Raw genomic sequence first — 72,089 nt, 5'->3', positions numbered from 1 at the left:
GCTTTGCATTTTTCTTCTGCATTTTATGTTCTTATTTTCCTATGATCTCCGTGATGAATCTAATATCCTCTCCTTTTGTCTTCTTTTTATTATCTTGAGCCGAGAGTCTTTCGGAAACAGCCTCTCTACCCCTTCGGGGTAGGGGTAAGGTCTGCGTACACACTACCCTCCCCAGACCCCACTCATAAGATTTTACTGGGTTATTGTTGTTCTAACCCTTTAACTAGTTTGCTACACTAGCTACCTAACATGCATGAAACTTATGGTTCATTATAATCCATGAAAAGGGAAAATGAAGGGTAGTATCGTAATATAAATATTTAGTATCATATACTAAATCATAATATTACCTTAGTAATTAAAACTTAAAGAAAAAATACGTATTCCTAATTAGTGGCATGCCGTTTAAACGCAGGGAGAAAAAGAAAAGCCATCTCGAAGACTTGGACTATTTATTCTATTTTTCTTGTGACAAAATTTATGCACTATATATAGGGGATACTAAAGGAAAAGTTTATGCAAATTAAATTAACTTATTTAAATAGTATCTCCGATTTATTTTATGTGACACCATTACCGTAAGGAATTTATGACTTTAGTTTGGTTCTAGTTTTATATGAGCTGTATCGGAAAGAATAATAAAAATTTTTATTACTTTCTCATTTCAGTTTATGTGACACACTTTTTTATTAATCTGTTTTAAGAAGTATTAGACATTTTTTATATTTAGATATAATTTAACTTTAAATTTTTATTTTACACTTATTGAGAGGTTTTTATAGTTATACAAATGTCATGGTCCAACAAAGCCTTTACTCTTTCTGCTTTTAAGACAAAAAGTTTCAAAAGTATTCTTTTTTTTTCCATTAAACCTCACGCCGAGTCAAATTACGTCACATAAATTAAAATAGAAGTAATTATATATTGAACATTAATAGTATCATATAGAATTTCAAATTTGATAAAGTAAATAAATTTGAAATTCTTCAAATCCGGAAAATGTTTGTTTAATGATACTCCCTCCAGTTCACATTAACTGGTTTTTTAATTGTTGTTACACATAGGAATCCAACTTTTAGCATTAATTGATAATGAAATTAATCATATTAACCTTAATTTTGTTCATTAAAAATACAACAAATACTCCTAGGCTCTTTACTCCAAGAACAACTTTGGAAAAAAAAATTAATTCCTTTTTTATATCTAAAAAAGTCAAATATTGGACCAAATAAAAACTAAAAAATCAACCGAATGACTAATGTTTATAGATTATGTCCAGTGTCCTGGATATCGTTGCAAGATGAGAAGTATAACAGATAAATTGGCGTGAATAAATATTACTCCCTCTGTTTCATATTAAATGAGGTACTTTCCTTTTTAGTCTGTTTCAAAATAAATGACACATTTCTAAATTTGGAAATAATTCAACTTTAAACTCTTCATTTTACCCTTTATGCCCTTATTGAGAAGCTTTTATAGCCACACAAATGGCATGGCTCACAAACATTTTACCCCTTAAGCTTTTAAGACCACAATTTTCAAAAGTCTTCTTCTTTTTTCTTAAACTTCGTGCCGAGTCAAACTATCTCAAACAATATGAAATGGAGGGATGTATTTTTTGTTATGTCTATTGAGGGCTTTTCTGTTTTCTTAATTTCAAAAACTTTTATGAGGAGGTGCATGTTCAGTAACTATCCTTTATACTAGTACGAAGCTGTCATAGTCTAATATTCTTCCCTATGTCCCTTAATGGAAAAACCAAAAAAAAGATTAACTCCACGTAATAATTTTAACTACTTTAACGGCAGTATTACAAAGATAGTCGCAGCCCGGTAAAAAAAATGCACTTTGCGTGGTAAATAAAAATGAAAACCATAAAATCATCAATTACTATGATCCTACATGTTTGCACTTAATTAATAGATTTTTTGAATCTAAAATCATTCACATGTCAGCTTATTAAGTACAGTATATTTTTTTTGTAAATATAAGAAAAAAAAATTGCACTATGACTACATATAATTTCCAATCTGGTCCCCCCCTATTCAAGGCACACTTGATTCTTTCTCATACACGGAAAATACAAGTTTAATCACAGCAATTATACAGATCATAATCACACAATTAAGTTGATGTAGAATACCGGAGAGACATTCAAAGCCGGCATTACTGACCACCGACTCCTTAAAAATCATAGAGATTTCAATAAGCAATAAAAAACACAAAACTCCTTTAATTTCTCAAAGTCAACCTCTCTTCGATCTCTGTACGTATATAAAAACAAAGCACTTCATTCCGAACTTGAAAACAAAAAAAGCCTATATTCCTAAATTTCTCTTACTTTTTTGTCAAAAAATGGGCAACGGCTGCTACTCTCTTTGTCCTTCAAAATCATTAACAATTAAGCTGATCTTTCACGATGGAACAACGAGGATCGTCGCCGGAAAAAGACTAGCCGGAGAGATAATGTTCGAGTTTCCCGACTGCATGGTTTGTCATGCACATTCATTCTTCATCGGACAACCAATTCCTGTCTTAGACATTGATGATAAGCTAAGGAATGGCGACGCATACTTTGTTCTCCCACTTGATTACTTCACAAACAAATTGCTTTCGGCTTCTTCTCTTGCTTCCTTAGGTTCTAATAACACTAATAAAAGAGCTCCAGTTGATTTCAAGAACCCTGCATTTGAATATGTTAAGGGGTCTAATGGTAGGGTTTTGATAAAAGTTGCACCTGAGTTTATGATCAAATTACTTCAACGCGGAAATGAGGATATTGGAGATGAGAATTGTGATGGTAATTTTATTTTATGTAGCACACCGGAGTTGAAGAAGCAATATGAGCAATTGGTAGGGCCAAAAGGGCAAATATGGTCTCCTAAGTTAGAGACTATTTCTGAATATAAGATTAGGTATTCACCTTGCAGGTTGATTGGCTTGGAATGGAAACAAAAAGAATAGTGAATCAACCATTAACATGAGTTCAGAATGAGTGGATTTTATCATATCTCTATATTTTATAGTATATATTTATATATACGCAGTTCGAGCCAAATTAAAAGCAATGGGCTCAAATGAACTCACAAAACATGTCTTAATTGACGTACAGAACTCTTTTCCTCTTCTTTTTTTTTTTTTAATTATTTAGATGTGAAAGTTGACATTTACATTTTCTACTAATTCCCAAATTGTAACTGTATCTAAGGATATAAAAAACAATATCCATTTATATGATGTTCCCAGATATCAATTCCAACAAGTTATAGCACAAAAAACCAACGTAACCACAAAGGGTATATTGATTTTTGCCTTTATTTTAGATTTTTAGTATTAGATTATACAAAACTGACCCCTTTGTTTCAAAGAGCTAAGCTAATTTAGTTTATGAATTGATTTTGTAATAGTAGCAAATTAGTAACAAATGTCATTATATTATTAGGTTATTAGCATCTACCATGCTATGATATACTTAAGATAGCAAACAGAACTTGTCTGAGAGAAACTGAAACCTTGGACTCGGAAACGTTGTTTAATTTTGCAAGAAAAATAACTCATCAGTGGTTGTCTGGCAGAGATGAGCACATGCATATATATGTCTTATGACATTATTTGTGAGTTAATTGTGCAAAGGTATTTTTTCAAATTTAAAATCGGAATTACTCTCCACGAGGTTTTGTATAAGGTAAAATTGATTTACATTAAATTGATCGAATGATAACGTAATACGCAGAACCGAAGAAAGGTAGAAAGCAAATCGTGTAATTACCAGTACCGGGAATAACGGCTGCAATTAACATCGAACAGATCCCGAAGGGAGCATGATCTATGTAAGCATATCAAATGCTTACCGTCGGATAGCATTCAATAAAGAATATTCCCTGGCATTAAATGGGCAGCCGTTACAGAGAATACTTGCATTCATGGCCTGCCATTACATATTCATCAATGGCCTCTTTATTGTCATTTAAGAGGGGCCTGTTCCTAGGATCTTGTTTCCCTACGTATAGCTATAAATAGTAGACTCAACAGCAATTGTATGACACAAAATTCTTAGTAAAACTTATGCTACATTCTATTCTCAAGCTGAATAAAATAACTTTACTTGCTTTTTATATTATTCTTATTTTTGTTCCTGGAGGCACTGCTCTCGAAGCCAAGCTTGTCATTTCCTTTGATTTTAACCGCTAAGTCTTATTTTTAGTCTAGTTTATTTACCATTTTGGATCAAATTAGTTTGATTGTCTATAAACCACGTAACAATTCAATTATACCGTTTTATGGGTAAACAGTTTGACGCCTACCGTAGGGCTTAAACAGTTGCATAATTGAGTCGATCCTTGCGTTTATTACTAACTTGTTCGATTCTTTTGTTTCATAGCAAAAAAATCAAAAATGGCAGCCAACGAAATCAACATTGCGCACAACATTGAGGGACATGAAAATCTACCTCAATACGTGTATTCAATCAGCGACACCCGCAACGAGGGGGATGAGGCAACCCCGGTCTGTGGAGGACAGTACCCACGACATGTATGGGAGCCAACTCTCGATGACGCAGAAGACGAACATGTAGGAAAACAGCAAAGATCTTGAGAGAGCAACAGAAGGCCATCATCAGCCACCTCTCAAGGCGGGACCAGGTCATGACGGAATTCAAGTAAGCATTTTTAGGCGCTTCCAAAAACGCAAATGGAAGAGGACCGGTTCCGCCCGGTGTTCCTGCGAATCAGATGACTCAAAGAGTTGATAACAATACCCTGAGGGGTGAGGTCGGCTTTGACGGTGCGGGGGGGACCGGTAGCAGATATGGTAGCGACAACGGTAATGACACCTTCAAAACTAAACTCATGAGATTCATAAGGGAGATGAACGAGCGGATGGATCAAAATGCGAAAGAGTTACACACCCTAATAGATCAGATTCCGGGCGTACCACCGATTTTAAAGGGCCCGAATTCAAAAAAATATACTCAGTTGCCGTTCAAACCGAGCGAAACACCAGAGCTAATCCCGAAGAGATTCAAGATGACGGACATACCAAAATACGATGGGCTTTGGACCCTCAGGAGAACATCACAACTTACACAATAAAATGGAATGATTTGTCCCAACATGAGATCGAATCGGTTCTACTGGAAAAGTTTAGAGAAATCCTCACGAAGGGGGTCTTGACATGGTATTCGCTTTTACCCGAGCATTCAATTGACTCTTTTGAATTGCTTGCAGATTCATTCATTAAGGCCCCTGCTAGGGCCAGAAAAGTTCAAGCAAAGAAGGAGGATATATTCAGGATCCAAACCGATAAGCTGATAATAAAAGTATGTCAATTTGTTCCCCATCATTAAACCGATAACCCGATACCAATAATCCATTAAGCCACTTTTGCGATTCGGTTTTCGATTTTAGTTCGGTTTTAAACACCCCTAGCTCTCACCCCTCCCTAAAGTTAAAGGAAAGCCTACTCCAATTCCAAGTAACCACATGGGCGGATGTCCATAACAACTGCGAATAAAAAATAAGGATAAAATATGATCAGCTCGGGTTCCCGACATCAATCAAGGGGCAGGCTCGAGACAAGAACCGGGATAAGTTCAAGGATGATTTGAAGCAGACTAGTGATCTTCTAAGTGCCATTTCTTGCCTTGCGATAGAGCCAAGGGACGTGGCAAAAAAGGGTTCGGGTCCTCGGATAGGTTCGCTTTCGAAAGAAGAACTAATCGTGGACAGAATAACAGATACGTGTAAGGAAAAGAGGTATCGCGGACACGGGATTCCACTTATCCTAGGTTGTTAGATTACAATTTTAACATCAGCGTAGTGGAATTGGTATCTGCGATGAGGAATATAGCAATCAACACATAATCACCCACTCAATACCTCTCGGTAATAGAGTGGTTTTGCCCAATTTGGCTTTCTCAAGTCCAAATGGGTAATTCACAAAATAGTTGATAGATGCTCAATGTGGGTTTTACTATCACTAGATTCAACCCTTTAATTGGGACTAATTTCTTGAGTTCACCCCATTTTCTTGTTAGCCAAGCTTTCCTAAACTCAATCTCTCTTTCTCAAGTAGAGACTAAGTCAAATAGGCGTGAATCAATATTTGCAACCATTAATTCTACAATTAAAGCAAGAACTAGGCTAAATATTACACACCCAACCATAAACAAGCCCTAAATCAAACACCCATTAGGTACCCACATTAGGGTTGGGTCACAACCCTAGCTAGAAATTTAGCTACTCATAGAGAAAAATGAAGAAATTAAAGAAGAAAAGAAGATTAATCTCATATTAAAATGATAAAGAGATAAAAATACAATGTAAAATAGACAACCTATCATAAAATTTCCTAAAGAAGTAAATAAAAATGTCTCCCAACTTTCAGATGTTCAAACTTAACCTAATTTTGTCAAAAAAACTATTTATACACAGCTGAAATTTTCAGACAAAATTGCCCTTTCGGAGGTTCTGCGGCCGCACAATTTTGTGTGCGGTCCGAACTTTGATGCAGTTCTTGACAGGAGGGACTTCTGTGGCCGCACAATTCTGAATTGGGGCTGCACTTCTTAACTTTTGCGGTCCGCACATTTTTGGGTGCGGCCGCAATCTTTAGTTCTGCGGCCGCACTCTTTAGTTCTGCGGCCGCACAATTATGGTGCGGTCCGCACTTCTCGATGGACCAAGACTTGGAACTCTCTAATCTTCAACATCTGTTGTCGCATTTTGGCTCATTTTCTAATACTCCTGCAAGAAAGCATATTTTATCAGTTTTCGGGAATACCTTTTAACATTTTCAGCTCAGACGAAAGTAAAAAGGCACAAATAAGTAGTCAAAATCTCCACTTATCAACTCCCCCAAACTTAAGCTTTTGCTTGTCCTCAATAAAATAAGGCAATTCCCACCTCAACAAGAAAATAGCTATTCCAACTATGCTAAGGTGAATCAAACACACATCAATTAGGACCAACAGTTACCCACAACACTTATGTATTATCAACAAGGCAATGAATTGAATATTTAAGCACAATAGTTCTAATGTGATACTAGAGTATCAAGAGTTGACTTTATTCATCAAGGAAGCCCGCTCTCTCATGTAGGTCATTGTGGATTCCAAACTCCTTCTCCTCTACTCTCTGCTAGCATATATCACTTAAGATTGTGGCACTCAATTCAAGGATTTGTGAGAAGTTCGCTCATCTCTCTCAAAAGAATGTCACAAGTACGGCTCTAAGTACCATATGTTTGCCTCTCATGTAAATCACCACTAGTGTAAGTTCAGTCGGCTTGAAATCATGTAGGGCTTTTGCGGAATGTAACGAAGGCTTTTGGACAAAGGTAGGACATGTTGGAATAGAAATGGGTTCATCTTTCCTTAAGCACTCCATTTTTTTTCTCTTTTTGGCTCATGTTTTGCTAAATCTTTGAGTCATTTTCTTTTCCTTAGGGGAACTAGAGAGACTTAACATCACTCTTTCTCGATCATAATGTTCATTATCTCCTTCTTTGTTTTCTCCATGCTTTGCATCATTGCTTTCTTTGAATCCCTTCAACTCTTCACTTTATTCACTTTCTTCTTGCATTTTTCTTTTGTTCTTTCTTTCTTTTTCTTTCCCTTTCCTTTTCTTCATTTCATCTCTTTTTGTGCCTTGATACCACTTTCAAACTCCTCATCTCTCCCCCAAACTTATGTTTTAGCCAATTGCTTCTCAAGAGTGTTAAGGAAAGCTACGGTTCGAATAGAGGGTCACTACAAAACGGGTAACGGCTTGTAACGTGGTTATCGATTGAAAAAAGGTCTTAGGCTCAAATGGGTTGACTAGGGAGAGCAATATTGGTGGGACATGGAAAGTTTCAAGCAGGTCAAGGAGAGCCTACAATCACTTCTCTAGCTAAGAAAAACTTAGAATTTCGCCTAGAAACACATTCGGGGTAAGTTCTGGACCATTCGCACATGTACTTGGACTTGCAATAAAAATCTCACTTCTCACACAACTGGATTGTTAAAGAAAAAAGAGTCGAGGACCCACAATAACCATATTTAAGATTGAAATTCGCTAGTGGTTCAACTAAAGTCAACACAAGAGTCAAAAGGTCACTAACTAGAGCTATTTCTTCCCAAGATTTTTTTAAGCCATAAGGTCGTAGTTAAATGTGTTGGTACCAAGTGAAGCATGCTTGACCCTTTTATTCATTACTACTATTTTTACCTAAACATTAAAAACGGACTCAATCCCTTAAGAAGGTTGTCACGCCATCCATCGTGGGGAAGAGTCACCCGGTTCACACAGAAACCACCTTTGCAAAGAACAGTGGCATTAAGAAAACCAAAGGCTTATTGATCACTTAAACATAAAAAGAAGCTATCTAGTCAAAAAGAAGCTATCAACGTAAATAAGAAGCTATTAAGCTAAATATTGACTACTAAGAAAATAAACTACCGAAGCTATGAAATAAACCACCGAAAGCATAACTGAATATACAAAATAAGAAAGGGAAAGCGAATATAGACATTAATAGAGAGAAAGAAGAATATGTACATATATATAAAGGAAAAGAGAATGTTATCAAATTATTACAGGCCAACTGTCATCAAAACAAAATAAGATCCACCCCCCCCCCCCCCCCAAATAAGAATAAGCATTGTCCCCAATGTCCCCAATGCTTAACAAAATAAAATTCAAGGAAGGGAAGGAGTAGAGAAAAACTCCCTATATGGCATTAGTGTCCATAGCATCATCACCACCGTCAGGCTCCTCCAACTGTATCACATCGTCCTCTGTTCGGGGAGTAGCTGGGTTGGTGAACATCTATAACACTGCCTCAGCAGTGTGGGCAGCGAGGTCTGGCTCCTCAGACTGGCCAGTTGCTGCCTCTAATGCCTCTGGTACTGATGGTTCTACTGGTGCTACTGGTGCTGACTCCATCAGTAGATCAAGTGGAAGATCCCTAACTGATGCTATCTTGGCCACCTCTTTGGTCAACTTGTCAAGTGCTTTCTTCGAGGCCTGTGATTTCCTCATCTTCTTAACCTGTTTCCCTAGCTCCTCAATCGTTGTTTCATGCGCCACAAGGGATTTCATAATAGTCGTCTAGTTATCCAGAAGCTTCTTCAAGGTATCCTCCACTGTGGAAGACATCTAGGGTGCTGGGATAGAAGACTGTGCTGCTACAGCACTAGATAAGTCAGCCATCTTTGCAGTAGCTGTCTGCATCCAGTTGTTGATACTTGCCAGAGTTTGGAAGACTTTCAGCGTTGTGAGTGGATAAGTGGAAGAGGAAGGCACTGAAGCTTCTGGTGGCCCTGAAGATGAAGGTGGAGGTACGACATCCATACTGCTAGAAGGCCTGGCTGAAGTGGCAAGCATGTCAGTTGAAGGTATGGCTGTTGAAGCTGTAGCTACCACCGAAGGCTCTTCAGACTGGCCCGCGGTAGTAGTTGACTGACTCTTTTTCTTGTTTTCCTTAGGTCTTTGAGAGAGTACCATGAAAAGGGTTGCTTTGGCCGAACCTTTGTATCAAAGTTCCTTGACTCAACTCCCACATCCGTGAGATATTCTATGATGGTGTTGGGATACAGGTAGAAACTCTCACCCTGCCTGCCTATCAGAGTCATGTTGGCTGACATAATGGCACCCACATTGATTGGGTACCCAGGCATGATTGATGCAACCAAGACTGCCCGAGGGATTGGAAGAATGTTTTTATTTCTGCTCGGGTCTATCCGGCTGCATACAAATGTTTGCCAACCTTTGGCTTCAAAATTGAGGGTGTTTCGTTGAATGGGAACCCCTGTTGTGATCCATGGCGGTGGTGGTCCTGGAGATGTTAAGATCTCATCTAGCCAAGGGCGAACCGCATCACCCATTTGAAACTTTTCCAGGTATTGTACCGGCTCCATATCCCCGAGCCCCAAGTAAGTGTGAGTGATGCTTGATCAAATCTCACTTTCAAGTTTCTCACTTTTGTCACCTTAGTCCCCTTTTTGACATGCTCCACATTGGCGTAGAATTCCCGGACTAAGTGCTCCTTTGCGTCCACCACGCTTTGAGTGAACCATGTCCACCCTTTTCTCTCCCGAAACTGTCTTGCCATGTTCAGGTTGTATCTATGCAAATCCTTCAACTCAAATTTACGCTCAAGAGAGAGCGATCTTTGGGTCCACCATTCTCGGAACCTGTTGAAAGAATTCAGGCTCACGAATCTATCTTCCTAGACTTCCTTCTTTTTCGACCTCTATAGGCCGGCAACTCGGCTACCAGCTCCTCAACCGTCATCATGTATATCATCAGGTATAGCATCATCATCATCAACTGGAATAGGTGTTGTGGGGGCATGTGAGGAAGAAGGCTCTGAACCTTGGCTATCCTCTTCCGAACCCTCAGAAGAGCTAGCAGAGGAGGAAGGTTCATCTCTCAGTTGTAGTCTACCGGGAAGCTGTTTTTGTTGAGATTATGCATCGGGTTGCTCTTGCACAGAATTTCCCTCTTAGTCTTCCTTAGACGGGAAATATTCACTGGACGCTGCAGGCTCTGGGTCTCTGTTGGCAGTTGCTTTCTTGTTTATCGCTTTTTGGATAGAGAGTGTTAGGTTGCTTTTGCCTCGGCCTCGGGAGGGTTCACCCCTCCCTTTGGAAGTATCACCTCGACCACGAAATTGCACCATTGTCTGCAATTCATAGAAAAAAGATTCAGCTAAGTTCAATTTGATGGCATTAAACAGTTGCAGACAAACCACAAAAAATCAGATGCATCTAAAGAAGTGCGGTCCGCACAATAGTGAGTGCGACCGCACATGAGAAAGTGCGGACCGCACAATTTTGAATTGCGGCCGCAACTCTGATTCTGTGGTCCGCACAATTTTTGTGCGACCACACAATTTTGAGTGCGGTCGCACAATTCCATCCTTAAGCAAGCACCTCTCTGATAACTGAGAATTGGTTGATCTGCGGCCGCACATGATTTTCTACGACAGTAGTCTAAATTCTACGGATCGAATAATTTATAATGCGGTCCTCACATTCAATTCGCAACAACTGTCTTAAATGAGGGATCTGCGGAATGCACAATTCAAAAAATTTTGACAGTGATTCCGGGTTTCTAACTTCTAAGCAAAAATTAGACAGGGTAGTGCCAATTAAACATGATAACTAGTCTACCCATCCCCCATTTAGCAAGTATGAAGTTACCCACATAAAACTAAGCCCACATGATCTTTAATTTTACGATTAGGGCTCAAAATAACCAAACTAAATATGAACAGAAATTAAGAAAATTGAAAAAAAAAATCTAAGGATGAATTTAACATACCAGTAATGTAGTGATGCAAGGAAGAGATTAAGATGATGAATGAATGTTAGAAGCTTGATTTAGATGAAAGTACTATACTTTTGCCTTTTGTGAATATGCAGAGTGTGTAAAGTCTGAATGGGATCATGAAGCCCTCTATTTATACTTGATACACAGTGGCAAGGGTTATAGAGATGAGTGCGGTCCGCACAATTTCATGTGTGGCCGCACACCTATACCTGTTACCAAAATACCTCCGATGATTCTGCGGTCCGCACATTATTGAGTGCGGTTGCAGAATTTGTGCGGCTGTAGATTGGCCCTTTTTTCTATCAGACCAACTTTAGAGAAGTTGCATTTTGGGTCTCCAGTTGTGCATCCGCACAATGAATTGTGCGACCGCAGATTGCTTTCTGCTGTGGCATTCAAGATTGTGCGCTCCTCACAATAAATGTGTGGTCCGGAGTTTTTTAACACTTAGCCATTTTTTTCTAGGCACAATCCCAACAAAGCACACTCATTCCTGCATATACTTCAAAACCAGTTAGCACAAAATAAGACCTATCTAAAGAAGAAGAAAAAGAAAAAGAAAAAGACACATGGGTTGCCTCCCAAGAAGTACCTGATTTAACATCGCAGCACAACATAGATTACCAATCGCTTGAAATGAAGAACTGCCACGACGTGGCCATCATCAACTTTTCCAAGATAGTGCTTCACCCGGTGTCCATTGACTCTAAACACTTCATCATTCTTATTTTTCAAGTCCAATGCACCAAATGGTATCACACTAATAACATCAAACGGGCCACTCCATTTTGACTTCAACTTTCCCGGAAACATCTGTAACCGAGAATTGAACAATAACACAAGATTACCGTCTTTAAACTCCTTGTTCCGAATGTACTTGTCATGGAGGTACTTTATCTTTTCCTTGTATAAGGATGAACTTGTATATACATGGTATTGGAACTCATCTAGCTCATTCAATTGTGCCACCCTTAAGTTTGCGGCGACATCCCATTCAAGGTTCAACTTCTTCAAAGCTCACATGGCCTTATGCTCAAGTTCCACCGAAAGATGACAAGCCTTCCCAAACACCAGCCGGTATGGAGACATCCCAATCGGTGTTTTATAAGCCGTCCTATAAGCTGATAGAGCATCCTCAAGTTTCTTCGACCAATCCGTCCGGTTGGCATTCACTATCTTTGACAAAATACTCTTGATCTCCCGGTTGGAGACTTCTACTTGATCACTCGCTTGAGGATAATAGGGGGTCGTCACTTTATGAGTGACACCATACTTGGTGAGTAAGGTATCAAAGGCCTTGTTGCAAAAATGCGAACCCCCATCACTTATGATAGCCCTTGGAGTACCAAATCTTGTAAATATGTTCTTCTTCAAAATTCCACCGCACTCCTTGCTTCATTGTTGGGCGAAGCAATGGCCTCAACCCATTTAGACACATAATCAACCGCGACTAGAATGTAGGTGTTTCCATAAGAGCTCACAAACGGACCCATGAAATCAATACCCAACACATCAAAAATGTCAATCTCCAAGATAGTGTTGAGGGGCATTTCGTTTTTATTAGAGATTCCCTCGGCCCTTTGGCATTCATAAAAATACTTGACAAGTAGAGAGTGGGCCAATAGAAATCGCAACTTAAGACCTTGGTTGCCGTTCTTGCTCCACCATGGTGACCACCATAAGGCGAAGAGTGGCAAGCCCCAAGAATTCACTTTGCTCATCCTCCGGTACACATCTTCTAATCCCTCCATCCGTGCAAATCCGGAAAAGGTACAGTTCATCCCAATAGTAGTCTTGACAATCCCTTTTGAGCTTCTTCCTTTGGTTTGAAGAGAACTCAACCGGAATGATTCCACTCACAAGGTAATTTGCCAAATCCCCGAACCAAGGCATCTCTTTCATTGACAAAGCCAAAAGTTGCTCATCGGGGAAGGATTCATTGATTTCAAGGCCATCATGCGGCCTCCCATCCTCCTCCAAACGAGACAAGTGGTCCGCCACTTGGTTTTCACTTCCTTTTCGATCATGGATATCAATGTCAACTTCTTGCAATAGAAGTACCCATCTCATCGAACGGGCTTTAGAATCTTTCTTGCTCATGAGATAACGAAGTGCTTCATGACCGCATGAACAATCACTTTTGCACCCATTAAGTACGGGAGAAACTTTTCCATAGCAAACACAATGGCAAGAAACTCTTTCTCCGTAACGGTGTAGTTAACTTGGGCACTATTCATGGTCTTGCTTGCATAATAGACCGGATGAAAGATCTTGTTGATTTGTTTCCCCAAAATGGCACCCACCGCTACATCACTTGCATCACACATAAGCTCAAAAGGAACATTCCAATTTGGAGCTGTAATGATAGGAGTTGTGGTCAACTTGAGCTTTAGCAACTCAAAGGTTCTCATGCAATCATCATTGAAATGGAACTTGGCATCTTTCTCCAAAAGCTTGCACACGGATTTACCACTTTGGACAAATCCTTGATGAACCGCCGGTAAAATCCCGTGTGGCCTAAGAAACTCCACAAGACTTTGACTGAAGTTGGAGGTGGAAGTTTAGAAATCACCTCGATCTTTGCTTTGTCGACTTCAATGCCATTATTTGAGATCTTATGGCCAAGGACAATGCCCTCCTCGACCATGAAATGAAACTTCTCCCAATTGAGCACCAAATTTGTTTCTTCACACCTTGTCCAAATTTTCTAGACAATCATCAAAAGAATCCCCGAGCACAGAAAAATCATCCATGAAGACCTCAAGAAAATTCTCCACCATGTCCGTGAAGATAGCCATCATACACCTTTGAAAAGTCGCCGGTGCATTGCACAACCCAAAAGGCATCCGGGGAATGCGAAAGTACCATAAGGACAAGTGAAAGTAGTCTTCTCTTGATCCTCTGGAGCAATAAGAATTTTATTGTAGCTGGAATACCCATCAAGAAAACAATAGAAAGCACGGTCGGCCAACCTGTCAAGCATTTGATCAAGGAAGGGAAGTGGGAAATGATCCTTTCTTGTAACTTTGTTGAGCTTGCGATAGTCCATACACACTCTCCACCCGATCACCGTTCTTGTAGGAATCAACTCATTCTTATCATTGGTGACCACCATCAGCCTCTTTTATTTGGGACACATTGCACCGGAGAAGCCCACGAACTATCGGAAATAAGGTACACAACCCCGGCATCCAACCACTTGATAACCTCCTTCTTGACGACCTTTTGCATGGCTTCATTGAGTCTCCTTTGGTGTTCAATAGATGGTTTGACACCTTCCTCCAAATTAATCTTGTGCATGCAAAATGCGGGGCTTATCCCCCGAATATCCACCAAAGTCCATCCAATAGCTTTCTTCCTTTTTTGTAGCACTGCCAAAGTGGAATCTACCTGCACGTTAGTCAAACAAGAGGAAAGAATAACCGGTAAAGTAGAAGAAGGGCCAATAAATTCATACCGAAGATGTGGAGGCAATGGCTTCAACTCCAAAACGAGATGCTCCTCAATTGAAGGCTTTGTTGGAGGAGTGGTTCTATTCTCAAGATCTAAGGACAATTTGCAGGGCTCATAAGTGTACGACCCCATTCCTTGCAAAGCATTCACACATTCCACATAACCCTCCATTTCTTGATCATCACAATTGAGCAATACGGCCTCCAAAGTATCATCAACATTCACCATAGCATTTGTTTCATCAATAATCACATCGGTCACTAAATCCACAAGTGAACAAACTTCATTTCTATTTGGTTGCCTCATAGATTTACACACATGGGAAACCACCTTTTCATCACCCACCCGGAAAGTGACCGGCTTCCACATCAACAAAAGCCTCCCACGTAGCAAGGAAAGCTCTACCCAAAATAATTGGCACCTCATAGTCCACTTCACAATCAAGAATCACAAAGTCCGCCGGGAGGATGAATTTATCAACACAAGCCAACACATCATCAATAATACCCAGCGGTCTCTTTATTGTACAATCCGCCATTTGAAACCTCATAGATGTGGGTCTTGGTTGCCCAATCCCAACAGTTTTGAAAATCGAGTAGGGCATCAAATTGATACTTGCCCCAAGATCATATAAAGCTTTGGCAAAGTCTGCACTCCCAATTGTACAAGGGATAGTGAAAGCGCCGGGATCTTCCAATTTAGGATCCATTGAGTGCACAATTGCACTCACTTGATGCGTCATCTTTATAGTTTCATAATTTATCGAACTCTTCTTTATCACCAAGTCCTTCATGAACTTTGCATAACCCGACATTTGCTCCAAAGCCTCAACCAATGGCACATTGATAGATAGACTCTTCATCATGTCAATGAAATTTTCAAATTGGTGCTCGCCATTTTGCTTGGCAAGCCTTTGAGGATATGGAGGAGGAGGCCTTGGTGTTGGTGCCTTAGCCTTTGGCACCACCGGTTCCAGTATGTCTACAATGTGTTCCCTAGACGGGTTCACTTCCTCATGAGTCTCCTCCATATTATCATCAATATCAATTCTCACCTCATCATTTGCTTGCACTTCATGTTTCGGGATCTCATCTTGTTGTACCAATTGGTCATCATCCACAATTTTCTTTTGACTTGAGGTGGTTGCTTCCCCACCTTTTCCACTTCTTGTATTAACGGCCATGGCATGCCCCATGTTGTTCCTACCCTTTGGGTTCACCACTATATCACTTCGTAGTGCCCCTTTAGGATGAGTGTTCAAAGCTTGTGAGATATGCCCCAATTGAACTTCCAAATTACGAATTGAAATGTTGTGAGAGGCTAATTGATCATCGGAGTCTGCATTATTTTCCATCATTTGTTTGCACATGTTCTCTATTCGACACATCTCATTGTTGGAAGAACTTGGACCTTGGGAAGGATAGGGAGGTGGGTTGCTCGGTTGTTGATACGTTGGGGACCTTTGAAAACCCGACCCCCGGTTGTTGTTGTTGTTCCACCCTCCTTGGTTGTTGCCTCCGCAATAGCCTTGATTATGGTCACTCCAATTTCCTTGGTTGTTTTGACCATTCCAATTTCCTTGATTGCTTTGATTGTTCCAATTACCTTGGTTGTTTTGATTGTTCCAACTACCTTGATTGTTTGAATTCCAATTTCCTTGATTTCCTTGTGGTCGCCATTGTTGTTGATTCGGGCCTTGATTGTTGTTTATTTTCCCTTGGAAGTTGTTCACATATTGTACCTCCTCTTCTTGTTCATTGTATTGTTTATCTTGATCAAACCCACAATCATCTTCCACATAATCTTCAACCCGGTATTGCACTTGAGGACCCTTTTGCCTTCTCTTGTTTACCATCATACTAACTCCTTCCATTTCATTGACTTGCTTAGGAACTTGCACTTGTTGAAGTTGAGCTTTGGCTAGTTGATTCATAGTGGTGGTCAACTCGGCAATTGCTTGCCCATGATCATGTAATTCATTATGCAAGTGAATCACATTTGGATCACCTTGAGGAACGTTTACTCTACTTTGCCATGCCAATGAAGTATCCGCCATTTCATCAAGAATCTCACAAGCTTTCGCATACGACGTTGTCATAAAATTTCCACTGGCAAGTTGGTTGACCTCGCATTGATTTGTAGTATTGATCCCTCTATAGAAAGTTTGTTGAATCATAGCCTCCGTCATGTCATTGTTCGGGCACTCTTTCACCATAGTACGGTACCTCACCCATATCTCATGCAAAGGCTCATTGGGTTCTTGTTTGAAAGCTAGAATCCCATCCCTAAGAGTTGCCATATGCCCGTGAGAAAAGAACTTGGAAATGAATTTCTTGTCCAATTCATCCCATGTATGAATAGAATGATTTGGCAACCTCTCTAACCAATCCAAGGCCTTCCCGCGTAGAGAGAAAGGGAATAGCCTCAACCTCAAAGCATCCTCAGAGACATTTGTCTGTTTACTCCCCCAGCAAGTGTCAACAAACCCTTTCAAGTGCTTGTATGCATTTTGATTCGAAGCCATAGTGAAGAATCCCCGTTGTTCCAACAGTGTAAGCATGACATTTGTGATTTGAAAGTTTCCCGCCCTAATGCGGGGCGGGACTATGGAACTTGCGTATCCTTCATTCAGCAACACCCAGTGTGGAGCCGCTCTTTGTGGAGGAGGGGGTGAAACGGGAACATTGTGTTGAGGCGGTCGGCCTCGTCTATTTGCTTGAGGTTAAAGAGGAACCTCTTCAACTTGGTCATCATCCCCGTCATCCCCAATGGCATGTTTCCAAGAGGATCATTGTTGTTGAGAGCCATTGTATCACCTACAATTGTTTCATAAAACGAATAGTAACACGGAAGGAAAGGAAGACAAATCACAAACAAAATCAAATATATAGCTAAATCTGTTTTTAGCTCCCCGACAAGCGCCAAAATTGATGTCGCCCAAGTTCACACCTCATATTGGGGTTGTGAAGCGGTCGATTCAATTATAATTACCCAACTGGGAGTCGGGATCGATTCCTCAGGGGCGTAGATTGGCTTAGGTATATACTCGGACTAAGCGTATAATGTGTCCAAAATGCACTTCCACATACTTTGTTGTTTTTGTCTATTTCTAAATTAAGCTATTAATTGCAAATGTAAAACTAGAGAATGATATTTTTGATGTTGTTTTTCAAGTTTGTAAAAAATCTAGGGTTGCGACTTCCACCTAGGTATTTGCCTAACGGGTTGTGGGCTTTAGAGCAGGTTTCGTTGGTCGGGGCGTAATATAGCAATCAACACACAATTACCCACTCAATACCTCTCGGTAATAGAGTGGTTTTGCCCGATTTGGCTTCTCAAGTCCAAATGGGTAATTCACAAAACAGTTAGTAGATACTCAAGTCGGGTTTTACTATCTCTAGATTCAACCCTTTAATTGGGACTATCAATTTCTTGAGTTCACCCCAATTTCTTGTTAGCCAAGTTTTCCTAGACGTAGTCTCTCTTTCTCAAGTAGAGACTAAGTCAAATAGGCTTGAATCAATATTTGCAACCATTAATTCTATAGTTAAAGCAAGAACTAGGCTAAATATTACACACCCAACATAAAAAATCCCTAAATCAAACACCCATTAAGTACCACAATAGGGTTGGGTCACAACCCTAGCTAGAAATTTAGCTACTCATAGAGAAAAATGAAGAAATTAAAGAAGAAAAGAAGATTAAAATGATAAAGAGATAAAAATCCAATGTAAAATAGACAAGCTATCATAAAATTTCCTAAAGCAGTAAATAAAAACGGCTCCCAACTTTCAGATGTTCAAACTTAACCTAATTTTGTCAAAAAAGACTATTTCTACACAGCTGAAATTTTCGGACAAAATTGCCATTTCAGAGGTTCTGCGCCAAACAATTCTATGTGCGGTCTGCACTTTGATGCAGGTCTTGACAGAAGGGACTTCTGCGGCCGCACAATTCTGAATTGCGGCTGCACTTCTTAAATTCTGCGGACCGCACTCTTTAGCTCTGCGACCGCACAATTATAGTGCGGTCCGCACTTCTTGATGGACCAAGACTGGGAACTCTCTGATCTTCAACATCTGGAGCCGCACAATTATTGTGCGGTCCGCACTTTGCAAAGCTTTTCTGACAGAGGTCCTTCATGATATGCGGCCGCAGACAAGATTCTGCGATCCGCACTTTGGCCTTTCTGCTTGGTTTTAGTCCTTGTCTAAAAATACTCCTTCTTGAGTTGAATTTCATCAATTTGGCTCATTTTCCAATACTCCTTCAAGAAAGCATATTTTATCAGTTTTCAGGAATACCTTTAACATTTTTGAGCTAAGACGAAAGTAAAAAAGGCGTAAATAAGTAGTCAAAATCCCCACTTATCAGGGGGTAAGTTGTGATACCATATCATAGCTCCTTTTGATAGGGTTTCTATGAACTTTTTCAGCAGTACAGATCCGATCTCATCATCTTCCAAGTCGTTCCCCTTGATGGCGTACGTGTAGGAGGTCACATGTTCATTTGGGTAAGTTGTTCCGTCGTACTTGGGAATTTCGAGCATGCAGAACTTCTTTGGGATCGGCTTCGGAGCTGCACTTGGAGGGAAAGATTTTTGAACAAACTTTTGGAATCTAGGCTTTTCAATATCAATGGTGCTCCCGGGATTTGATCGACCTTGGAGTTGTAGGTCTCCATTTTTTTTTCATTGGCCTCGATTTTCTTTTCTCCCATTTCTACCCATTTTGTCAATTCCTCGAGCATCTTTATTATCTCCAGGTTGGTCCCGGATTCAGCTTCATTTGGCTCCGTGGCTAAATCATTTTTGCAAGTGTTTCCCTGGGATGGCTCGGGCTCAACTCTGCTGGGGGCGTGGCTTTGGTTTTGCAATTGGGCTATTGCTGCATGTTGAGCATGTAGCATTTCGATGATCACCCGCAAGTTGATCCCATCTCCTTCACCTTCGCGTGTATTTTAGGCTACTGATCGGACTCCTGCACGAACTCTATTCTTAGGATCAGTAGGCAAATTTGCGTTAATGGCCACGTGCATTAGCGTCGATCGGGTTCGCAGCCGGAATTTCGTTGGGATCGGCAGGGGGCACCTCGTTACCGGGCACCATGTTAATGTTCTCGCCATGGTGGCCAAACTCAGCATCCATGTTTAGAGGGGCAGCTTGAGAGTTCGACATTTTAAATTCTGAATTGAAATCAAAAACACTTCAAAGAGCAAGTGTGAAGTAAGGTGTGTTATAGAAATTTGTATCAAATCACTACTACTATCCTTAGCCCCACAGTAGGCGCCAAACTGTTTACCCTCAAAATCGGATAACAATTGAATTTGTAAGTGGTTTTAAGGATACGCGGATTAATTTGATACAAGCGATAAATTGAGCTAGATTGAATAAATAAAGATAGTAAATTCAAACCACGCGAGGAGGATGGTTCCAGCCTCGGTGTAACGTTCACCCTTGATCCGGACTCACAGTAGCCAATATTGATGAACAAGAAAAAAGAGCTTTTGATAACAGTAAAAATGTTAGTATATTGCTTTTGAATACGTGTTGCAATGTGTCTAATGAATTATCAGCCCCCCTTTATATAGTAGGGGAGTCCTACTCTAGGTGCAACTCCATAAAAGGTCAAAAATCTTCTGTTAACTGATTGTCGATTCTTCATCGATACGTGCCGAGATCCACGCCGTGATATCCAGCCAGTTGCAGATATTACGGCCTTCTGTTGGTTGTGCTTGATTGCCCGACAATATTCTCCGAAGTCTTTTAGGGTTAAGACCAATCCCGGATCATGACCCCGATATCTCGAGGGTGGGCGTCATGCCCCCGGACTCTGACTCAATGAGACTCTTGCCTTGATTCCGATCCCTTGTCATCATGTCTCGAGCTTGGTTTATCTTACCGGAGACCGGGATATACCAAGCCCGATTTTACCCGTATACAAATTCTCTTTGTCAATTCATCAATAATCTAAAAACATACCGACATTAAGCCTTGCTCTATATGTTCAATTATTAAGTCATAATCTTAATAAGACAAGTTCTGTAATATTGGGCTACAGAATGGACCAAGCCAAAACCTAAATATATTTCGATAATAGAAGCAAAACAAAATAAATAGATTTGGACAAAAATATCCTAATGACCAGCCATTAAAGGGCCTAGGATTGACAGAACAAGTATTACGTATATTCAAATACATAATTTACAGAGATATATCGCCTTATTTAACTAGTGGATGTTGACTGCATTCCGATTTCTCATAAGACCATCCAGCTGATGAAAACTGTATAATAAAGTCATTTTTCTTTGTTCTATAACGGAAAAGTCATTATATTTTTGTCATTTCACTTATAAAATCATTTTTCTTTATTTTGTAACTAAAAAATCACTTTGTTTTTTTATTTCACCTACAAAGTCACTCTACAAACTCGGTGATATTTTTAATTGCTTTAGTTGATACAGCTATTATTTTTGGAGTTTTATTTAATATCCACCGTTCTGTGTAAATAATACTTAGAGCCCGTTTGGCTTAGCTGATTTAGAGTAGCTGATAAGCATTAGGTGTTGATAAACACTTTAAAGTGCTGAAACTGATTTAAAAAATAAGCAGTTACGTGTTTGGATAAAAGTGCTGGAATTAATAATATGCAGCTGAAGAACCGGGTATACGAAGAGTTTTGTTTTAAAAAGAAGTATTTTAGGGATAGAATAGTAAATATTTTGGTCAAACTTAAAGTGCTTATAAGCTGAAATTTGATAAGTTGGGGGAGACCAACTTATGGCTTTTGGCTTATTTTTGGCTTATAAGCACTTAACTTATAAGCACTTTTAATTTTACCAAACGCGTAGATAAGCCAAAAAGTGCTTATAAGCCAGTTTGACCAACTTATAAGCTTAGCCAAACGCCCTCTTACACTATTAATTAGGTTAAGATTACTTGTCGCTAGCTTTTGGAGTACCTGACAGTGTAAATCTTTTTTTTTTTTACCACTTTAGATGTATATAAGTTAAAACTCTTTTCTAAGCCAAAACTTTTTTCTCAAAATAAATAGCCACCCATTATTACCGTTTGTTACTGACCTGCTCCAATGACCTGATATGGCTTCTTCTCTTTCTCTCTCCTTTTAGACGACTTAAGGCTTTTTCTCAGTTTAGTCCAAATTTTAACTTTTGACGATGGAAATTGATAGTGGATCGAGAAGAAAAATCAAGGAATCTCAAACAAACTCCAACTCATATATTGTTTTTCGATTCAAACAACAAATAGTCAAAAGACAAAAATAAACCCTAGATGAGAATGTATCTTTTGTTACGTAATAAATTTTAAAGGATAACTCGGATCATTGGAGCGGTTCAATAAAATGGTTATTATGGGTGGCTTTTTATTTTTATAACTCTGGCTTAAAAAAATTATCACATCAGCTAAAGCCACTAAAAGTTTCACCTGAATGTGAAAAGTAATAATTTATAAGTGAAATGATAAAAACAGAAAGTAATTTTCTATTACGGAATAAAGAAAAATAACTTTATAGGTGCAATGGCAAAAACAAAGTGACTTTTCATTACTAAACAAAGAAATATGACTTTGTAGGTGAAATGGAAAAAATAGAGCGACTCTTTAGTTACAAAACAAAGAAAAGTGAATTGTAGTTGAAATGGCAAAATAAAGTGACATTTTAGTTACAAAAAAGAAAACTAACTTTTTCTTATAATTTGCATTACTTGCCCGACCTTCTGATAAATAAAAACATTCTAACATTTTAGTGTAAATTAACAAGGTTTATTCAAATTATTTTAGGACCATTGTTCTGTAAGGGTTGATTCTTGCTTGAAACGGTAGATTCAGTATAGTCTAATGTCTGGCGCCACAAAAAACATCTCTAATGCTAGTTCCTGGACATGGACGCTGAGATTTACAATCTTATTTTGGTTGCAATTTGAAGTTGTGAAGACCAGTTCCAACCACCAAGTTTGTCCAACTTGTTGGGTTCATTGAACTCAAAATGCGTAAAATCCAAGTTGCTAGTAATTGTAGAATTATATATTAAAAAATCCTAAATTTCCGTCGGAAATTGGCTCGTGGGAAAGAGATTTTCGACGGAAAAGTCCGTTGAAACGTTTCTGATGAGCCAATTAGTGCTAAGACATGCATGTTACTGCAACAAGTGGAAGAGTGATTGAATTTTTGAATTGTTTGTAGAATCAGTCTAGGAAACATTCTCCAAACCCTTTAAGTTTGTTGAATTAAATACACCAACAATATGCATGTTGTAGACTTCAAAACAGTTTGTATTCTATAGGTACTTCATGAGAAAGAGGCATAGTTATTATATCATGCAATACCAAAGAGGATTCAAGTTTAAGTGAAACTATCCATACCCACCAGCCAAATCCGTATTAGAATTCACTTGCCGGCATATCGCTTCCTACACGCGACTTCGGCTTTGTTGCTTCTTGGTTGCTCTTCCTTAAGTAGAATTTCCTTGATCAGATTTTGGCCCATACAGTTAGTCCCTTCGCCTATCAGGTTCGCCTTTGGGCGAGCTCGGTGGGCGGACTTCGCTAGTTGCACCTTTTGAGGAATCTGAGCATATTGGTCGAAGAGTGACCCTTCATAGTGAGATGACGATGTGATGTTTCGGGAGCCATACCGGACCGTTCTGTTAGTTTGAAATGATGTCACCCTATCATGCGTCATTATGACGCACGTTCCCTATACACTACTAGAAATCCGGTAAATACCGACCAAAAAAACTGATCAACTTTGGTCGGTTAAGGCCAATTACCGACCAAAACTCGACCAAATACGCTTGGACGGTATTTTGATGGTCATTTAAATATACCGACCAAAGTTGGTCGGGAAATTACCGACCAAAGTTGGTCGAAAATTACCGACCAACGTTAGTCAGTAAATTAAATTCAAAAAAAAATATTGCAAAAAAAATCGACCAAAGTTGGTCGGTATTTTAATTATGTAATCAAAAGAGTCACTCTGGGAATCGAACTGGGGTGTGTACTGTGGCAGGATACTATTCTACCACTAGACTATTGGGGCATTTTGTTTTGAGATTGTCTTTTTTTTTTATTTATACTCTTTAATTGTATTTTCGCACGAAAATAACCGACCAAAGTTGGTCGATTTTATTAAAAAATAAAATTTCCGACCAAAGTTGGTCGGTTTTTTAAAATGATCAGCCGAATTTACCGACCAAAGTTGGTCGGTTTTTTTAAGATTAATTTTTATTTAATTGCAAAAACCAACCAAAGTTGGTCGGTTTCTTGAAAAATAAATTTTGCGGGACTCACAAATAGTTTCCCGCATTTTTGAGCCAAAGAAAACTGACCAAAGTTGGTCGGTTTCGTAAAAAAAAATTAAAAATTAAAATATTTTAAAAAACCGACCAAAGTTGGTCGGTTTTTGCCGAATTTCTAGTAGTGATACGTTATGTCATTTCCCGTGCCTCCTCTGCTTTGGAATTAACGTGGCGGCATTTGGTTTTCCCGCTTGGGATGTTTGCATTCTTACAAATAGAGGAGAGAATTCTTCATTTGGGGTTGCTGAGTTTTCTGCATATTATTCAAAAGACTCCAGGTTTTTCTTTCCTCCTTCCTCAGGTTCTTACATTTCCACTCGTTTTTCTTTCGAAGTTCCTTGCCACTGTTACTCCCTCCATTCCAGCTCCTATCGTCTGCATAACCAAAGAAGCATGGCTAGTATACCTTTTACTTCCGATAGAATCGTCGGCACCGTTGCATCGGGAATGGGTGTGACATCCCATGAAGAAGGGACGGCCATTGTAGAAGATGAAAACTTTCCCACCGTGGATGAGATAATTCCACGCTCGGGGAAAGCCAGGATTGATTTCAAGCATTTACCTGACGCCGATCATGAGCTTGTTGTTTCCGTAATGGACGCCACGGCACTTGCTGCGCTTAAGGCCAGGTGGATAAATCCCGATCATGTTGAACTCGTTCCCGCGGATAGAGACGTCGTGCAGGTACATCACCCAGGGTACTGCGTGTTTTATGGGTACCCGTTTGTCATTGGTTACACACTCCCCCTTCATTACCTTTCGGAAGACTTTTTTCGTTATTACGGGGTGTGCCCGGCTCAGCTCTCGCCATATATATACAAACTTTTCCTCATGCTCACCAAGTACGCGGAATTGGCTGGCCGGGGGTTTCTCTTAGCCACTTGCTTCACCTCTTCGTGCTCAGTTTTTACAGGGGTACTATGATACATCTTCGTCACCGTGGGACCAAGGGATTGGTGGTGAAGATGGATGACAAGACCAATCGCCGTTTTGGGGAGAACTTCTTCTTTGTGAGGACGGAGCATGTTGTGTCAAATCCTAGCAGATTTCCTGAGGAGTGGAATTTTGCCCGTAAGTGTCTTTTCGTAGATACATATCGTTTTTAGATAGCGGCTTCTCGTTGTCCCCTTTTGGTGAATTGATTGTTCTTTTTCCTTCTATTTCACAGCCGAAAAGGCACCTCCCCTGCTAGTCGCTGATATTCGTGAGAGGGTGAGTTAAGTTTTGCCTTACACGATGGGGATTCGTGCATGGTCGCCGTTCCACGAGAGATTCGGATGTAGACCTTCAGTTGGGGAGTCATATCGTTTTGCTTTTAGGTGCTTTGTCCTTTGCTGTGTTTTCATTTTTTATTTAATCTTCTTTCTTTGGTAGGTCGACGGGGCACGAGGAGGGTGAGGGCTCTGGTGCCTGCTTTTCGTCAGTCGAGTCTCACGCACCTGCACCGATTGCGGCTGCACGTGAGATCGTTCAGACCGCCACTGCTTTATAGACTACGGCCCCTCCCGTGCTTGGCCGTCGTGAGGATGCTCGTCAGGCTGAGACCCCGCTTCCCGTGGTTCATTTGGTGGACAAGTTATCTCAAGACAACGGCGAAGAGGCTTCGTTAAAGAGGCGAAGAGTAAGCGCCGACGGGGTACCCGAGACCGGGGGCCCTCCGAGGAGTGAGCCCGTGTTGGCAGTGCCTGAGTCCGCTGGTGATGCCAATTTAGGCGAGGAGACTGTATCCCCCTCGGGCGTGGAGGTGGTGCCTGCTTCTGGCATGGAAGAATCTATCATGGTAGAGGGGCAGAACTCGGAGGCCGTTGCCGTTATTCCGCGTGGTCCATCGACTTCGCAACAAGCCTGTGCTTCCTCTTCGGTCAGCGAGAGGGCAAAGGGCGTAGTCGTAGATGACTATGAATCTGGTTCGGATATTGACCCTGAGGACATAAGAATGTTTGAGGATTGATTAACTCGGGTGGAGGCGGGGACAGACGATTCCTCCCGCGTGATCGAGATTGCCCCCGAGTGTGACTTGTTGGAGGACACAGTGAGCCTGGTGCCTTAATTTTCCCTTCTTTGTTCCGCTACTGAGAGCAGGTCCCTTCAGGAGATCCATGATGCCGGCCTATCAGGGGGCGTAACCGGAATGGCTTTGAGGGTTAGTCTATTGCTTTTTTCGTTTTACATCCCCTATTCTTGCTAATTTTTTCTTTCTGTTCTCTTTTCTTTCTTCTGCCTTTATTTTGGAGACAGAGAGTATCCTCCGCGAGGAGAGGCGGGTCGCCGTTTTTTAGAAAGTGGTTTCAAAATATCACCGATTCCGTGACAAGTGTCGCGAGATGCATGCACGACTCAGGGCGGACAGCAATCCTCAGTCCCTTCGGGAGGAGTTGGAACGTAAAGATGAGGACCTGATGCGGTCCATGAGTAGATGCAGCGAACTCGAGGGGCTGTTTATGGCTAAGGAAGAAGAGCTCGAGGTGGGCAAGGGTGTTGCAGCTGAGTGTGTTGACCTTCAGGCGAAGGTAGTGGCCCTGTGGGCGGAGCTTGAGCAGAGTGATGTTAGGGTCGTCGGTTTAAGTGCTGAATTGGCAGAGAAGGTGACCAAATTGGGAGGGAAGGCGACCGAGCTGGAGAGGGTTGAAGGAACCCGAGTAGCGGCCTTAGCGAAGGTCCTGCCTCTATTGACGTTCGTCGCCCTTTGTACGAGATGTGGGTTCAAACTGAGGCTCAGCGGGATATATATAAGGGTTTGTTGGCAGTGAGGAAGGTCTCTGAGGTCGCTTTCAAATAGGCTCGAGCTAAAGCGCGTGAGGCCCGGCTTGCCTGTGGTTATGATCCTTCGACGCCGGAAGCTGGTGAAGTTGATGAGGCCGAGGATGGGCTTGCTTTTGATGAGGAACATTCTGATTGAGAGGGTGTTGGTGGAGGTGAGGCTGATGAACCGAGCGGAGAGTGAGATGACGGTGTGAACGTGGATAATGCTGAATGAAGCTGTTGCATTTGATTTTTTTCCTTCTCTACTTAGTTTTTTTTTTTTTGTACTTGGTTGGGTGCCTCCCCCCCCCCCCCCCAAATTTTTGGTCCTTTGTAAGACACTCTTTCTTTTCTTTAAATAAAGTAGTTGGTTTGTCCTTGATCGTATGCCTTTGGCCTTTCCTTCTTTTTTAAATTTCTTGGATTTTCTCGTAATAAGTCCCTGACTTTTGGTAGTTAACTTGAGCGAGGTCAGATTTGACCTGCTAATTCGATCGAGGTCAGATTTGACCTACTAATTTGAGCGAGGTTGAATTTCATCTCGTTAATTCGAGCGAGGTCGAATATTGTCTTGTTATTTCGAGCGAGGTCAGATTTGACCCGCTAATTCAAGTGAGGTCAAATTTTGTCTAGAAAATTAATTCAAGTGAGAATATGCATATTTCCTTTGCGTCGGCGTGGTTGTGTGCATTTGGCGTCGTGTAGGAATGTCCTACTACTTTGTTTATTCATTGGAGGATATTACACATTTCCATTCGATCCGTGCATACATTCGAGGAGTCCCAGTCTGTCTAGTCCCTTCATTGCTCGGCCTATAGAAGTAGTCGATAGGCAGAGCGATGAATGTCTTGCTCAAGCTCCGGGACGTCTCAACGTGCGGACGAGATCGAATTTCAGTTAATTATACCGTTGCATAGTTGCTTTGGCGAGCGCGTAGGTGAGTTTTACGCACTTGTGTTCTATCTGCATGCTGGAGAGATTCACATTTATCCGGACCGGTGACCCAGTCCGGTCTACACAGGTCTTTCCCTTTATGGCGTTTAAGCACCGACTTGTCGGATAGGGAGGTTTACTCGGCTGTTACCTGCATGATGGTATGGTGCGGAATGTTTTGCTTGTGCGTTGTTTTGATGGCGTTTGTTCCTTGTTCGCACATCTGGGAGAACGTCCCTGTTCTCATCCTCATCCAGAAAGAAAGATAACGAGTTAAACCCAAACGAAATCGTTTGTTACCTTGACCTGATTGGTTGGCGTGGGGAGAGGGACGTTGTAGAACGAACTCTTTGCCCCATACTCGAATGTTGGCTTTAGATTGGATCTCAGCCTCGCATTTAGCTTTGCCGCTAGTTGAGTCTGGACATCTTGGCAACTTCACCCGTCGGGATCTCGAGTTCGAGTCTCGGTCCGGTCCGATCCGATCCATGGTGCACAAGAATGAGGGAAACATAAATTATACTTGGTATATACGGGCACGACAAACTTGTTATTTCAAAGAATTACACAATAGGTTATCGTCCCTTCCCGAGGGAGGGGGTGGTGTGCATAAAGTATAGATTAGTGTCTAACGTAAATATAGCCAGTAGGATTGTGGACGTGCTCCGTGCGTAGTGTCCATAATCCTACTTTGACAACTCATACTCACGATGTACCAAACCCGTCAGTACAGCAAGACGTGACTTTCGTACGGATATCAAACATGATTTCGATTTCATGCAAAGATCCGACCTCGGTCGGTTCGATTATTTCAAAATCTTGCCTACAAATTTCTCAAGTTGGTGTTTGCAATGAGAGGGCGAAGCTACAACAGCCGGGAACTCTGACTGACATTAGATCTCAAGGAAACTAAAATTTAGCTAGAAAAATCCCCACAGACGGCACCAAATTGTTTGACTAAAAAGTATTAGGCCTTATTAGTTAAACCAATTCGATAAAAAGATTTGGGGCAAATTTTGCCAAAGATAATTAATTCTAGATCTGAGATAAATGATAGGAATGAACAAGCACAACTAAACATAAATTTTGATTACAACATCGATTGATTCTCTTGATGTAAGAAACAGGTAGTTGCTTCAATAATATCGAATGACAATGAGGAATAAATAAAAGGAAAAGAATCACCGTATTCAAACAAGATTGCCTTCCATCCATTTGATAAGGAGTACCAATATGCATTTCCACAGAACTGTCTCGGGTAGATTTACATAGCCCAGTAACTACTATAGCTAATTCACGCTAGTGCACCAATATCGTGTAATCAAATTTCCTTAAATCATTGTCCTACATATTGTACATTACACCAGCTCAGATATTTAACTCATAAAGGAGCACAATCCCGCTCCAAAAGAATGAACTCCCTGCTAAATGTAATGAAATCATACAACAAACAGAAGACACTGTCATCGATAGTACCATTGGCAATGATTCTCAGGCCACAATACCTCCGAATTTGTACAGCACACAGAAAAGTACTTCATCACCTTCGAGCATTGCATTCAGTGTTCGTTCTACTAACACGGCATTATCAACCACGACTCTACAGATAACCAAGTCAGCAACATGTACACAAATTTGGTCCCCACGTCCTTCAATAATCAGTTTTTGAGCCTGTTTCCTCCATAATACAAAATCACAGTATCTCTCAGAATATTCAGGAGAATGGAATTTTGAGTGTTTGGACAAGTTGCAACTGTCTTCTTGCCACCTTAATCGAGCACAATCATTCTCTAGTAATAATATCACCATTATTAGCTGCTAAAGTCGATTCCTTGCTGGTTAATGCATGAAGCATTGACTGGGCAGCAATCAACTTTTCCCTGAGCAACATATTGTATTCGTAGAGGTTTTGGAGATCTTTCTGGAGATTGGTCATACTTATATGATCAGCAGCGTGTGATTCTGCGGAACAAAAGCAGCATCATTACTTTAGACAAATACTACACATTCTAAAATCGCTGATGATGCAAGAATCTTATTAACTTGTCAGACCCCAGCAATCTATCTCAGAAGGACAAAGGGATAAAATTTAAAGAGAGATGCTTCTAAGGGACAATAAAAGTATTGATGTCTTATTTTTTTTACAAGGAAAAAGTACGGATGTCTTATAAATTCTTCACTAGTTCATATAGTGGAGTAGACAACATACCGACTCCACAACTAGCACTAAAATAGGAAATTGTCTCCTGTGGCATTTACTACAGCTCTTAAGACATAGGTAAAAGGAAAAAGCCCTACCCACATCAGCAGAGTTGGTTGCTCAACTGGAAAATTATAAAACCAGAAAACTGGTACCACAAAATGACATCTTCCCTTTGACATCAAATTCCCAGGCAAAAGCAACAGAATGCTAGAAAGAATAGCTTACCGACGACAGTTTGTTGATACCCTAAGTTATGATTTTCCAACTAGTTTAGCCGCAAAATCGAAAATAAACACCCGAAGTAACTACCATCAAGCTCCTAGGTTCACTATTTTACTGATCACTACCAGTCCGGTCACAATCAGCAATAGCTAAAATCTTGGATAAAGTTTATACTGCACTTCTATCTGCTAGAGCCTAGAGGTGCTTAGATCCATGAAGGCTTCACTACACATGGAGAAGGAACATGGCATTCCTTGCAGCAATTTTATACATGCGACCACATTTTGAAACCACACTCACAGAAACAGAGATAGAAAACAGATACCCGAGGAAATAATTGTTTAAATATTTAACAGCCAGGAAGTTACGAGTCACCATACATAGTTGAGGTTTATAATCTTCAAATACATTGTCAAAATCAGAGAGAACAAGATCATCGACAGTGGACTCTCACAACCTTGACCCTTAATATCATATACTTGTCACATGACATTAACACAGAAAGGTTGAACAAATTTATAGTGCTCTTGATAAAAGCATGTGCAATTTGAATAAAGCTTAAATAGGTTGAAGCATGATATGTATGAGCAGCTTAAAATCCGACATCATGAAATCCAAACAGCTGACATGTTAGGCGGCACGAGAAAAGAGAACATAATTAACGCTGATCTCATGATTCCAAACTCACCTAATGGAGGCGGAGGTGGAACAGTTAAGTTGTCAGCTGCAGAAAAAGCTGGAGCCTGGATAACAATATCTAAATCTTCAGGTTTACTATCTTTAGTGTTTGGAGGTACAGCATTTTCTTGAAACTGAAGTATCAAGAATAAAAGGTAAGTCTAACAGCTTCCTACAGATAAAGCAAAAGTGAAATTGCCAGTTCTTTGGGAAGATAAAGAAAGCAGACATGAAAGCCAAGTTGAATTAATACTTAGCGTGCAAAAGGGAAGAAGAAACAAATAAATTGAGCATAAGAACAGAAAATGAAGAAAGAACTGTGTACTGTCAAGTAGAGGAAGAACTAACAGCAAAAGCAGGAAAAGATCTTACCATATATGTACGCGCCTTATAAAAAGATCTAAAACCATGATACAACATTTGAGAAATGAAGCAGCTAAATGTTAAATCGGTAATTTCACAAAAATATAACACCATTAAAAGGGCTCTTGTCCATATTCTACTTGAGTCAGCTTCTACAAGTCCAAGACCACTTTCTGAAGAGGGAAAGAAATGCCACCCCAAAGTCGCAAAATTAGACACTCACAGGTATTCGGTAATCAAATCAAAATATTTCTTGAAGGTTCTATAAAGTAAAGCAATTCATTTTTAGTACCTCATATAACAGCAAAAATCGCAAAATCAAAGGAAGTAGCTGTAAGCCAGTAACACCCCTGGTATGGTTAAAATAGAAGAACTTAAACATTTAATGTACACCATTTAGATATTTCTATTGCTAAGTTGGCTTAAGCCCAAATCATGGTATAACAGAGGGAATGATAGCACCAATACATGAAAAGGTTCGTGGGATCAGGTCGAGACAGTTGCCAAAATACAAATGTCATTTAGAAAACCTCAAGATAAAATAATATCAGAGAGAAATAACAACTGACTCTTTCTTCTTTCAGACGTGTACTCTTTCGGCGATCTGCTGCAGATTCAGGCGAAAAACGCGTGGCACCTTGAGTATCAATCTGCTCTGAAATGGCTCTCTGGGAAAGGAAAATAGGACTTCAAAAGTTTATGATCTCCGATGACATTTGTAAAGAAGCAGTAGATATAATCATACTGATATAAAGAAGTTGAGGCAGCAAAGCTGCACCTTCTCACTAGGTAAGCTAACTTTTCGGCTAAAACTGATGGTATCTAATCTGCTAGACCCTCTTCCTCTAACTGAAGAGCTCTTTCTGTTGAGTGATTCCATCTTGACACCTGTGCAACAACCATCATTTCTCATGCCGTACACCTCTTCCAATTGGTTAGGAGCGTATGTGTACATGACATATTTCCTCAGCTATCAGAAGAAGAAAGTGGAAAATTCAAAGCAAAGGATAAGGAAATTAGACAGGGCAGCTGAATTGGCAAAATAAAAAAGATTGTCTTCAGCAAGAAATCAAGTGAATTATTTTGTTTATATTAAAACTCACTTTATCCCAGCAGTCTTGAGCTTTTCGGCGACTTCTAACCTTCCGCATTACACTATCCTCATTGCGTAATTTCTTGATCCTATATTCGCACTGTAAAATAAGAGTATTGACATAAATAGGAAAGTATGGACATAAGGATCAATCACACCCTGCAAACATTTATAAGTTAATTTTTCATAAAAAGAAGTAAAACACTCTAAAGTTACTTTATGAATTTTACAACTTCCAAGTACCTTCAGGGTTCCTTTCTTCCATCACTAAGTTCAGGCCGGCAGATCAATCTTAATTTCAACCCACATTCCAATCTAGAAGTAAATAACTTCTATTCAAATTAGAAAGAAAATGTCTTAATCTTGAATGTTTCGGTTGTTAGGAGTTGAAGTGATACAACAAAATCGGTGTCAGACAAAACACTTTGTCTCATCTTTGTTTTTCCTTTTTTAATTTGAAGCATGAGATTCATATCCAAGATTTAATCAGCAGACATAACTAACTCCAAGAGCCCCATGCAATAACATCAGCACCTAAACTTCAAGAATACAGCAAATTTTCACAGCAAAATCGCTAACGAAGTGCCTTTTTCTTTTTTCTTAGAAAACACATTGTTCTCAACCGCACTTGGGCTACACCGATACTTCATTTGCCTTGACTATTGTGTCGAACGGATGAGACATGAGTATGGTTACTTTGTGCATATTATTCACAATACATTGAAAGTTGACAAAAGACGCATGTTACACGTATACTTGTACTGGATGCGTACACGTAACAAGTCCATGCAATAACTTACAATGAAGTCCAAAATATAGAGGACTAGTAACAAAAAGAATGGAAAGAAAATTCACCTGCACCAAAATGTAGAAGAAGAGGCCAATACTGATGCAATAAAGGCCACCAAGATCCGCAAGGAAGCTTACTGCACTCTTGGGAGAGGAATATATTATCAAAACATCACCACAAAAAAAAAAGCTTCCCAAATGAAATGAACCATTTAAAAGCACTTAACATACACACTAGAATTCTGAAGCAAACCTAAAACTCAGTCTTCTTTTCTTATCACATCAGTGTGAAGCGGCATTATATCCTAGACAACAGATACAAATATGAAAGGGCACATTAAAATAGCAAGTTCAATATTCTTTTTAGTAAGTTTAGCCTGAAAATCGGCAGTGAGATAAGTCTCATCTGATTACGCTATCTTTTTTTCTTCCTTGTTTTTCTGAGATAAGGTAAATGTTCCATCTGATTAACCCATCTTTTCTCCACCTTCACTATTTTGAGGCCACACTAAAAGCTTAAATTCCTCTAGCTTAAAGCACTAAACCTATAACAAAAAATATAGAACTTGAATTCCATAGAAATCTTTGTATTTGGTAGAATTTATTATATGAGTACCAAGCCTTGATGTTCGCTTCGAAGCAGTGCTCGTTGAAAACATGATAAGTTCTGAGCCACTTGTCCTTAGAGTTAGATAGGCAAAAGGAAAAAAACATTCCACTCAAGGTCCTATGCCGTTATGCAGCAATGGCATATGCAAGATTGGTATTGAATACATTTAACAGGTTTTGCAATGTTAATTGCGCTTTTCATGGTTAGTTGCTAAGCAGGCCTGTCTAACTCATGAGAACCTAATGAAAAGAGGATTTCAACTGAGCTCCAGATGCTATCTGTGCTCTACAGATTCAGAAAGCAATAGCCATTTGTTTCTGCACTGTAGAGTTACTTCCCAGTTGTGGCAACTTTTTCTCAGCATGATTGGACTTAGGTGGACTATGCCAAAAACCACAACAGATTTACTGAGATGCTGGAATAATCAGGAGGGCAGTGTAAGGCAAAAAACCTGGTGGAATTTGATCCCAGTGTGCATATGGTGGATAGTTTGGAAGGAAAGGAATGCCAGGTGTTTTGAAGACAGAAGCAGTCCTATTCAGAAGTTAAAGATGAACTGTATCTTGTTGTTTCATTTTTGGTGTAAAGAAAATTATGTGAATGATGAAGAATCGATTTTAGACATCATAGAATCCTTGTAAGAAGAACAAGGATAGGTTTTTGCTTCTTTTGGAATCTGTAAATGGTTACCAGCACAACCTTTGTGCTGGGTTTCTTTTTTTATAATACATAACTGTTACCTTTGTCCAAAAAAATTATGCACTCTGTATTTGCCAGAGAAGGAAGCTTCTCATGAATTACAACGGGAAAAATGCCAGCGGACAACTTTGGCATTGAAAAAATTGGCTTAGGATCTTAAGCGGTAAGCTAAACTTTCAGTTCAGCAGAAAGATTCTTGGCCTAAGCCCATAACCATTTGGCATGGCCTCCTAATCGATGCTTCATATTTAATATCAGTAGAAGAAATGAAAGAACTTCATTTCAGACTAAGGGAAAAAACTAAAGCATGTATACCAGAGTAAATATCTCTGTGGGTGCTGCAGAACACCAAATACCTAGTTTCACCATAAGATGTACATATAGAAGATAATTAGATGTTAACAACCACCCGATCCAGAACTCCCGTCCTTTTGTTTTCTCCCAAAAGATGAGAACACGAGGAGGATAAAGAGAAGACAAAGAGGGGGATGAGGAAATTCAGGAAAACACAGATCATCATTATGTAAAGCACAAAACTGCTGAAGACTCTCGCCTATATCAGTTTTCGAGACAACTAACAAACTTTAAAAATAATAATAAGAAGATGATCAATTAACATGCAAAAATAAGAAGAGTTACAAGAGAAGAGCTATCAGATTCATTATAAATGAATTTTGAGAACAAGTACTAGTTCTCCTCAGAATCACAAGACATCATTAACATAGTTCATGGTCACAGTCATAATTTCTTACTGAATTTTTATTTGTCAAAAGATGAAACAAGAGCATATCTCACAAAAGTATGACCCGAAAGACAGAGCTAAAGGATGTTTATACAGTACATTTGTTATTGTAGTTCTTAAGTATATGACAATGAAAATTCAAAAATCACAAGGTTTAAACACTAGCCAGAAAAGACATTGAAAGCAAAGAACAGACAAATGTGCCGAGAGATTGAAGATGTTACTCACCAGGCCCCAAAACATTTTGATTCTTGATCTCAACAATATACGAAGATAGGAAGTTGACATATAATGTCGTGTTGATTAGTCCATCATTAGGCCTTTGAACTGAGGCTTGGAGTTGACTTATCTCATTAAAAGATGAACCTGGCAGAAACTCATGAAGTAGTGGTTGGATGAGCCTCAGGTCATGCAAATTATGGTACATTCTAGGGAAAAAATTGAACTTCAATATATTTGGTGTCAGCCCTCTAAATGTAACCGGTTTGTTATCAAAATTGCTTCCATTCCTCAGTGTTCCACTAACCAAGCTCAGATGCTTCTTATTTTTAGGATCTTTTGCTGTTAGGTTGAACTGAAAACCAATAGCTGTTGCAGGACTATTTGGGAGATCAACAAATTGCCATGAAATATAGGCACTATCTCGACTAAGCGGACAGTTGCTGCACTTAAGCACGATAGTTGGTCCTTTAGTTGTGTTTATACAGGAATAGTTGGCAAATGTTGACAGAGGAGAAAATCGATAGTCAACGAAGCCCGGGTTCCCAGTTACCACGGTTCCGAGGCCACGCAAGTGTAAGCAACTCATACTTGAGATGGTAGTGATGTTAAACTCCAAATCATTTATAAAAGCAGCTAAATCAGGTGCATTTGTTGCTCTCACATTGTGCATCTCAATAGCTCTCTTCGATATGATTTGGTAGAGCAAACTGTGGAAGCATATAAAAGGGTCTATTATGGATGGAATAGAAGGTAAAGAAGAAACAGAACTGGGGAAGAATATTATTCAGAAAAAGAAAATACAGGATGGATTTTATTTTTATTTTTAGATAAAAAGGGGCCAAATACTTGATAGGAATAGTAAGACACTGGAAATTAAAGAGAAAAAACAAACATCTTGTACTCACGTAGCAAACAGACCAATAAAAAGTATCCAACTAGCCATTGAAAAAGTTCCACCAAGCTCTGTTTTGCGCTTCATGACGACCTGCTGATCATCCTACATGAAAATGGTGCACATAAATTTTTTTTTAAAAAAATCTAATGATTATCAAGATGTGTATTCAAGTATTTACAAACAAATATGTACTTTTCAGGTATCACAAAAACACAGAAAACTGCTAAAACCAAACAAGTCAACGGTCTAACGCAATGACAACATCACAAGTAAGCTCAAGGAGAAGTGATTTATCATACGAGATAATAAGCAAAATAAAGGCCATTCTTCCATCAAGTGACTAAGACGAATGAGCTATGAAGCGCATGTTAAATTTTGAACTGCCTATTGGTACTAACATGTGATATGGTAAGTATACCAAATTTTCCTATAATTGCTCATACTTATCTAGGATTTGAGTACCCTACAAGTGGATACATTCAGGAAAAATTTGATACTTTTGGGGTCAGAATGAGATTTTATAAGATAGCACGGGGTTATTTTAATAATTAATGAAATACAAAATTTTGAACAAAGAAGATTTAGGGGTCGAATTGGACCCAAGAGACTCTTCTCTTTGTTTGTTTTTCCTTCCTTTTTACTTTTGAGATCAGTAAAGTAAATTTTATATCAGTCAGTACCAAGAAGTATGAGCTCCTTTTGTGAGAATCAGTGACACTAAAGACGGGGACAGAAAACTCTTCTTATTTAGCCAGACAAGATGATTATTTTGATAGGAAAAGTTTTGGAGGCTGGAGAACAAGATGTCCTTATATATACATAAATGAGGGGAGAATCTAAATCAGTTCACTGGAACCATGAAATGGTCCTTCCACTATTGACTACTCTAAGCGTCAAATTTAACATGTATTACCCCGCCGGGAAAAGGAAACGATGGTCCCTTTACCTTATCTTTAAAGAAAGAGAAACTGATGGTCTACTAGATCTACACCATTATTACTACAGCAGACTGCATTTCACCAAAAGTAAGGTACCATCTTTGCAGTAACAGATACACCAGTTTGCATAGTATCTTTTTGAAGCATAAGTAAAGCGACTAAAATGGTTTATTGACCTTAACCATCCCCAAGAACTCTATCGCCATCACCCTAGAGAATCAGAAAAATGCCCCTATTTAGTCTATTCCTAATAAACAAAATACTTCTCGTAATCAGTTGAGAAAAATGCTATCTGGTGATGGTGGCAAAGTGGCCTCCAGTCCCTAAGCTCTGTTTCTAGCTATCCTCATAATCTAATTAGCGTATTAGAGGCACTTATTGAGTTCTTTTTATTTTGCACCCCTAATGTATGCACCATCGAAAAATTTGCACCCTATCCTTTTTTTTTATTTTGCCTTATTTTGTGCACCATTTTTTAATTTGTGCACTCCTTTATTTATTATGATTATCCCCCTAATATTTGCATCTTATTTTGCACCCTATCTTTAGCAAAGTTATAAAACATTTCATTTTATGAATAATAAAACTCAAGGGCTCTGTAGCATTGCAACAATATCCACTTATCTATATGTTTTCTCTATACAACATCTCCAACACCTTGTTATAAGGATACATGCATTTCAAAGAATATATAGTGGAAGACTATGCTAAAGAGTTCATTATTAAAGGATTGCTTAAAGAACAAAAAACCAATTATGCCTCAATCCAAGTCTAGATGAGGTCGGTTATATGAATCCTCACTATACATGTCACTCCATTTAAATTTGTCTTAATCCAACATAAAGAAAATGGTTCTCAATCTAAAGAATGCTTAAATGGCAAAACAAAAGTACCTTCGACCAGAAGGACCTTCATCAATTTTGACTTAGGAGTAAACTTTCTGGATGATTTAGGAAACCAAATGTAGTTTTCCAGTGTGAATATGATGGATCGAGAGAGTTGATGAAGTTAGGGAGTTCAATATGAAAAGTAGTGGGAAAAGTAGAGTTGTTGGACATTGATTTTACATTAAGAAGGAATTGTAGAGATGATAGATCCTACTTGAATGCATCCTAGTATATGTTAGTATGAGCTCCTTACTAATAGCAACACAAGATTGGATACTAGGATCCATCCTGAGAACTAGCCGTAGCTTTCAAGGAAAAGATAGAATGAGATGGACGGCAGACCAACGTGACCTTTCTCTGTTAATACCCTTTCTTTACTTTGATAGGTGATAATAGAAAAGAGTATCACAGGAGAATGCCACTGGTATTTATAACCAAGTGGCTTGAAAGAAAGGAAGTAGTTTCTAAAATAATTGCCCAAAAGAAATTTCCACAACTCCGGTTGCAAACCTTGGATATTAACTGGTGGTACTATTTCAGTTCTTGGCGCTAAGAACATCAATTCCATCATTAATCTCAAAAGTGAGGAACACGTCAAGAAAATTATATACAAGATAAGGTCAATTCATTACCCTGAGAAAGCACTGAATTGCATTTGCCTGCTAGTTGCTACATATCAGTTATAAGCCTAAAGTAAAAACGAGGAACAACAACATACCTAGTATAGACCCAGAAGTGGGGTCTGGGGAGGGTAGTGTGTACGCAGACCCTTAACCCTACCTTGTGGAGGTAGAGAGGCTATTTCCCATTAAAGTACAAACGAGGAGTGGCAATAATTTGAATAAACACAGGAATAGAAGAAAGACTCTCCATACTCATCCTTCTACATAATGTTTTGTTTTTTATAAGTTCTTTTTGATAAATAAGAAATGTTTCATTGATGAAAACCAGCATTAGAAAGAATATTCTTTAAAATATAGATTCTTTCCTTCTCCGTCATCTCCGCCTCCCTTTTATCAACTCATGATTGTGTCATACTGCAAAGGCAGCTAACAAGGGATTTCTGATGTTTATTCAGTCTCTTTTTCTCATTTCCTTATTCAAGATTTTGTTATAGGCAGGAAGGCAATCTGATCTTATTTCCCTTTTCTTGCTAAACTCTCACTTAGGAGATGCCTGGAGGCGAAAGGTGTGTTGGTCGCTTACATTAGGGTGATTAAGGACATGTATGATGGAGCTAAGACTCGGGTTAGGACAGTGGAAGGCGACTCGGAGCATTTTCCGGTTGTTATGGGGTTGCACCAAGGCTCTGCGCTCAGCCCGTTTTTATTTGCCCTAGTGATGGACGCACTGACACACCATATTCAAGGGGAGGTGCCATGGTGTATGTTATTCACTGATGACATAGTTCTGATTGATGAGACGTGAGGCGGCGTTAACTAGAGGCTGGAGGTTTGGAGACAGGCCCTTGAGCCTAAAGGTTTCAAGTTGAGCAGGACTAAGACAGAATACCTGGAGTGCAAGTTCAGCGCCGAGTCGAGGGAAGCGGTCATGGACGTGAGGCTTGAATAACAGGTCATCCCCAAGAGAGGCAGTTTCAAGTATCTTGGGTCGGTTATCCAACGGTATGGGGAGATCGATGAAGATATCGCACACCATATAGGGGTGGGGTGGATGAAATGGAGATTAGCATCTGGAGTCCTGTGTGACAAGAAATTGTCACTGATGCTCAAAGGTAAGTTTTATAGAGCGGTAGTTAGACCAGGCAAGTTGTATGGGACAGAGTGTTAGCCGGTTAAAAACTCACATATCCAGAAGATGAAAGTAGCAGAAATGAGGATGTTGAGGTGGATGTGCGGGCACACTAGGATAGATAAGATTAGGAATGAAGATATTCGGGAGAAGGTGGGCGTGGCTCAGAAGGATAACAAAATGCGGGAAGCAAGGCTCAGATGGTTCGGGCACGTGCAAAGGAGAAGCCCGAATGCCCCAGTAAGGAGATGCGAGCTATTGGCTTTGGCGAGTGCGAGAAGAGGTAGAGGGCGGCCCAAGAAGTATTGGGGGAGGTGATCAGGCAGGACTGGCGTGGCTTCAGACTTCCGAGGACATAGCCCTTGATAGGAAGGTTTGGAGGTCGAGCATTATGGTTGTAGGTTAGGAGGTAGTGGAGCATTTTTCTACTTCGTACCGGGTGTGAGGCTAGTCTGATAGGGTTGTGTCTTAAACTGCAAGCAGTTAATCTTGTATCCACACTATTCTTCTGTTTTTCATAGTACCGAGCCTTATCTACGTGTTATTATTATTGCTTTTCATCTATTTTCGGGTCCTTATGATGTTGTTATTATTTCTATGGTTTCTGTTGATGGTACTAATATATTGTTTCTTTGCATCTTCTTGAGCTGCGGGTCTATCAGAAATAGCCTCTCTACTCCATCGGAGTAGGGGTAAGGTCTGTGTACGCTCTACCTCCCCAAACACCACTTATAAGATTTTACTGGAATGTTATTGTTCTTGTTGAACTCTCAGTAAGGGTTGGAAGTGGAAAAAAAGTTACTTAGGCTACAAGTTGCCTAAAAGGAGGATGCGAGTCACAAGTCACAACCAAGAATCATTACTAAAACAATGCCAAGTTAGCATCTATAGCTCTATGCAACATGAAACCTGAAGGTGAGTTCACTCAACCAGCAGTATCAATGTCATTTACGTTTAACGTTCAGTCTTAAATCGAAATAAAGGTCCAAGTTGTCTTTTAAATGTTTGTTTTAAATTGATGCTACCAAGTTAAGTTAAGTGGCATGTTTTATAAGTCCAGGAAGCAAGGTATAGAATAATAATAGGAAGCTTCTTCATATCCACTCAACATACACCCTACCAGACTGCACAATGCTAAAACTTGTTAAATACCCAAAAGATATTTAACTTCTTTCCCAAACTGGCTGTCCAATTTAGCTTCCCAAAAGTCAAACATCCAATATATTTTTTGCAACTTGTAGTACTTAATTCAGTTTGCAAATATCAAAACTTTACTTTCAAAATGAATTGATCGATTCACAACTTAGCTCCGTAGAACAGTCCAAGTAACTGCTGGTACAAATAAATTGGGGCAGAAGGAGTAATTCACTAATTTGCCAGTAGCCTAAATAATGTCTCACAAATCCATTAATCACGAAATAAAAAGGTAGTAGTATTTAAAACGCAAAGTTTAAACACTTAACTACATTAAATATTATCCGACAAATTAAAATAAATGAAGAGAAAGAAATCATACAAGCCAGTGGCGGGAGGCAAAGCAGACATCGAGGCGACTAATCCACCAACGGATCCTGAACCAAATCGAACGGCCATCACCAAGCGGAGCACACCGCGCAAAAAAGCAGAAAAAAAGCCAGGAAAGCAACATGAAAAGTGTAGCTTCGAGAAATACAGCTTGCGATTGATTCAACTTCCTAATTGAATCAAAATCGAAAATGGTTCCACTTCCGGGGAATGATACGGAGTGATAGTCCACACCGGAATCCATCTCCACTTGGCCCCATTCGTTGAACAAGTAACAGCTTCGGCTTGTGATGTTGAACAAATAGCTAGGGTTGCACGCGCATTGTGTGGCGTTGTAGCGAAAGGAGTTGCTGGGACATTGCATTTTTTGAGCATTTAGAACTATGGTTTGATTTTTGTTAAAGAGTTGTTGAAGTGAAGAGGAGGAAGAAGAAGATGGAGCGGAGAAGTAAAGAATATGGAGACAAAAGAGCGTAATGACTGAAAGACCCACAACAATGTGACGAAAAGTCAAAAATAGAAAAAGTGGAAGAAAAGTAAACATGATCTCATACATCCAGGAAAAATTAAAGACGTGGTTTCTGCCTCGCAGCCTATTGGTTGAAATTTTTCTTTTTTTTTTTTCTTAAAAAGCTTTGTCTTTCAAGTTTCAACTTTCCTTTAAAGTTAGGGATTGTTTGGTCGGTGGAATAAAGGATAATAATTTAAGAATAAAATATGATATTATTTTATTTTGTATTTGGTTACGGACATTAATTAATTTCAAGAATTATTTTATATTAAAATGATGGGATATAGAAAGTGGATAACTAATCTCATGGAATATATTGTTTATCACACCCCATTGACCAAACCACAAAGTTATTTGGTACAATGGTGGGGTAAATCCGAATATCTTATAAGGTGGAATATTTAGTATCTCCCAATGGTGGGGTAATACTCATAACTCTTATATAGTCCCTTTAATTTTCAAAATCAAAGTAAGATTCTACCTTTCCCTAGAGGAGGACCCATTACCATTCATCCATAGCCCATTACCTTCCCGAAGGGGCTGTTCTTGCTTACAATACTCCGATATGCGTTTGTTTGCCCATAAAAAATTCAATTGCAATTTGCAAAGTTGTGTTTGGCTAAAGAACTAGCTAAAAGATGAAACATTTCTTTGCAATAAGGATGAAAAAAATTCGACTTCAAAAGTATTTCAATTTTGGCTCAAGCTCTTTTTTCAAGTTCTATATTTTTTCACACAGATATTGAACAAAGAGTTGAGAAGAAAATTTCAAAAAACAACTCCGTAGTTTTCCAAATACTTAAAAAAAAAAAAAAAAAAAAAAAAAGAAAACGTGAGTTTATAGCTAAAGTTGTCTCTATCTATGGGCGTAGATCTATTTGTGTCCTCTAAATATATACATGAGTATTTTTAGTCTCTTAAGTTTATTAAAATTAAGCATATTTGGTCTAACTAACACAATAGGGGTTAAACCTAATGGTGCTTGTGTTAAAAAATTAAAACCCAACAATAAAAAGCTACATCCACTTCTCGCATTTTCCTAATTCCTCAATTATCATTCATGAACACAATTCAACATTGAAACTTCATGATACATAGAGACACTCACGCTTTTCTCTCTATCTTATGGTTTTTCCAATTTAGTCGTCATGTATGAAACTTCAACGATGCATAATGGCAACTTTCTATCTCAAGCGAATATCATTTCGGTACATTCATTATCGGCAGCTTCATAGACTTCTAATTTATTTGTATTAAGATATATGAGTTTCAATATGAAGGTACAAGGGGGTGAATTGTAGTCCTTTTTAAAATATTTTTAATCAACGGCTTTACCAAAATAGTTTAGGGGTAAGTTTGGATCCTTCTTTAGCTACGTGACTCCATTGTAGCAAATGCTAGAGTGAAGTTGGGCAGCCATTAAAGAAAGTGGTATATTTGAAACAAGGATAACAGTAGAAATTTTCACGGACAGATAGGTAATTGGAAGACAAATTTAAATAAATCAACTATTTTAGTGGTAACTTAAAACTTTTTTCCATTTTTAGGTGAACCAAATCTTGTACTTCATTGTCTTTTCATGAATTTAATTTTATTATGGCGCAATTCAAGACTATATTTACCTAGGTACTTAGGGAAATTATTCATATTTATCCTCCGTTTAAGTTTTTGAATTTATCCTTAACATTAGCCTTTGAATCACATATACCCCTCCCCTAAAGGAGCAAAGATCCCATGCAAATTACATGGGAAAATTTTATCGTGATCGTCCAAGTGAAGGTTTATTTTACCAAAACCACTATTTTAACTTGTGTCACTTTAAAACCACCCAACTAGACCTGATTAACTCAGAAATAATTAGGCCAAAATTTATATATTCTGCATTGGCCCCAAATGTACCTACAGTTCAAGGCCACATTCACCAATTACTTTGGGAAATTATTCATATTTATCCTCCGTCTAAATTTTTGAATAAATATGTAACATTAACCTTTGGATCGTATATACCTCTCCCCCAAATGGCAAAGTATATGAGCAAATTTTGATCATCCAAGTGAAGGTTCATTTTACCAAAATCACTATTTTAACTTTTTTTCCTTAAAAATCTATCACAACTCAAAATCTGCCTAGTTGAGATGGCACATAACCCTAATGCTAGACAAGCCAACATAGAACAAAGTAACTCAAATGATAAATGATTAATAGCAAGAAATTAAATGACTAAATTCTACATAACCTCCCAAGGACTGGTAGTACAAGTCATGAGTCACTATGATTAGATTTACAAAACTGTATTGAAGAAATAGTACAATGTATGTTTGAAGTTTACATAAACAGAGTTTAAGTCCTAAACTACCATAAACAAGGGGTAGCCTGAATCTGGAATGCTGGAACGACTTCAGGGCAAGGCTTTGTCCTCCACATCTACGCGGCTCTAAGATCTGCACACAAGGTGCAGAAGTGTAGCATGAGTACAATCGACCACATGTACTCAGTAAATATCTTAACTAATACATACTTGTATTTGTACCCGTACAAATGATAAGCGGAAAGAGCATATACGAGAATAGATACACACATAACCACGTAATGAATAAAACAAGAGTACAAATGACAGAGGGCCCCATAATATCAAAATCTCATATCACAACACCTAGGATAAACGCTAAAACTACAAACGACTACAACACATTAATTTTCGTCGCGGCATCCAACCCGATCCCAACAATTAACATAATACCATGATCTGATTTCCATTGTCATACCCCATCATCATCTGTTCATATCATATCCGTCCTTATCTCTTCATATCATATCATTTCATGTTCCGTTGCAGCGTGCAATCCGACCCACAATATCAATTCATTTTAATACCGTTGCGGCATGCAATCCGATCCATAATTTTAATTCATTTCAATATCATTGCGTCGTGCAACCCGATCCACAATATCAACAATATCATATGAAACCATAATAATAACCAAACGCAGGAAAAGTTCATAACGTAACACTAAGAAACGAACACGCAGTACCGAGCTAGGTAATACAACTCAACAGAGTAAAATGAGCAGTCCAATATTAAAACTAGTCTACCATATATAATAACAAGGCTCACACAAGGTATATCACATAACTAATCTACAAGTGACCCAATCCGGTTAAGCAAAGGAGAGTAGTATATAAAACTAGCAAAGATGTTTAGCAAGTAAGAACAAGGATCAAAGGAAGGTTTTCAACATGAAATCGTGTAGCAAATAGAATCACGTAGCAAATAGAGGCATTCAACCAGTGGAGGCATACTGTAAGTTGAGCATAGAGTGAGTGGAGACATATAGCAGGTAAAAATATGTAGTGAGTGAAAACATGTAGCAAGTTAAGGCATTTAACAAGTAAAAGCATATGGAAAGTAGAAGCATATGGTAAGTGAAGACATATAGTAAGTTGAGGCATGTAGCAGGTTAAGACATCTAACAAGTAAATCACGTGACAATTAGAGCATGTAGCATTTATGGCTAATAACAAGTAAAGACATGAATTCGAAGAGGACACGTAATATAAGTAAACCAAGTGAAAGTGAGGCATAGCTAAAACAGTACGGGCCAAAGGAAAAATACAAAGATAACTACATAAGGAACCCAAACGGAAGGTATCATGCCAAACAACAAACACTAATGAAAACCATACTACAGGGCATGTAAGTGCTTAATGAACGAGTATCATAATAGAAATCCATATTCCTTTCTTTTCTGCATGCTAATATCCAACAAAAAAATCTCATTTCACAATGCACGGAAATACTCATCGTGACAACATTTTAACAACCGCACGAAAATACTTATCGTGCCAAACATAACCCTAAGGCTCCAATCATCATCTCTTAATACAAACAAATAAGTTCGTAACGTGACAATAAAAAATGTTAATATGGATTCCCGATACTATGATCAAGTTAAGTATGCAAACAATTCTAGAAAACGGCACATCAAATTCTTTTTAAGATGTGATATGTTCTAACATGATTTCTAACACACTTATATTAGTATATTATTCATAGAGTTTAATGGAGCATAGGTTAAGGGATCATGAAGTTTTAAAAAGGCACAAATAAGCACATAATGTCCCCCTCCCGAGCATGGAAACCCTGGCACATGCATATACGCTCGTCACCTCGTATATGCATCACCCTCGCATGTGGAAAACAATATCAATTAGTAGAAAAAATTTCGCAACAAAGCTAGGCAATACACTTACCTCAAATAGGCCAAATCAACACTCAAAAATAGTTTTTCTTTAAAATTCACCTCCGCTCGGCTCAAATCTAACCAAACCAACTTAATAACATCTAACAATGCAAGAGAAACCAATTCCAATAACTAAAGTTAAGATCTTTACACAATTCTCCAAAAGTTAACTCCGGGTCTGCCCGGTCAAAACCCGGGTCCAAAGGTAGATCTTGACTAACCAAATTTCACAAGTCCATATATATTTTTTGTTTTCAAATCCGAGTCCAATTCGACTCTTAAATCTCAAGTTTTTATTTTTCAAAACATAGACAAAAAGCAACTAAATTTTCTTTCAAATCTCATGATTTTGATGTTAGATCTCATAAACAATCATGTAATATAATTGAAAATCAATCAAAATGACTGTCCCAATAGTTAGATGTGAAAATTCCTCCTAAAAATTGCCTCATATCGAGTCCAGGGTTCAAAGATATGAAAATGACACCAAAATACCGTCTTCCAACCCTTTTGTTCAGGTACAGATGTTGCAAGTGCAGCACAGCATTCGCACCCTCGCAAATGCGGACAAACCATCGTAAATGCGGCTCCTGATGACCCCAGGGAATGTTGCAAATGCCACCCTGACTTCGCATTTGCAAAGTCAGGCCCTTCGCAAAAGTGATCATGTGATCGCAAATGTTATCCAGCTTAGCCTAGGCACCCCATTGCAAAAGCAAACAATGTGTTCCCAAATGCAAACCTGACAGACCCTAGTGAACCTCGCAAATGCGACCCCTATCTCGCAAATGCAAACAATGTCTCGCATTTGCGAGACCTGAGCCACCAGCAACACACCAGCTAAACTAAAACAGCCCGAAACGTATCCGAAACTCACCCGAACCCCCAGGACTCCAAACCAAACATCCCCACAAGTACATAAATATCATACGAACTCTCTCTTGCGATCAAAACACCAATATTACATCCAAAACTGCAAATTGGACACCAAAACACATGAAAATCACAATGAACTTCAAGAACTTCTAAAACACAACCACGCGTTCGATTCCTATCAAACCAACTCCGAAATACACTAAATTTTGCAGATAAGTTCCAAATAACAAAATGGACCTATACCAAGTTCCAAACCCAAAATCTAAACTTGATAGACATAAAGTCAAGCCATTGTCAAACCTAAGAAATTTCTAAACCTTTAAATTGTCAATCTTCGCCAAATAGTGCTAAAACCTTGTAGGAATATCCAAATGCAAATCCAAGCATACATCAAGTCCAAAATCACCATCCGGATCTAATGAAACAATAAAAACTCCGATCTGAGGTCTAATACACAAAAGTCAAACTTGAGAAACTCTTCCAACTTATAGCTTCATATTAAGAATTAATCTTCCAAATCAATTCTGAACAACTCAAATACCAAAACTAACGATACACACAAGTCCTAATACACTATACGCAGATATTCATGACCTCAAACTACCAATATGAATGCAAATACTCAAAACGATCGGTCGGGTCGTCAAATTCTCCCCCGTTTAAACATGCGTTCGTCCTCGAATGTGCCAAGAGTCGTTCCAAAGCCATCAAATCACCGCATAACCTCTCCATACCCATACTCATGGGTGATCTCACATCACCCCAATCCATGTAAGCATGACAACACAATTTAACTGAAGATCTTACTTCATCCAAATTCTGAGCGGAAATATGGTATCATTTTTCCAAACATTCCTTATCTCAATATGGTAGTGCAAATCTCAGGTCTAGAACTTCGCCTCACCCAATACGAGCAGCCAACCAACAAGTCACAACAAAAATCACACGGATCCTCGCACAACGCGATCCGTACACCAAACAAGCATTAACTTAGATATATGTAAAAATGGAAAGAAAGCAAGATACAGGGACTATCCAGCAAGTACAACTGATATAACAACAAAAAAATAATTTCATGAACTTGTCCCACAAAGAAAAAAATAAAACACGAAATAAACACAAGGGATGGTATCTCACATAACTCCATTGCGGCGCCCAACCCGATCCCAATTATATATCACTCCACATAGGGATACCTATCGAGCCATAATACTCAGCCTCACAACCACATGTGTGTTAACATCAAGCACGATAGAGTGCATAAACATAACTGTGAAAAGATGATTATACATAAAACAATAAGGAGAAAGGCAAGCACAACTATGGTGCAATTAGCAAATCAACATCACGAGTGCCATCTCGCCCATATCGCCATAAGTCCTAAACGGGATTACAACATGCGTACGAATAATCATGTAACCTCCCAACTTGTCATAGCATAAGAGCGAAACACATAACATAGACCAGGACACGAATAACATTCATTATCCGATGATATACCCATGGTAGCAATTGCCTAAGGATAAATAAACCCGATCAGACATAGTTACACATTCTCATTAGGCTTATAAATAGCCCCCAAACCAATTCTGATCATCCCCAGACAGGAAATGACCTTCCAAAAGTCCATAGCAACATATCTATAACACGTACCGCTAGTTGCCCAGTTCTCAACATTTCTTCACAATCCTCAATCAAGGAATAGTCTACCTACATGGACATCCAGTCGCTAAACCTCATGAATACTAGAATCTCCATATACGATCTCAACTCCTCTACTCAAATGGTTGATAGGTCACTCATTCTCCATCATCTTTTAGATAAATACCCATATAGATCTTCTGCTCCATGTAGCAAAAACCTGAGCCTTAGCTAAACCTGTCAAACGGGCCAGGTCGACCCGGTTCTAGACCGGCCCGGTGGTAAAGGGGCGAGGCAGGGTTGGGCTGAACAATGAACCGGCCTGCGCCGGTATAGATTTGGATACCGATTAACCAGACCGGTACACTAGTAATGTCATGTCAAGCTTGAACCGGTGAACTGGACTGGCCTAGTCCGATGCTAGTTTTGAATTTATTTTTTTAAAAAAAAACATTTGATCGTTGGCAACGATCAGCTCCCATTTTGACCATTGGCAACGGTCAGCTCCCATTTTGACCGCTGACCCACGGCCTTAATTGCAAAAATAGCCATTTTGGGGATGTTTTTTTCCAAAAATAGCAGTTTTATTATTTACTAATTTAACCCTTTGAAAAACTATAAATAGACCCCCCCTCCTATTCTTTTCTTCACTCATCTCTCAATTCTCAAACCCAAATTCTCAATTGTCATTCTCTCATTCTTCAACTAAATTGCTATCAACTATTTGGCTATCTTTTTTTTTTGGAATTTTATTTATGGTATTATTTGAAGTTAATGTCGAAGTTGCGAAATTCAATTTCAAGACTTCAAAAATCATCAAATGTTCAATTTATTGCGAAATTCAGTTCCAGCGGTCATTTTTTGTACTTTTAGCCATTTAGCCCTACCCCTTGTTAAAATAGCCCCACACCCCTAATAATTGATAAATTATATTTTTAGCTTTTTAAAAACTATAAATAGCCCCCATCTTCTTCATTTTCTTTCACAACTTGCTCTACTCTTCTACTCTAGTTCTCGCCCAATTTTCTCTTGATTTTAGAATTGCTTATTGCTCTCAAGTTCTCAATTAATTAATATTTCAAGTTTTATCAATTATCTACAGCAGCCACTACAAAATTACAATTAACAAGTGAACTATGGTTACCATTTTTGATAGGTTCAAGTTAAATCATGCCCGTGCTTATAGAGTGCGCTCACATATTTGGGAACACTTTGAGGTGGTAGAAGAAAATGAAGAAGTTCGCAAAGTAGATTGCAAGAACTATGGTCAAGTCTTTAATGTTCGTCAAAAGTGGGAGGGCACAGTAAGTGTCACGACCCAAAATCCACTAGTCGTGATGGCACCTAACCCAACCCGCTAGGTAAGCCAACTACTAACTAATGCAATTTCAACAATGCTAATAAGTCAGTTAAACAAAATAAATTATCTGGATCTATTACACCTCCCAAGGACTGGTGGTACAAATCATGAGCTTCTAAGGATAGAATTTACAAAGATGATACGAAGAAAATATATCCTCTGTTTGAAAAGTACATAAACAGAATTTTGTAATCTAAGGCTACCGTGAACAAGAGGCAGCTACAGCAAGAACGCAGGTACGCCTCCAGATCCAGCAACCACTTAACGCAGCAACATCGGCATCCGGGATCTGCACGCAATGTGCAGGAAGTGCAGTATGAGTACAACTGACCCCATGTACTCAAAAAGTAACAAACCTAACCTCAGGTTGAAAGCAGTGACGAGCTGGAACATAGGTCGGGTCCAACACCGATAACCAGTAGCAGTTCATAGCAGTGTAAAGCAAGTACGTAAAGAAGCAGCTCAGAGATAGAGTGCTCAGTCTTTTTATATTTTTCAAAAAATAGCCCGCCTTTCAAGAATATCAGTGAAAACCCCAAATTCGTTACCGAAAACGTCATGAAATATGAGATAGTTTGAAAATTGTAATTTTTCTAAAAATCTTTTTCACAATAAATGAGATGTTTCATTTTCTTTCCAGATAACAAGTGTGAAATACCTCTCTATGCCACATATCAATGCGTGTAAAAATCATGAATGACGTGATACCATACAACATGAGGAAAAATGCATCTCTATGCTTGTATGTCATGTATGCATGCCAATGCCATGTATCTCAGAAATGAATCATGTATTCACACTCTCAGAGTACTCAATCTCACTATCTCACACTTTCCACTCATCATGCTCAACCACTCGGTACTGTATATGGCCCATTTGGCCCAGGGAAGATCCATCCCGGAATATATACATCACTGACCATCAGTCACTCAATACCGAGGAAGGACAATACGGCCCCATGGAGAAGAGCCATCTCCAGGTATATAAATGCTTCAGACAAGATCCATGTCCAGGGAAGATCCATCCCACAATATATATCATCCGCGCTCACTAAGGGTGTGTTACAGACTACGGAGGGGTTCCTACAGCCCAAGCACTATCATAATCATCAATATAGTCGCAGCAGCATGCAGCCCGATTCCATAACTGTCACTCATAATCAGGCTCTCGTCCTCACTCAGTCATCACTCTCCAGTCTCACCCACGGGCTCACAATGTCATAAAAACTGACCCGGAACAATGATATGATGTATCAATAAGTAACAACTGAGATTGAGATATGATATGAATGCATGAATGTGACTGAGTATGAAATATTAATGAAATCAATGAGATAACAGCAAGAAACGACCGCTAGGGGCCCCAACAATATCAGCATAAAGCCTAAACATGATATCTAGCATGATGTACAACCCAATTACTTTATCACATGGTGAAAACACAAATATCAACAAAGTAGGCCACTAAACAATGCCCTGGAAACAACAGAGTCACAACTCACGGGGTGCATGCCCACACGCCCGTCACCTAGCATGTGCATCACCTCAACACCATCACATAACACATAATTCGGGGTTTCATACCCTCAGCACTAAGTTTAGAAGAGTTACTTATCTTAAACAAGCCGATTCCGACACAGAACAAGCCAGGCGGTGCTCCAAGAATGCCATCACGCGCGTAGAGACCTCCGAACGGCTCAACACTAGCCAAAAGCAAGTCAAATACATCAGATAAAGCCCAAGGAAGCAGTTACAGATGATACAGATCGAATCCTAAGTCAAATACCAAATCCGGCCAAGAACCACACCCGGGCCCATGCCTCGAAACTCGACAAAACTCACAAAATCCAATAACCCATTCAATTAAGAGTCCAACCATACTAGTTTCACTCAAAACCTACTCCAAATCGATGTTCAAAACTCAAAAATTGGTATTATGAAACTTTAGGCCAAAATCCCCAATTTCCTATTTCAATTCATCAACCAATTGCTAAAAATGAAGATGGATTCATGAAATATAATCAAAACCGAGTAGAGAACACATACCCCAATCCTTGTGACAAAATTTGCTCCAAAAATCGCCTCAATCCGAGCCCCACATCTCAAAATATGAAGTAAGAACAAAACCCTCGATTTTTATAAATCTGCCCTGCACTTTCCGCATTTGCGGTAAAATTGTCGCATCTGCGACCACAACATCTGAGGTAAAACTCCGCTTCTGCGAAAATAACATCGCTAGAAATCCCCCACACTTGCGGATGCCAAATCCCGCTTCTGCAAAGCCTTACGCACCTGCGTTTCCAAATTCCGCATCTGCGCACACGCATGTGCGCTTCAAAATCCGATTCTGCGGTCTTCCTCACCCAGCCACTTCTCGCTTCTGCGACTCCGCGAACGCTTCTGCGACCATCGCACCTGCGCAAACCAGCCGCAGGTGCGGTAATACTAGAACTAGAAACCTTCAGCTATGCAACATGAAATGAAATGATCCGAAATCAATCTGAAACACGCCCAAGACCCTCGGGACCCCGTCCAAACATACCAACAAGTCACGTAACATCACACGAACCTACTCGAGTCTGCAAAACACACATAACAACATCGAAATGACGAATCACACCTCAAACCGAAATCATTAGACTCTGAAACTTCAATTTCCACAACCGATGCCGAAACCTATCAAATCACGTCCGATTGACCTCAAATTTTGCACACAGGTCATATTTGACATTAGGGACCTTCTCCAACTTCCGGAATCAGAATCTAACCCCGATATCAAAAAGTCCACTCCTGGTCAAACTTTTCGAAATTCCAACTTTTGCCATTTCAAGCCAAATTCTACCACGTACCTCCAAATCACAATCCGGACGCGCTCCTAAGTCCAATATCAAACGGAGCTAACGGAACCATCAGAAATCCAATCCGAGGTCAAATACTAAAAGTCAAAAGTTGGTCAAACCTTTCAAATTTAAAGCTTCAAGTTGAGAATCATTCTTCCAAATCAATTCCGAATAACCTGAAAAACCAAAACCGGCGATTCACATAAGTCATAATACATCATACGGAGCTACTCATGCCCTCAAACAACCGAGCGAAGTGCCATTGCTCAAAACGACCGGTCGGGTCATTACATCCTCCCCCACTTAAACATACATTCGTCCTCGAACGTGCCTAGAGTTGTTCCAAAAGCCAACAAATCGATGTATAATCTTACCATGCACATACCTGGGGGTGATCCCGCGTCACCTATCCCATATAGGTCTGATAACACAACATGACCGAAATTCCTTAACCCAACCTAGCCCATAAGCCTTAGAATCCAATTTCCTTATCCGAAATTTTCTATAAGAATGGAATCTCGCATCTTCACACTGTATAAGTCTGAACAAGTTGTGACAAGCCATAGTCATAACCCAAGATGGAATCACATGATATACCACATAACTCAAACACTCATAGCGATAATTTCTAATCTTAGTAGCTGCTCAAAACAACCCAATGTGAGCACGTGATTTTTGCCCTATATATGAATTATTCCCAAAAATTCAAACAAAATAATTTCTTTTCATTATTTGCAATTTTTTTGAATTTTGTGGCATTTTTGTGTTAGTTGTTTGCATTTGTTTGTGCATGTTTATTTTATTTAATTCATGAAAAATACAAAAATATGTTGCATTTGAATTTAGGATTTAATTTTACATTTTAGGATTAATTAGTGAGTTAGTTATAAAATGGGAAAAATCACAAAATAGTTTAATTTGCAATTTTGGAGTTAATTTTTTATTTTAGTAGTTGTCCTTTTTAAATTTTAATAATTATCATTTAGGCTTAATTAGTGTATTTAGGTCAATTAAGGTCTAGGAATTAATTTAGATTTTTTTTTATTTTTTTATTTTTAATTTTGGAAAAAAGAAAATAACAAAAAAGAATTTGGGAAAAGAAAAGGAATAGAAGAGAGTTGTTTGGGCCAAGTCCTTATTCTTTTACCCAGGCCCAATGCTCTTTTCCCCAAAGTCAGCCAAGCCCAAGCGAGACCAGCCCAAGCCATTGCTGCAACCCGGTCCAGCCTCCCCACCTTACCAAAACGACGCAGTTTCCCCCAATTTAATCACAACCCTCGATTCTTTTGATCCAACGGACGAGAACTGCCTAGGTTTTGTGATATAAATATGTCCTAACACTACCCTACCCCCCTCAGACCCCCTCACCTCCCATCTCTCTCACTTGTTCATCAGAGACCTTAACCTCGCCGTCCTCCGCCGCTTGCCGCCGGCCGAAAATCGCCTCCGCCGGTGGCGATCATCCAATAAGCCCCATAATTACACTACTGCGTCTCCTGCACCTCCCCATCTCTAATCTACCATTAGATTTCTTCAAAACCCTCCCAAACTGCTCGAATATGCAAAACCCTAATACCGCCTCCGCCGCACACGGCGGCGCCGCCACCCAAACATTACCAAATTCACACCCCAACCTTGCCTTCCCTTCCCCATACCTATACCACACTCTGTTTTCCCAAAATTCCCTTGTATCGCCTCAGATTATGGAAACCCTAGCCCGCCGCCCCTAAACTCCACCACCTCAAGTTGGCGGCGCCGGCTTCAACCACTCCCAAGTCAATACCCTGAGGCCCCCCCCTTGCCTCCCACATAATTAAATCCTGTACTAGTCCTCCTCAAACGTCCCTGAAACCACTCGAATCTCGCCGGAGTTGGGCGAATTTTGAAGTGACGAGCCGTCAGAACCCTAGAGTCGCAATCAGTGAGTTTGTTCAAATTTTGTCTCTGTTTTCTTCTTTTCTCATGTTGTTGTGAAGTAATTCCGTGATTGTTCTTTCTCCATGATTAGTTGATAACATGAAATTGTGTTTCAAATTCGTCATTAGTTTAAGAATAGGTTTTATTCAAATGCTCTAAGTTTAGTTTAAGTCCTTATTGATTGTTCGTCAGTAGGGTTTCAGTTTAGTCATGTTAATTGATGCAGTGTTGTTTTAATTTGTTATCTTGATTTCAATTTGAGTTTTGTTTTGATTCGCTTTGATCTGATTTGGTTTGTGCGTGAGTTTGACGGTTTGAAGCAATTTTTTTTTTTTTGTGATTCTGGTTAAATCTAGTTTAGTGTTTAGTGTTAAGTAGAAGCTGTTTGATTAATTAGTTCAACTATTAAATCTTCTTAATTGGTAATGTTTGGTTATAACTGAAATTAGAGTAGTTAGTTTAACTATAGTCAGATTCTAACTAGGGTAATAGGGGAATGGTCTGGTTTAGCTCAGTAATTCCAAGAGGTTTCAAAGGGTAGTTTAGGCATGAAAAAGGGTAGTTTCATTAAGATTGGTAAAATCAAAACCAAGGCAAGGATAGAATAGGAATTGTAATGGGTATAGACCCTTCTAGAGTGGGCTTTAGTATAGATTTCAATAAAATAGGTGTAGTTACTTGTGTAACAAGTCAAGAAACAAGGGGTAGAAAATAGAATTAAGATAGGGACTAATGGGTAAAATGAAAATCTAAAATTGGATCCTAAGTTTGCCTATAAATAGGCATTCATTTGCCTTGTACAACAAGTTTTTCAGCTCCAAAATCCTCCCCAAAAATTTCCTCTCCGATTTCAGACCTGATTTGAAATGCAAACCTTCAAAAATCCAAAAATAATAGAAATCTAATAGAAAAATCCCAAAAATTACTGTTATATTAGTGTTACGTAGGTCATTTTCAGATTCGATCATTGAATTCAATTCTCTAGCTCATATAGGATGAAAGCTACTTGAATTGCCTTGTGTTTTGTTCAATATTTGAGGATTGAAGACAGTTTGAGTCATCTAGGCAGTGGATTTGGGAGATTCGAGTCAACTGTGATCTTAGTTTGAGTGTTTGCTTTCCTGTGTTCATTTCTGGGTATTCGAGCTGGTTTTGGGTTGCTTCAGTGATAGAAAGTGTTGCTGTGTTTGATCTATCGCTGGAGTTTCAAATCTGTTCCTGAATTTGCTGTGTCAACTGATTTATTACTGAATTTTGAACTTATTCCTGGGTTGTTGTTGAGAACTGTAACTGCTGCTGGTCTTTCTTCTTCTTATTGATCACTGACTTCTAGGTACACGCTTGAATCTACTCTGCTGTAACTTTGAGCTTGAAATGGAATACAATTACTCACTTATTTGATCCTGAAATATGCTGCGTGGACTGTGGGGTGTTGGTAGTTAAATAGGCGTTAAATTTAATTGTACAGCATAGTTTAGAATCAATTTGTATGTGTATAAATCTGGACTGTATAATTAAGACTGGATCAGACTGTTTTCGATACTGTTGAGACATTTGGAATTGATTGTAGTTCATGTTCTCAATATCTGAATATTGCATATAAAGGTTAGAACTAGAAGTCCTGAATATGAGCCTGTTTTATTGTAAAACTGCAGCCCCGTTGTATTAATTCGAATAGGCCTGTTAATAATTTAGGAAATGGAACAGAATGATCATTTAGTGAGCAAGTAACTTGAACAATTATGTGTTAGTTTCAATAATGATTCCCAGATGGTTGCTATAATTTAAACTAGGCTCGTATTGATGTTTGGATTAAGGTGTTTGCATGGAAAGTATTGAAATGTGTTTTAGAATTAGAAATTGTTTAATTCCCTTGAGGCAAAATAACATGTGCTGTAAAATCAAACGCGAAGACTACTTCCTTGTGTTGTTGTGCGGTATCGAACCAGGGAATTCATCTTTGTTTGAAGCTGGCCTGCGTTAAATTTGGGCTCTCATGAGCCAACTTGGATTGATATTAATTTGGAATTCAAAGTAGTCTTACGCCTGTGGACCACTGGGCCCCATGCTGGACCCAATGTTGATTTCACGTCGCTGGGCCTGGCTTCACCTGGAGCCCTATTTCTTCATGCATTAAATCTACAACCATGTTTAATCACATCAGGTTTATCAGTTGGGCCCTCGGTCCATTTGTGCTAGACTGATCCCTTTGCTCGAAATAAGTAACTCTCCTTGTGCGAATCATTAGTCAGTCGGAGGGAAGCCTTTAATCACATTTAGTTCTAGCGGATTAAGCCCATTAAATAGATTGAGGTGAGCCATAATTAGATAACTCGTAGTGCATGGCCCTCATGAATTAGTTTAGAACCGTTAAGCTAGAATAAATTGAGGCGCGCCAAGCCCGATAAAATCTCAGATGCTTGGCCCCCGTTCAAATATTTCTTTTAAAACAATTAGAATCCGAGGCGTGCCATTTAGCAAAATTTCATGGCCCTCGCAAAGCCAAAACGCGTAGTTGCTTTAGGCGCGTATTTTAATAATATTACTTTCCTGAATTCGGGTGCACATTTATGTGACCCTAATCCAAATCTCAATGAAGTCGAAATGTGTCAACAATCACGGGTGCACTGGTGCGACGTGGTTCGAGAAGCATTTTCACGACGTTGCAATTCTTATTAAAAATAAAAATAAAGCGGGTTACTAATAAAAGCACATAGGTTAGAACATGTTTTGAAATCAGATGAAATTAAATACAACAGTGGAGCGACCGTGCTAGAATCACGGGATCCGAGGGTGCCTAACACCTTCCCTCGGGTCAACAGAATTCCTTACTTAGAATTTCTGGTTCGCAGACTCCATTCGGAAGTCGAAATTTTCCTCGGTTCGGGATTCAAGATAAATCGGTGACTTGGGACACCAAAAGCCGAACTTATCCCAAGTGGCGACTCTAAATAAATAAATAATCCCGATTCGAATAATGTCACTTAAAAAATGGAAAAACTCCCTTATACATTTATCCTTCGGGGTAGGTGTGTAAAAAGGAGGTGTGACAGCTCTGGCGACTCTGCTGGGGAGGAGAACCCAGAACTTTGGTTCTGGGTTCAGAATTCGAGCTTAGATATATTGTTGTATTTGGCTTTACCTGATTTTCCTACATGTTTCATGCTAAATGTGCAAGATGTTGCTTTTTACCGCTTTGATATTATCTGGATTGCATATAAACTGTGCCGAAACCCTTCTCTTCTCACCTCCGGGGATGTGCTTACTGGTTGAGACTCCCTATTCTGTTAGTGTCAATACCCTGAAATAAGAAAGAGGCCGGACAAGTTACTAAGCCGGATGGCCTTTTGGTTCCCGGTACGTAGCCCCCTCCTCGACTCGAGTTGTCCGCTCGGGTACACAGTCTAGAACACATACCCAGGTTTTGAACCTAGAAGAACTTGACTTCATGCCGGATCCCTAGTAGGAACGCTTATTTGCATCACGTGCATTTTGACTTAGGGGACTCAACACAGGGGTTGGGTCCGTCTAGGACAGGTGTACCCGGAATAATGGACCATCCTGATGCATCCTACTTGTGCATTTATTTGTTTTGGACTCGCATGCTGACCGGCTTTGAATATTTGGGAAAAATTGGAAAAACAAAAAGAGAAAAAGAGAAAATAGCAGTGTAGAGAGTTAATTACCTATATTAGAAAAACCAATGTCCAAGTAGTGCCGAAATGCTGCCGGATTTTTGAGAAAATGAAAGAAAAAGAAGAAAAGTATTTTTTTTTAGTTTGTTTTGTTTGCCAATGGAAAGAAAAACAAAAAGAGTTTTATTTTCATATTAGTTTATTTTATTTTGCCACTGAAAAGACAATATAAAAAAAAAAAAGAATCTTGCTTTCAGAAATAGTGTATTTGCCAACAAAAATGAAGAAGTCTTGTTTTCAAAATAGTTAGATTTATTTGCCCGAACTACGCAGGTTTGATTCTCACCGGGTGTGAGATACGTAAGCAACCCTCGTCGGGTCCAACCTCCCCTTTTCAAAAATAGCCAAAAATACCAAAATTTTTAATTTCGTTATGAATAAGTCGGGTGATGCCATGCTTGTCAAAAATAAGCCAAATGTCCCCAAAGGGGCGCCGGAAGATTGTTTTTGCAAGAACAGCCACCCTGAGTCATCTTCTAAACGGTTAGCAGGCACAGCCTTAAAATCTTCCTTATGAAGTGCTGAAAGGCCGTATCCGCAATGCCGGCTGTTTATTTAAATTGGCAATTTGAACAAGGATTGTGCCATTTTTCTCTTTTAGGTCAAAATAAGTGATTAAAATCACCTTAATAAATGTGCAGGATGAGCACGACTCAAAATGAATTATTTTCAATCATGCATAAAATCCCTTTGGAGTTACGTCTGTGGTGGAACGATCTAGGCGGAGAAGGGCGAGATGCAGTCAAGAAACATTTGAAAGGGCTTACCGGTTTGCTCGATATTGCGCCTCGGGGAGATATTATTAGAGCACTGGTTACATGTTGGGACCCAGCACATAATGTGTTCCATTTTTCGGACTTTGAGCTTACCCCGACATTAGAGGAAATAGCTGGCTACATTGGAAAGGATGAGGTTCCGTTGAGGCACAAATACTTGGTTGCCCCTAGAGTGGTAGCCGTGCACAGATTTCTAGACTCTTTGAAGATAGTCAGAGCCGTCCATAACACAGATTTGGCAAATGGCTTTTGTACTCTGAGTTTCATATATCAGCGATACGGCCATATTGGGGGGTTCAACAACCCAGAAAGTAAGATATGTAGCAAAGGAAACCGCCAAAAGTGGGAAGAGCATCGACGTTTCGCCTTTATGGTAGCTTTCCTGGGGCTTCTGGTATTTCCAAGGAAGGATGGGAACATTGACATAAAAATAGCTGGGGTCGTCAGCACATTAATTACTCAAGCCAAAAGTATACTGGCACCTATGATATTGGCTGACATCTTCCGTGCTCTTACAGCTTGCAAGGCCGGGAAAGCTTTCTTCGAAGGGTGCAGTCTATTGTTACAAATGTGGATGATCGAGCATCTGTGTCGTCGCCCTCAGTTTTTGAGCTACGGGTCTCGAGAAAAAACATGCATAGAAGAGTTTTACACAAGGATTAAAGGGGCCGAATTGCCAGAAGGAGTCACGGGTTGGACAACATATTTTCGGTCTCTCACTGCAAGCCAAATAGAGTGGACACTGGGATGGTTACCCGTTGATGAAATCGTATACATGCCAGCAGCCCGACCACATTTCCTTCTGATGGGGCTTAGAAGCATTCAGCCTTGCGCACCGTATCGAGTGTTGAGGCAGCTGGGGAGATGTTAGATAGTACCCAAGGATGATGATCTTAGTTTGCAAGTGGTTGAGATTGGCCCTGATGGCCAGTTTCCTGAAGCAATGGTCCGTCAGGTCTGGAGCGAATGTCAGTATTTGACGGCGAACACTTGTGTTCGAGATCGAGCCAAAGGAGAAGTGTCGCCTGACTATCAGGCTTGGTATAGAAGGGACGTCGCATTCGGAAGACCAGCCAAACGACCTCACATCCAGGACTTTGTTGAATCAGCACGAGAACAGTGGGATTGGCTAACTAAAGAAAATGAATATAGGGCCCGCATAGGAGCGTTGGAAAAACAGGTCCAAAACCTCCGATTTGAAAATAGCGTGCAAGCCGCGGCTGATGAAGGTGAGAAAAAACAATTGACCGAGGAGAATGAAGCCTTGCAGGCCCAAATCCAGAAAATGAAGTTAGAGGCCGATAATCCTGTCAGAAGTGCCAAAGATGCAAAGCTTATAGCAAATCTAAGGCAAAGGGTGAACGACTACAGTTTTGACTGCAACAAGGCAGAAAAGGAATTAGCTGGGGTCCAGAAATAATTGGCTAAAAATGCAGAAGAACGGGCCCGCATGATTAAACAGTTAAAAGGAAAATATGACACTGAGGTCACAGAATTAAAGAAAAAGGTTATTGCCACAGAAAACCGTATGATCAAGCAGGCAAAAGAATTCAAAGCCGAAAGGGAACAGTGTTACATGGCATTGGCACAGTTAGAAATGGACTTGCAACAACTCCGGGAACAAAGCCAAGCGGATGAGCGAACTTTGGAGGCCAGGGCCCAACAGATAGGGCGGTTGCTTCAAGAGAAAGGAAGAGTTCGAGAAAGAATCTTAACCATTGCTCATTCCATTACTAGGAAATGTCAAATGTGCAAGAACATGACCCGTACCACCTTCTTGGCATCAGTGATGACATTTGTGAAGCAGATAATGAACGACCTAGACAGACTTCAAGGGGAACTTGCATATAGGCCCGCGGCGAGACCGAATGATGTCCCGCGGGCACCAGGAGCTTTAATGTATTCGTAATTGTCTTTGAGTCTACACTCTTTCTTCTACTAAGAAAAGTTTGTCTTCCGAGTCTGTATTTCTTTTTTGGAGTTAGGTCATTTGGGTTTGTATTTCTTTTTACCAGAGTCAGTGGATTGAGTCTGTATTTTTGTTTGAATTAGAATAGGGATGATGGAGTTGGTAGTTCTTAGAGTCTGTTAGTTGTTTTGAGTCTTTGTAATAGACAAGTTTGCTATCAATAAAATTGAAATTGCCAAAAATATCATGCTCCTACTTTGCATTTATTTTTTTTACGAACTACGCTTGGTCTGATTCACGCGGGGTCGTGATACGTAGGCAATCTCCATAGGTTTCGACCATTTCTAAATGATAAGAAGGGAAAACCAGAAAGGAATGATACAAACAGGGAAAACCAAATGAAAGAGAACCAAAAGAGTGAGAGCAAAACAAAGTGAAAAGATAAGAGTAGGAACTAATTAGGCAAGAAAAGAAATGAAAGCCGGAATGACGCATGTGAATGAATAGAGGCATAATAGAAACGTTTGACTGCTTAGGTGCATCCACCCATCAATGTGCGGTTATCTATTTGTTAATGCCCTAACCGCTAACCAAGTTGTTGTTGATGAGTCCAGATAGGTGTTTAAGCTGACTGGCATTCTGGCAACCCATCCTTACAACACCCGTTCCAAGGACAAGTCAAACATGACCAATCAGGATTTGGAAGCGAGCATTGTTGACCCATCCAGAGAGGAGGAGGCAGTGGACGTTAACACAATGAGAGGAGATGTACAAACTAAAGCAACAAATGGCCGAAATGTACCAGGCCTGGTCGAAGGGACATCCACCACCCGTCTATCCTGCCAACCCCAATTACCTCCCACCGCCAGCTCAACCCCAAGATCCTCCCACAGTGAACTCATCTCCCGCTTTCCCTACGTACCAGCAGTACTACGGAACCACCTCTCAAACACCGCCACCACCACCCAAGCAAATCCCATGTCCTCCACCGCCAACTGCTCCAGTATTTGTGGCGCCTCCACCTGCCACATTGCAAAGATCTTCTAGTGAGCCATTGTTTCCAACTCACGACAGCCAGTACTACCCTCCCGAGCCTACCTTCAAAGCACCTGAGCCGTATTCCTACACTCCTCGCTTTGAGCTCCCGGTGGAAACTGATAAGCCGCCTAAGGACCCGGAACAGGAAGAAATATTTCGAAAAGTAAAAAGCCTGGAGCAATCCTTCAGGAACATGCAAGGATTGGGTGGCCAAGTCAGTGTGGCCTACAAAGATTTGTGCTTGTTTCCCGATGTCCAGCTGCCAGCAGGGTTCAAATTGCCAAAGTTTGATTTGTATGATGGCCATGGTAATCCGGTGGCCCACCTGAGAGGATTCTGCAGCAAGATGAGGGGAGCTGGGGGAAAGGATGAGCTGTTAATGGCTTACTTTAGTCAAAGCTTAAGTGGAGCAGCGTTAGAATGGTATACACGACAAGATCATGCGCGGTGGTACACCTGGGACGACCTGGCTCAAGCATTTGCATGCCATTTTCAATATAACCTCGAAATTGTCCCGGACCGTCTGTCATTGACCAAAATCGAGAAGAAGCCCGGAGAAAGCTTTAGAGAGTACGGTTTCCGTTGGAGAGAACAGGCAGCAAGAGTTGATCCTCCGATGAAAGAGAATGAGATGGTTGATTATTTCCTTCAGGCTTTGGAACCAACCTACTATGGTCATCTGGTGTCCGCGGTAGGGAAAAATTTCAATGAGGTCGTAAAGATGGGAAGTATGGTGGAAGAGGGTCTCAAGTCTAACAAAATTATGAGCTATTCGGCACTCAAAGCAACTACGCAGGCTATTCAAAGCGGCACCGGAGAAGTATTGGGAAAGAAAAAGAAAGAGGAAGTAGCAGTAGTGGAATCAAGGGTCTGGTCCAGGAGTCCGTCACCATATTATCACCAACCTCGCCCTCACCCCCAAGCTTACCCACATACTCCATATGGCCCACCACAGCATTACTACCCACCTCTTACTCCCCATTTCTCCGTCCATCATGCCCAGACATACCCCCAACCCCCTACCCATGCACAATGGCGCGCACCTACTCCCCAAAATACTTACCCATCTCAAAACACCTACCCACCCCCAAGAACCAACAAAAATGCCGCTGGAACCAGTTACCGACCCAACTACGCATTTAAGAATGATAGGCTGCAAAAGAAGAAGACTTTTACTCCCTTGGGTGAATCTTATACCAGCCTGTACCACAGATTAAGGCAGTTGGGCATGTTGAACCCGATCGAACCCAAATTACCAAACCCTCCCCCAAGGAACCTGGACCATTCAGTAAACTGTGAGTATTGCTCAGGAGCGCCTGGACATGACACGGAGAAATGTTGGCATCTGAAAACCGCCATTCAGGAACTTATTGATACACGGAGAATTGAGGTGCAGGCTCCGGAGACTCCCAATATCACGCAGAATCCGCTACCAATTCATCATGAGGCTCACATGATCGAGTTAGTGCAGAAAGGGGAATGCAAGAAGCCGTCACAAACTGTGATGATGATTAAGGCAAGTGAAACTAAAGCAAATGAGAAATTGGTCGATGGGAAAACCCTGGTTGCAGTGGACCGGACGGTCAGAGAACCAGTAATGATAATAGAACCAGAGCCTGTTAAAGTGACAATACCAGGAGCAGTTATTAAGCCTGTGTTGGTTGTAAAAGGTGCTCGAACAGAGCCAGTTATCATTAAACCAGTGACCCAGTTGCCTGTGGTTAGTGAGAAAGCTGTCCCATGGAACTATGACAGAGTGACTGTGATGTACCAAGGAAAGGAAGTTAAAGAAGAAGTGTGCGAAACTCATGGGTTGACTAGATCAGGGAGGTGCTTTGCCCCTGAAGAATTGAGAAAGGTTAAAGCGGCTAAAGACAATCTGGCACCGACAAAGAGGGCTGTTACTGAAGAAGAAGCTGAAGAGTTCCTGAAAAAGATGAAGGCTCAGGACTATTCGATTGTGGAACAATTGAGAAAAACCCCGGCACAGATCTCACTATTGTCCTTATTGATCCATTCGGATGAACACCGCCGGGCGTTGATGAAGATTCTAAACGAAGCTCATGTGCCAGATAAAATCACTGTGAATCATCTTGAGAAGATTGCAAACAAAATTTTTGAGGTGAACAGGGTAACATTTTCTGATGATGAGTTGCCATTGGAAGGAACTGAACATAATAAAGCTCTGTACCTCACAGTGAAGTGTGAAGATTCTGTGGTAACTCGGGTGCTAATTGATAATGGGTCTAGTGCAAACATTTGCCCTCTTTCCACCCTAGAAAAGTTGAAAGTTGACAGGGAAAGAATTCATACAAATAGCATCTGTGTACGGGGATTTGACGGTGGAGGGAAAGACACAGTGGGAGATATCGTGTTGGAGCTAACAATAGGACCTGTGGAATTCACTATGGAGTTTCAAGTGCTCGATGTCAGCATTTCCTACAATCTTTTATTGGGACGGCCCTGTATTCATGCCGCAAAGGTGGTACCGTCTACTCTGCATCAAATGGTTAAATTTGAATGGGATCGACTGGAGATCGTGGTCCATGGAGAGGATAATTCTTATAATGCTATTACATCCTTCGAGGAAGTTGAAAACGACAAAGGCCCGTGGGTGTACCAAGTCATGGACGCAGTGTCAGTTGATAAAATCTCGGAAGGGGAGTGTGTTCCTATGCCCAAGATAGCTGCTGCATCTGTTATGGTAGCTTCAGAGATGATAAGGAATGGATTCTTGCCTGGAAAGGGGTTGGGCGCTTCACTGCAGGGAATCATACAGCCAGTATCTCTTCCCAGAAATCTGGACACTTTCGGGCTAGGTTTCAAACCCAATGCTGCTGACATAAGGAGAGCCAAAAAGATGAAAAAGAGAGTGTGGACCCTACCAAAACCCATTCCTCGCCTTTCCCGTTCCTTCGTCCGGCCTGGTACTAAACAACGCCCAACAACAGCACTACCAAATTCTATGGTGATAGAACCTGACAAAGAGTTGATCGAAAAGTTTGAAAGGGTGTTCGATGAAGTGAATATGGTAGAGCCAGGTGAAGGTCCAAGTAAAGCCGATGTGCAGTTCGTGGGGTCTCAGGCCAAGCTCAATAACTGGGAAGCTACTCCTCTTCCAAATCGGAAGGAGTCGTGGTAGTTAGCTTTGGATTTTCCTTTGAGTATTAGTTCTGGATTATTTCCAGGGTTGTAATTCAGATTTCTATGTTCCGTCCATTTGGATGAGTTTAAACTTTGTTCTTTTACAATTTTAATGAAATGCAATTTCCTTCTCTCTTCACTCCTGATAGCCTTTATTTTGTTTTCTTTTCTCTCTTGTACAGTCCCTTTTATGCTGGTTTCAATGATGTGTCATGCATGAGGAGTTTCCGGCCTAGTCTTGAGATTCCATATGAAATAGTAATACAAGAAATTGAGTGTGATGGCGAGGGTGAATACGATGACGAGGAAGCCTTGGAAGAAATCAGTAAAGAGTTATATCAATTTGAGCAAAAACCCAAACCTAACTTGAATGACACAGAGGCAATCAATCTAGGGGATCAGGAAAATGTTCGAGAAACAAAAATAAGTGTCCATTTGGAAGCCCCGCTCAGGGAGGAGATAATTAAATTGTTGTGTGAGTACAAAGATGTGTTTGCATGGTCATATGATGATATGCCGGGTCTAAGCACCGATCTGATAGTCCACAAATTGCCCATTTATCCGGAATGTTTCCCTGTCAAGCAGAAATTGAGGAAATTCAAAACAGATATCAGTGTGAAAATTAAGGAAGAGGTTACTAAGCAATTTGAGGCGAAGGTCACACGGGTTACCCGATATCCTACCTGGTTAGCTAATGTGGTACCGGTACCAAAGAAAGATGGGAAGACCAGAGTATGTGTTGATTACCGTGATCTCAATAAGGCGAGCCTAAAGGACAACTTCCCACTCCCAAACATCCATATATTGATTGACAACTGTGCTAAACATGAGATTGGTTCCTTCGTGGATTGTTATGCGGGCTATCACCAGATTTTGATGGATGAGGAGGATGCGGAAAAGACAGCATTCATCACGCCTTGGGGAACGTATTGCTACAGGGTCATGCCATTTGGTTTGAAGAACGCAGGGGCAACGTATATGAGGGCAATGACTACTATGTTCCATGACATGATACATCAGGAAATTGAGGTCTATGTGGACGATGTGACCATAAAGTCGAGGAAACAATGTGACCATGTTCGGGATTTGAGGAAATTCTTCCAGAGACTCCGCAGGTACAACCTCAAGCTTAATCCAGCAAAGTGTGCATTTGGAGTCCCGTCGGGGAAGTTGTTGGGATTTGTGGTGAGTCGGCGTGGTATTGAATTAGACCCGTCTAAGATTAAAGCCATCCAGGAGCTACCGCCACCAAGGAACAAGAAGGATGTGATGAGTTTGCTTGGCAGGTTGAATTACATTAGCAGGTTCATTGCCCAGCTTACAACTACTTGTGAGCCCATTTTCAAGCTGTTAAAGAAAGATGCTGCGGTCAGATGGACAGACGAATTTCAAGCAGCATTTGACAAGATTAAGAAGTATTTGGCTAGTCCACCTGTGTTGGTCCCGCCAGAGCCGGGAAGGCCCTTGATCCTTTACTTGACTGTGTTGGACAATTCTTTTGGTTGTGTACTGGGGCAGCATGACATCACAGGAAGGAAAGAGCAGGCGATTTACTACCTCAGCAAGAAGTTCACATCATATGAGGTAAAATACACTCAACTAGAGAGGACGTGTTGTGCTTTAACCTGGGTAGCGCAAAAGTTGAAACATTACTTGTCAGCATATACTACCTATCTCATCTCTCGGTTGGACCCATTGAAGTATATATTTCAAAAGCCCATGCCCACAGGGAGGTTAGCGAAATGGCAAATCCTGCTTACGGAATTTGATATTGTTTACGTGACCCGGACTGCAATGAAAGCACAGGCGTTGGCTGATCATCTAGCTGAGAATCCCGTTGATGATGAATATGAGCCTTTGAATACATACTTCCCGGACGAGGAGATAATGCATGTTGAAGAATTAGGACAGGTCAAGAAGCCTGGATGGAAACTTTTCTTTGATGGAGCTGCCAATGCCAAGGGTGTCGGAATAGGAACAGTACTGATTTCTGAAACAGGGCAACATTACCCCGTCACTGCTCAACTTCGTTTCTATTGCACCAACAACATGGCTGAGTACGAAGCATGTATCCTGGGATTGAGGTTGGCTATAGACATGGGTGTCCAGGAAATCTTGGTCATGGGTGACTCGGACCTTCTTGTACACCAGATTCAAGGAGAGTGGGAGACACGAGATTTGAAGCTCATACCATACCGGCAGTGTTTGCATGAACTTCGTCAACGGTTTCAATCAATAGATTTCAAACACATTCCAAGGATGCAAAATGAGGTTGCCGACGCTCTGGCCACTTTGGCGTCGATGCTGCATCATCCGGACAAGGCTTACGTGGATCCGTTACAGATTCAGGTTCGAGATCAGCATGCCTATTGTAATGTGGTGGAAGAAGAGTTTGATGGTGATCCATGGTTCCATGATATAGAAGAATATCTCCGGATGGGAGTATACCCGACACAAGCTACAGGGGATCAAAAGAGAGCAATTCGACGCTTGGCAAGCGGATTTTTCTTCAGTGGAGGAGTGTTGTACAAGAGAACTCCAGATCTTGGGTTATTGAGATGCATAGATGCCAAACAGGCTACAGTTATCATGGCTGAGGTACATGCGGGAGTTTGTGGACCTCATATGAGTGGATACATATTGGCAAAAAAGATCCTTCGAGCAGGTTACTATTGGCTTACTATGGAACGGGATTGCATCAGCTTCGTGCGCAAATGTCATCAATGTCAGATACACGGAGATTTGATTCATTCTCCACCATCTGAATTGCATACAATGTCAGCACCATGGCCGTTCGTTGCCTGGGGAATGGATGTTATTGGTCCGATTGAGCCAGCAGCCTCAAATGGGCATAGATTCATTTTGGTAGCTATTGATTATTTCACTAAATGGGTGGAGGCAAAAACCTTCAAATCCGTGACTAAGAAGGCAGTTGTCAATTTCGTACATTCAAATATCATATGCCGGTTTGGGATCCCGAAGGTAATCATCACAGATAATGGTGCCAATCTCAATAGTCATTTGATGGCCGAGACATGTCAGCGGTTTAAGATCATGCACCGCAATTCCACTCCATATCGTCCTAAGGCAAATGGGGCAGTCGAGGCAGCTAATAAGAATATCAAGAAAATACTTCGAAAAATGGTAGAAGGGTCAAGGCAATGGCATGAAAAGTTACCTTTTGCTTTGTTAGGCTATCGCACTACTGTCCGCACTTCAATAGGAGCGACTCCTTACTCATTGGTATATGGAACCGAAGCAGTAATACCGGCAGAGGTTGAAATCCCATCCCTCCGAATCATCGCAGAGGCAGAGATTGATGATGATGAATGGGTTAAAGCCCGCCTGGAACAATTAAGTTTGATTGATGAGAAGCGACTGGCAGCAGTGTGTCATGGTCAATTGTACCAACGAAGAATGGCAAGAGCATATAACAAGAAAGTGCGTCCACGGAAGTTCGAAGTAGGACAGTTGGTGCTCAGACGTATCCTACCTCATTGGGCTGAGGCAAAAGGAAAGTTCGCCCCAAACTGGCAAGGGCCATTTGTTGTAACCAAGGTTTTGTCCAATGGCGCTCTATATCTAACGGACGTGGAAGGAAAATGTGTAGAAATGGCTATCAATTCTGATGCAGTCAAGAGATATTATGTATGATTTTCTTTATCTTTGTATACCTGATTGTATTTGGCATGTTTTGAGATTGAAATGATGAAGGCATTTTGTTCTGCTACCCAAACACTTTATCCTTTGTTTTCCCTTTGAGCCTTATTATATTTCCTTTCGTATCCCTCTTTTGGAATCAATAACAGAACTCGAAAGCCCGAGCGGGAAAATCAGCAGAGAAACAAGAGAAAAACAGTCCAAAAGAAAAGAAAAGAAAAAGAAAAGAAAAAGGAAAAGAAAAGAGAAGAAAAGGAAAAGAAAAAAAAAGAAGAAAAGGAAACGAAAAAAAAAGAGAAAAGAAAAAATAAAATAAAAGAAAATAGAAGGAAAAGAAAAGAAATGAAAAGAAAGAAAGGGAGAAGTAGAAGAAAAAGGATCGCCACAGTAAAGTAGTTCTCTGGCCTGAACTACGTTTGACTTGATCCCGAAAGGGTACGTAGGCAGCCTCACTGAGGTTCAGTCACAACAGAGGAAAAATCCAAGAATCCCCAAGAAAGAAACTGGGGCAGAAGTTATAGTTGTCGCAAGGGATATGATTCCGAAAGCTGTAATGTTGAACCCACATTTGAATTATTTTGAGCCTTTATAACTTTCTTTCTAAAACCCGTCCAAAAGCCACATTACGGTCCAAAGAAAGACCTTCTGATCAATTTCAAGAAATGTCAATACGGTTAGGTAAAGCGACTCATGTTGGAGACAACACTCTGGTGACAGAAGGAAAAGGATAAAATGAGAGAGTCTTATCGGTGAAAACCCTCACGGGCACCATAGGGCGATGTGAGTTGAGAAAAATGAAGTGAGAGAGTCTTATTGGTGAAAACACTCACGGGCACCATAGGGCGAAGTGAGTTGAGAAAAATGAAATGAGAGAGTCTTATTGGTGAAAACCCTCACGGGCACCGTAAGGCGAGGTGAGTTTGAGAGATATTAAAATGAGAGAGTCTTATTGGTGAAAACCCTCACGGGCACTGTAAGGCGAAAGTAAGATCTTTCAGTTGGGCAAATGAAAGAAGTTTGTGGTTGAAGGTTGTTTGAAACATGGCAAAACAAGCAAGGTTTGAGCTTGGTGAGAGTCGGGTGTGAAAGTATGGTACAACAAATATGGTGGTTGATAATTGATTGGTTGGACAGACTAGGCTGGAACCCAAAATTCATGGCATGGTCAACGGAATCAGCCTTACCACTCAGATAAGTCCTATCCTTTTCTCTTCATTACAACTCATTCGTTTTCAGAGTTTTTCTACCTTCGAGGTCATTGCATTTCATTCTCTTGAAGTCTGTCTACAAGATGCTTTAGTGTCAGTTCTATTCAAAAACAAAAGAAGGATGTCAAAGCTAATTACCAGCCTCCCAGTTAGGTGGCACAACAAGGTGGGAACATGTCAAAAGAGAATAAAACATAGAGGACCGATGGAAATCAAAGTAATAATCAGATGGTTGTGAGGGAGAAGCAAGGTTCACAAGAAGGGAACAGAAACACCAAACAGTGGTACGAGGTAAAACATGTGGGTCATCAAGATCAGAGGGTTGAAAGTCAATTGGGAAATCGTGACAAGTCAAAGCAAGTCCGAAGAAGCAAGTCAGGGCAAAGTCGGAAGCGGGAGCATGGCCAACAAGAATGCCAGTAGCTAACCACCATTTTACATTAACAAATTTTCTTTGATTGGAACAGGGGCAGAAAAAATTTCAAGTTTCAGCAATCAGGCGCCCACCTGGAGAACAAGGGAATACATTTCAAGTTGTCGCAATCAGGCGCCCACCTGGAGAACAAGGGAATACATTTCAAACTTTCGCAATCAGGCGCCCACCTGGAGAACAAGGGAATACATTTCAAACTTTCAGCAATCAGGCGCCCACCTGGAGAACAAGGGAATACATTTCAAGTTGTCGCAATCAGGCGCCCACCTGGAGAACAAGGGAATACATTTCAAGTTTCAGCAATCAGGCGCCCACCTGGAGAACAAGGGAATACATTTCAAACTTTCGCAATCAGGCGCCCACCTGGAGAACAAGGGAATACATTTCAAGTGTCAGCAACCAGGCGCCCACCTGGAGAACAAGGGAATACATTCCGAATTTCAGCAATCAGGCGCCCACCTGGAGAACAAGGGAAACATTTCAAATGCAAGCACTCAGGAGCCCGCCTGGGGAATAGAGGCATTTATTTTCAAGTTTTTGGCAATCAGGAGCCCACCTGGAGATCAGAGGCATTCATTTTCAGATTATTAGCAGTCAGGAGCCCACCTGGAAAATGGACACATGTTTCAAGTAATCAAGCATCATTCGGAGGAATGGCAGCAATATCGCCGATCACCATGCAAAACAACAACAGGAATACCATTGGAGGATTACAAGATACAAGTTCAAGGCAACACAAAAATAATTTAGAAGACATAGATAGGACCCTTTTGTAATTCATAGATCGTAAGCTTAGTCCAGCTTCTTTTTATTTTGACACGGTGTAATAAGGAGGTTCAGTAAGCAGCAGCAGCAACAGTGAAACCACAGCTTCATGGTAATCCCAGCTACCAGACCTTCCCGAACTACACTGACCTGATTCCTGTTTAGCCCAGGATATGTAGGCAACCTCTGAAGCAGGGTGCGGTCAAGCTTTTTCAAAAAAAAAATTGCCTCACACGGAATATTCGAACGGGCAAAAATCGCTCGTTTCCGCTCACTTATCTTTGCACGAAAACTCTTCGTGTCTTCGGGCAAAGAGGGGCAGCTGTGAGCACGTGGTTTTTGCCCTATATATGAATTATTCCCAAAAATTCAAACAAAATAATTTCTTTTCATTATTTGCAATTTTTTGAATTTTGTGGCATTTTTGTGTTAATTGTTTACATTTGTTTGTGCATGTTTATTTTATTTAATTCATGAAAAATACAAAAATATGTTGCATTTGAATTTAGGATTTAATTTTACATTTTAGGATTAATTAGTGAGTTAGTTATAAAATGGGAAAAATCACAAAATAGTTTAATTTGCAATTTTGGAGTTAATTTTTGATTTTAGTAGTTGTCCTTTTTAAATTTTGATAATTATCATTTAGGCTTAATTAGTGTATTTAGGTCAATTAAGGTCTAGGAATTAATTTAGATT

The 72,089-nt window shown here is 40.1% G+C and overlaps 2 protein-coding genes across 3 annotated transcripts; one reads left to right on the top strand and one right to left on the bottom strand.

Moving 5' to 3' along the window:
* The first annotated feature begins 2,292 nt into the window (after positions 1–2,292).
* Positions 2,293–3,247, top strand: LOC109237627. Its single transcript, XM_019403949.1, has one exon. The coding sequence runs from the start codon at positions 2,356–2,358 to the stop codon at positions 2,962–2,964; it is 609 nt and encodes a 202-aa protein (XP_019259494.1). The 5' UTR covers positions 2,293–2,355; the 3' UTR covers positions 2,965–3,247.
* Positions 3,248–28,947: 25,700 nt separating this feature from the next.
* On the bottom strand, positions 28,948–41,912 carry LOC109237633. Of its 2 annotated transcripts, none has more exons than XM_019403956.1 (9): positions 41,370–41,912; positions 36,287–36,378; positions 35,388–36,088; positions 33,175–33,245; positions 32,330–32,419; positions 32,005–32,196; positions 31,796–31,894; positions 30,874–30,928; positions 28,948–29,722 (listed from the first exon to the last, which is right to left on the bottom strand). In XM_019403956.1, the coding sequence occupies exons 1-9, from the start codon at positions 41,739–41,741 to the stop codon at positions 29,544–29,546; spliced, it is 1,851 nt and encodes a 616-aa protein (XP_019259501.1). In that variant the 5' UTR covers positions 41,742–41,912; the 3' UTR covers positions 28,948–29,543. The 2 variants fall into 2 exon arrangements, with proteins under 2 accessions (XP_019259501.1, XP_019259500.1); XM_019403955.1 differs by having other exon boundaries at positions 30,874–30,997; positions 41,370–41,911.
* Between the last annotated feature and the right edge of the window lie 30,177 nt (positions 41,913–72,089).

This window comes from Nicotiana attenuata, unplaced genomic scaffold, assembly GCF_001879085.1.
Source record: "Nicotiana attenuata strain UT unplaced genomic scaffold, NIATTr2, whole genome shotgun sequence".
Classification (NCBI taxonomy): Eukaryota; Viridiplantae; Streptophyta; class Magnoliopsida; order Solanales; family Solanaceae; genus Nicotiana; species Nicotiana attenuata.
The sequence above is the reverse complement of the archived record's forward strand: the minus strand, read 5'-3'. Positions and strand labels throughout refer to the sequence as shown.

Coding starts and splice junctions, on each gene's coding strand:
- LOC109237627 (XM_019403949.1), top strand. CDS start 2,356: ATGGGCAACGGCTGCTACTCTCTTTGTCCTTCAAAATCATTAACAATT.
- LOC109237633 (XM_019403955.1), bottom strand. CDS start 41,741: ATGCAATGTCCCAGCAACTCCTTTCGCTACAACGCCACACAATGCGCG. Junction 36,089..36,286: donor TTTATTGGTCTGTTTGCTAC/GTGAGTACAAGA, acceptor ATGCTTCCACAG/TTTGCTCTACCAAATCATAT. Junction 33,246..35,387: donor TCAAAATGTTTTGGGGCCTG/GTGAGTAACATC, acceptor CCAAGAGTGCAG/TAAGCTTCCTTGCGGATCTT.